Source organism: Hordeum vulgare, chromosome 6H (genome assembly GCF_904849725.1).
Source record: "Hordeum vulgare subsp. vulgare chromosome 6H, MorexV3_pseudomolecules_assembly, whole genome shotgun sequence".
Lineage (NCBI taxonomy): Eukaryota > Viridiplantae > Streptophyta > Magnoliopsida > Poales > Poaceae > Hordeum > Hordeum vulgare.
The window spans coordinates 222,947,527-223,019,615 of NC_058523.1; the positions used below are offsets into that span (position 1 = coordinate 222,947,527).

The 72,089-nt window shown below is 47.8% G+C and overlaps 2 protein-coding genes across 3 annotated transcripts; one reads left to right on the forward strand and one right to left on the reverse strand.

Moving 5' to 3' along the window:
* Positions 1-22,435: 22,435 nt before the first annotated feature.
* LOC123404665 lies at positions 22,436-22,842 on the forward strand. Its single transcript, XM_045098605.1, has 2 exons — positions 22,436-22,525; positions 22,633-22,842. The coding sequence occupies exons 1-2, from the start codon at positions 22,436-22,438 to the stop codon at positions 22,840-22,842; spliced, it is 300 nt and encodes a 99-aa protein (XP_044954540.1).
* A 3,934-nt stretch (positions 22,843-26,776) lies between these two features.
* LOC123404666 lies at positions 26,777-31,539 on the reverse strand. Of its 2 annotated transcripts, XR_006611885.1 has the most exons (4): positions 31,374-31,539; positions 28,232-28,319; positions 27,671-28,137; positions 26,777-27,210 (listed from the first exon to the last, which is right to left on the reverse strand). XR_006611885.1 is itself a non-coding variant. In XM_045098606.1 (3 exons), exons 1-3 carry the CDS (start codon positions 28,960-28,962, stop codon positions 28,022-28,024), a joined length of 528 nt encoding a protein of 175 aa, XP_044954541.1. In that variant the 5' UTR covers positions 28,963-29,651; the 3' UTR covers positions 27,694-28,021. The 2 variants fall into 2 exon arrangements, 1 of the variants encoding a protein (XP_044954541.1); XM_045098606.1 differs by lacking the exons at positions 26,777-27,210; positions 31,374-31,539 and adding an exon at positions 28,639-29,651 and having other exon boundaries at positions 27,694-28,137.
* Between the last annotated feature and the right edge of the window lie 40,550 nt (positions 31,540-72,089).

Consider the following 72,089-nt stretch of genomic DNA (forward strand, 5'->3'; position numbering starts at 1 on the left):
TTTCTTCTCTAGTTTGTGCCCATTTGTTCTATACAAGTGCATAGGTATTATATATGTTTTTGGGGTAGATCCATCCCAGGAATCCATTGGTGAAGTCAGTTTTGCCATTGGAACATTTCCTGGAGATGACTTATTTCAGTTTTGTTCTATGTTTAGAGCTTGGTTCCATGAGACGTGGTGTGCACAAGAGTTTTTTTCTTGGATGTGACAGTAGAGGGTGACCCCCTCTACCACATGTTGGTTTCATCTCATGCTTAGGAATCCATATGTGCAAGTTGTGCTTAGTCAAAGTAGGCATGTGGCTGAAATTCCAGATTAGTAAAAATCTGAGATTTTCACTAAGTCTGAGAATCTCTCTATATTTTCTTCTCCTGTTGATGATCTTGTGCAGGTCCATGTGATGTGATTCAGCTTTAGCTTTCAACTGGAAAGTTGTAGGTTTTGTGTTTGTCTAGCTCTCGGTAAATTTTCATTCCATTTGGAGCCCTGTAGATATTGTTTTGGGTGCTGTTAAAATGCTTCAGAGCATAAACAACTAGTGAGAATCTGGGATTTTCACTAAGTCCCTGAAATCTGATATTTTTGGCCAAGTTAGCAGCTGTGTAACTTTTTGTGTGAAACTCCTTTGTGTGATATTTTTTGCTTGTGCTTGTAGTACTCTTGGATAGCTACTGCCACATATCTTAATTGGCATGTTTGGGTGGTTGTAGGTGCTTTGCATGTAGCTCTCAAAGTACTATGATGATGTTTATGGCAGATTGTGTAGTTTTGGTATTTTGATGTTTGTGAGTGCATAGTTGATGGTGTGGTGATATTATTTGCACCACCCCATCCATGTTGGTTTGTTTTATGCCTTGGCAACCTGGAAATACCAGAGTTACGCCATTGGAGTGTGATGTGAAGTATTTGACACGTAGCACTTCATTTCTTGTTCCGTTGTTTCCCGTTGATCCGTAGCTCCGTTTATAATGTTCTTTATATGCTTTTGCTTTCACGAGACGCATATCATAATGTCATTCCCATGCATATCAAGATAGCTTAGAGTGCAGTTCTGTCCAGGAACATGTATTTACTTCTCATGTTTGTGCTAGTGAGTAGAATAGTGATGCATGCTCATATTCGTCTCATGCATCATGTGCTTGTTGCATCTTGAGGTGTTGTTGTTCATTGGATGCTATTTTTATGTTGGGTAGCACCGGGATCGGAGAACGAGTATGTGGATTCGGGAGAGCACATGCAGGACGATCAAGAGCAGTTCCAAGCTGAGGATATCATAGGCAAGATGATATGACCTTGATTCCATCTCTAGACTTGTTATGCTAGATTAAGTTTCTTCCATCATATGCTCGCTGCCTACCGCTGATATAATTGCCTCCTGAATTGCCATGAAAACCAAACACTTATCCCTTCTAGCAAATCTTGAATGGCTAAGTAGGATTTGCTAAGCTTCTAATGTTAGCGTTGCTAGATGTAGGTGCTTTGTCCCATGTGATAACATGAGTTGATATCATTATGTTAAATCTGTTATTTAATTAATGCACCTATATACTTGGTAAATAACTGAAGTCCTAGCCTTTTGCCGGGTGTTTTGTTCCGTTATTGCCGCCATACTTACCTGCTTCCGGTGTTTGATTCCATAACTGATCGCTCCTAACACGTTTGGGGTTGTTATGGGGACCCCCTTGATAAATCGTGTAGTGTTAAGACTTGTCCGGCAGGACCCAACATTGGTTTTAATCTGCTAATCACTTAATAATAATCTGCATAGGGAATAGCTACCCCGAGGAATTTAATAAACAACCCGGGCCAGTGCTCCTCATGAGTGTTGGTCCCACCTGAGCGATGTCCGGGGCCCCACTGGTCACCCAGAGGTTTAGCCATCGCGACGTCTAGCTCATCCGTCGTGTCCTGAGACTGAGATACGCGGCTCTTATCAGGGTCGTCGACACGACGGGAGGTCCTGCTAGTCTTGTCTTACCTTACCGATATATCTTGCGTACAGGAACCCCGATGAAGCTTTGGTTCTCCCCAGAGTTGAGGTTTTCCTCTAAGGAATCCGACGAGATCACGAGATTCGTGATAGAGGATTACTTTGCGGCCCGTGTAAGTTTGTGATGGACTAGTTGGAGCACCCGTGCGGGGTTTAATCTTTCGGAAAGCCATGCCCGCGGTTATGTGGCAACTTGGAATATTTGTTAACATCCGGTAATAGATAACTTAAACATAAGCTAATAAAATTGCCAACAGTGTGCGTAACCGTGACTGTCCCCTTCGAAGATCTCTCTTCGATCGGGAACATGGTTGGGTTATGATTGACGTAGGTAGGTGTTCAGGATCACTTAGTGATCATCTATCATCGACCGCTAGAATAGACCACCTTCAATTCAAGTTCTACGTAAGTTAGCCACCATATAAAGCTTAGGATGCTGCAACCTAAATACTCCACCTTTCCAACCTAATAACTTGACTAGTTCTAGCACTGAGGTCATAGATTGCTGAGTCCCCGTGGCTCACATATTCCTTCACAACACCAACAGGTTCAGGTACCCCCGAGACAGGTGATCCCGACGGCACGCAGCTGGCGTGGCAGTACGATGAGGAGAACGACCGCCTGTATGTGAACTATCTAGAAGATTGAGGCGTGGTCGTGATCATGTGCAAGCATGCAGAGTAGCATACTCATTTTTCATGTTTTGTAGTCCGTAGCGGAACTACCTTGTCTGGATGCTTGATGTAACTCTGAAATATTTATGAGATGACAGTTGAATCCCTTATTGTCATTCCTCTATTATTATTATGTATGTGCTATGTTACCATGTTTGCAAAACGCTTAGATGCGCTTCTTTCCAATTCGGGGCCTCATTTCCCAAATCGGAAAGGACCGCATCTTAATCGTTACAGAGGCGCTCCGGTGAACGTTGCGGCCGTCGCCTCTCTGTGCAGAGCAGAGCAGGGCGATCTTGATGTATGTGTGTGTTACCTTGTTAATTTCCTCGATACCGTCAAGTCTTCGTTCGTACCCCAGTGGTTTGCAGTGCAGTGTGTGTGTGTGGATCAGGTGGGTGTGGGATCGAGTCCCCGCAGCACCAACCCCCTTTTGTGTTATTTTCTCTTGTCTCAGTAGCAGCAGGGGCAACCTTACCTTGCAAGCATCCCTTGTTCTGTCCAGCAAGTGCCTAGTAGCGCACTGGTGTTGTATCAGAGGGTTATACTTGCAGGTCTGGGGTTCGAATCCCACACCAGCCCCTTTATTTTGTTGTTGCATCCACTTATTGTTTTGCATCTGCTTGTTTGTACAGTTGTTGTGGCATGCTAGTTTAGCATATTTGGTGTTTTATTTTCCTCTCTACAGTAGGTGTCCCTAGCTATTTTTGCTAGTTTGTGTAGATTGCATGTGTAGGCTTGTATGTGAGGGTATGTGAGAGTTAGATCATGTATATATGTGTGCTTTGCACTAGCCTAGTGTGGACATGTGTGTGTGCTGCTCATCCTCATGGTGATGATATTGTGCACTATGATGTGCAAGTGTGGGGTATGTGTGTGTGTGGGTTTCCCCCCACATACCTTGTGTGTGTGTTGGTGGTTCAAGTGATGTTTGATGTGCATGTGTGTGTGTGCATGTGTGTGTGTGTGTGTCACACACATGCCCAAGATATGTTGGGCCTTGATAAGCTCATGTGCAAGTATGTGTAGGTGTAGAAATGCTTGTGTGAGTGTAAACTAGGTGTATGTGGCAATTAGCATGTGTAGGTGTTACATTATAGTTGTGCTTGATGTATGTGTGTGTGTGGTGGTGTGCTAAGGCACATGAGCATGAGGTCTACCCCTCATGTGCACCATGTATATGTGAGAGTGTGCAAGTGCATGTGAAGTGATGAGCTAGTGGAAGCACATGTGATGATGCACTATTCATTTCTATGTGATTCCATGTAATTCTTCTTCTTAGCTTTGTGCCCAATTATTCTATGCAAGTGCCTATGTATTATATATGTTTTTGGGGGTAGAATCATCCCAGGAATCCAATGGTGGGTTCAGATTCCACTTTGGAATACTCATAACATATGCCATAGGTAGGCTAAAGTCGGTGAGAACCGAAGGGACAAAGGTGGGCGCTAGGAACGAGGTTGGTACACGCATGGGACGCACGATGTACCCAGGTTCAGGACTCTCCGTAGAGATAATACCCCTAATCCTGCCGGAGTGTTTGATGTATAGGAACAGAGTACAATGTCGCTCTTGGAGCTGTGTTGGGAGGAGGAAGAGGGGAGCAGTCGGCTCGTCTCTACCACTCTCTCTGTGGTTGGTGAATGTGTTGTGTTGAATGACTGGTGAATGATCGCCCCCCTTGCATGGAGGGCGACCGGGGGGTTTTATAGACGAACCCGACGGCCTACAATATGGATAAAGGATACAAGTGTGGGACCCGGCTGGCAGCCTCGCCGGCTGGCCAGGGGCCCACAGGAGTCTTGTCTTGTCGCTGGGGGGCTCGCCGGCTGCATGGTCTCGATTGCTTGTGGGACCCGCCGGCTGGCCAATGAGGCTCTCGCGTAAGGTTGATAGCACGCGTTGTATGTCAAGCGTCGCCCCGCGATATTTTTCATGGGCAGGTAGTACGGCCGCCTCCACTGTTCCCCACGCCGAGTGCAGTAATGGAGTGGGAGTGTGACGGTCCAACACTATGCTAGGTGATGGATCAGAGCTGGGGTACGTCAGCGGCGTGGCTGCCGACGCTCGTACCTGCCGGGCGCCCCGATCCAGTACCTTTGCTAACGCGTAGCTACCTTTAATCGTGAGGTCTTATCCTGACCTACGATCTGATGTCACCTGTGATCCTCGGACGGCTAGCCTGTTTGGCCAACCGGCTTAAGTGTGGCCGCCTCCCCCCCAGTCCGGCTGGCGGAACCAGGCCGGCTCCGACGAGGAGGCCGCCTTGATTCTAGCCGGCAGGGGTTGCCTGGCCGGCCATAAAGATGACCGCCTCGTCCTCTAGCCGGCAGGTGATGCCTAGCCGTCCAGAAGACTTGGGCCTTGGGAATCTTCATACGTTCATGTCCATTGGGCCGGAAATGAAGAAACAGGCTTGATGAGCCTACCCCGGGGTTATCCCCCTGACATTAGTCCCTGAAGCTGGCGAGGTCTGCCGCCTGCGGGCGGGCGGCCTCACCGGCTTGTTGATTTGTCTTGATATTCTGGCCGCTATTCACGACAAAGGATGCCGGCTTCGGAACCGGGTGGCTTCGAAGCGACGACTCGGTCTAGTCGTAACTTGCTCGGCGAACGTCACGTGCCAGGCCCTGCCTGGCGTAATGATGGAAATTACTGCTGACGGCACCGAGCCTGGGGCCTGGGTCCCGCCACGTCGCCCCCTCAGCCTCCGCGCGAGAGATCCTCTGCGGATTTACTCCGCGGCGGTTGGGCTTAGGGAAGCGTTACCGCCCGTAATACACGGGATTAATGGGGCCCGATGCGCACCGGATCCCCTCCCCACGACGCTTTGTGGGGGTTTCAATGGGACGCGAGGGTTCCGAGGAAGCCATTCACCCCCTCTTCTCGCCCTGCGTCCGCGCTCTCCTCCTCCCTGTGTTCTAAGAAGAAGAGCTCGCGCTCTTTATCTTCTTCATCTTCACCGTCGCGGCATCGCCGACTACTTCGAGCTTTCGTCATCCGCAGCCATGGCCGGCGGTTCTTCCTCGAAGAAGTCGTCAGCGCAGAAGGCGTCCTTGCAGGGAGCTTGATTGGGCAGCAACGTCGATGAGGGGCACATCGAGGCTCTTCGTCACCATCGACTGCTACCCCCGGCCTCCCAAGTATTGGTGCGCCTCCCCAGCGCCGAGACCGCTCCCGCACCCGCCGCGGGAGAGGTCGTGGTCTTCGTCGAGCACTTCTACCGGGGCTTCAGGCTCCCGGCTAGCTCTTTCTTCGCCGAATGGCTCCATTTCTTCGGCCTGCAGCCGCATCATTTGGCCCCGAACGCCATACTGCAGCTGGCCGCCTTCGTGGTCATGTGCGAGGGCTTTGTGGGGATCGAGCCTCGCGTCGATCTGTGGCGCAGCCTGTTCTTCTTCAAGCAGCAATCCATCGCCATGGAGAAATCCGAGGTGGAGAAGTTCAAGGGGCCGCGCCCAATGACGCCATGCGGGGCCGCGTTGGTGCATCACCGCGTGAAGTCCGGCTTCCCCCAAATGCCTCTGCAAGAATCTATCAAGCATTGGCAGAAGGGCTTCTTCTACGTGAAGAGCGCCGACCCGGCCCAAGACGCCCTCAACCTGCCCCCGTTTGCCATCGCCCCACCGACGCGGCGAAACTGGGATGCGAAGACTCCCAAGCCGCATCCTGAGGTGGCGCTTATCTGTGCCCACCTCGACATTTTGGAGAAGAGCGGCCTCCTCGGCCGCGACCTTCTCACCACCATGGTGGTCCGTCGGATTCTGCCCCTGCAGAGGTGGCCGCATCTGGTTTGCGAGATGGGCGGCCGACATGATCCATGTCGGCTATCCACCAAGAGGTTCACCCTGGGCGCTGTAGCGCGAAGGGTGAACCTGATTGCCATCGCCCGCATGGATGAGAGCGGGGAATGGGCGTGGGGGATGTCCCCGTTCAATAGGGCTCACCCGCCTCCACTGGTAAGTGGCCTTTTTCTTCTCTGTTGTGTTGTCTTGAAGCCGGTTGCGATGCGGAACCTTTGGTTGAACTCTTTTCCGTAGCTATTCGATACACTGCAGGGGTCCCTCCGTCCCCCCGCTCCCGATGTGGAGGGGTCCGACACCTCGGAGATTGAGGACGAGGGCGTGGTGGAACCCCTCTCAGACTCCTCCGCCGACTCGGAGGATCCCCTGGAGTCGGAAGAGACCGAGCCGTCTGGTGAGTACGCACGGCCCGCCGTTGCAGACTGGACGGACGACGACAAGATAGCCTCACTCTATTATGGTGCAGCCTTCGAGGAGGGCTCTGATGAGGTGGAGGAGGTCACCAGCCCACCACTGACACGCGGCCGGCGTCAAAGGGGCGGAGCGACCGCTGCTAACGAGGCAGTCGGGAAGAAGGGCAAGGGTGCCACAGCTTCCCGGCCGGCCTCTAAGCGGCCGACGTCGGGTCCTCCAGCTAGACAGCGAGCAGGCGGCGTCAAGAGACGCCGCGGTGCTGGCCGGAGGCAGGTCCGTCTGGTAGCGGGGTAAGGTTTCCTCCTCTTTTCCTTTGTCCATCTTGTGATGAACTTTGTTCCTTAGGAGTTTTGCTCGATGGGGAGGCGGAGGATGCGGATGAAGACACCGCCTCCGCAGCCGAGCGGGCTGGCTGGCCAGCCGTTGATGCTGCCTAGAGGGAGCTTGAGACGGAGTCCAATCGCTGGTGGGACACGGTTGCGGGGAAGGTCGCCGTGGGTCAGCCTCGCCCCAGCCGGGTTGAGCAGCCGGTGGAGAAGTGTGCGAAGGCTAGACATGACCCCTCCGCACATGCTCGTGCGGAGGAGCCAGCTAGCGAGGCCGCCTCCAGGCCAGCCCCTAGGACCGAGGGGACCCAGCCACCAGAGCCGGAAGCCTCGGCACAGGTGGACCTGGAGATGATCCCTGACTCTCCCAGGGCCGAGGCGGCACCCGACGCGCCGGAGCTGGACTTGGTTGCGCCGGACGCGGCCCCTGATGCCCCAGGGGTGACCATGGATGCGCAGGACGCGGCCCATCCACCTCCTGCGGAGGAGGTAGCGCCGGCCGAGATGGCGCCCGAGCCGGCTGTCGAGCCGGTACCAGGAGTCGGCGCCATCGTCGTTCCTCAGCACGACCCTGTTGCGCCAGGAGCCGAGGGACGGGCTGGGAGCCGGCCCATGAGGACATGGCGGGCAGCGAACCTGGCCCGCCTACGACTGCCCGCCGGTACCGTGCTTTCCGGCGTATCTGAGCTGGTGACGATGTTTTCCAGCAGCCGGCCGAAGGTGGAGCAGTCGGCCCGTGTGGTATGCAGCGACATGGAGCGCCTGGAGGCCTGCACCCACGTAGGCATTGCCTTCTTTTGGTTTTTTGTGCTTTTTTCTCTTCTCTTGGCGTTAGTGGGGCACGACAGCGCACCCACTGGGTGTAGCCCCCGAGAATTGGGCGGGTCGATTGTTGACCGGTCCGAATCTCTTGGAGGCCCTTTTCCGTGCATAGTTTTCTTCAGTGGGGGCGCGCTAGCGCACCCACTGGGTGTAGCCCCCGAGAATCGGGCTGGTTAGGTCTTAACCAGGTCGAATCTTAATCCTGATCCCTTTTTTGCTCTTTTGGCAGGCACTTTATGATGCCTAGGTACAGGCCTACAACGAGCTACGGACCCAGCATGTGGGGGCCGATAGCCGGATTGCCGAGCTTGAAGCCCGGCTGGGCGAAGTCGCCTCGGAGCGTGATGCCCTGCGTAACACCGGCGGCCGGCTCCATGAGCAGCTGGACCTTCTTCAGGTGGAGAAGAAGGAACTCGAGGCAGCCGACCGGGTCGAGATGGAGCGGCTGCGGACCACATTGCAGGAGAAGGAGGCCTCCTACTCTGCCGATGTGGACCGCCTCGTGTCGCTTAACCTCAAGGAGGTGGACCTCAAGGACGCTGCCTTGAGGGAGAAAGATGAGGCCCTTGTCCAGAAGCAGACGCAGCTGGCCAAGGCTCTGGAGTCTGCGGCGACTCTCCAAGAGGAAGTTGCCTGCCTTACTCAGGCGAGTAAGGTGCGGGAGCGCGAGGTTCTCGAAGTCTCACATGAGACTGACGACGCCTTCCATCGTGGGTCTCTCTTCCTTGTCTTATGTTTGGTCTTTCTGGCCGTCTCCTCCTTTTGCTATGCTCTTATGCCCTGGTTGTCGTCACTCCAGGTCTCTTCCCCGAGACCCAGATAACATCCAACACCGCCGTCGAGGTGTGCCGTGAGGAGCGCCGCGCGGGCAGGCAGGAGGTAGACACTACCTCCGGCTGGAGTGTGGAGGAGATCGGGGTGGGACTTCGAGCCCGCCTGCACGCCGTGGGCGAGTCTGTGGCTCAACTCCAGGTTGCAGGCTCGTCGATGGTGGCCGCCTTGTGGCCGGAAGGAGTGGAGCCGGCGTCCATGAGCCGGCTCGCCCGCTGGCTTGCAGTGGGTGGAGAGCGCCTGGATGCCTGGCGTGCCTCCGCTGCTCGGTCTGGGGCTTATATGGCCCTACGCTTGGCCAAGTCCTGGTATCGAAACCTGAACTTGGGCAAACTAGCCGCCCAGCACGACGGCTCGGAGGCGGAGCTGCAAGGCATGGAGGAGGAGCTTCGCGTGCGGGCCAGCGCCGTCGCCGAGTATGCAGCCTGGGACGATTTTGTTTTGGAGCAGGGTGAAGATGGCGGTGTGATCGCTGAAGATCTGCACGGCCTTCAGCCCTATGATGCCGATGGCAGCTCCGACGAAGCGGTCCGGGCTGCGGAATCTTCTGCCGCCTCCAGCGGTGCGGCATATGCCGACTCCGGTGTGGACGGAGCCGGGAGCCTCAACGAGGGAGACGGCGCAGCCACCTCGGGCGCAGCCGGAGGTGGTGATGCTACCACATCAGGAGCAGCGGCCGGGACGACCGATGAGGCCGCAGTCCCGTAGCCGGTGTCCTTTTGTGTTTTGTTCTACCCCTAGAGGGATGTAATGAACGTGGGCCGTGGGCCAATGCTTTTGCGAATGTATATATTCAGCATTATATTCGTATGCCAAGCGTGTTGTCTTATGACCTTGTCTTTTGATTCCTGGTTGACTTCTCTTTTCCGAAGCCATCAAGACTTAAAGAACAAGACATAAGCCAATCAGAGGTCGACTTGAATGAGATCGTATATATGATCGAGCCAGCCCGAGCCGGCGACCGAGTTGTAGCCGAACTTTGCATGTATCCGACCTGACCTGGCGTCACCTTGCAAACCGAGCGGCCGGAGCCAGCCCGCAGGTTCGTACGAGATGACCAGGGATCAGCCGGTACACTATGTGTTCTTTTACAAGGGTAGGCGTCCGAGCGACTAGGGAGCCCTGGGGCTTGTTAAAGCCAGCAAGGGGCGTGCGCGGTGTAGCCTCCGAGCTTGATTAAGCCAGCAAGAGGTTGTACGCGGTGTAGCCCCCGAGCTTAATGAAGCGTGTCAGAGGGCGTACGCTGAGTGAAAACTCTCAATAAAAAGAAACATGAAGCATGCTCTATTTATTGCATTTGTTGTTCCCTGAAGTGGGAGAAAGACACATGTGTATACTCTTTCATTTGCTTGACTTTTTCCTTATAGCAATAGAATGGGCGAAGCAACGTCGCGTTCCATGGATGTTCCGTTTCTTGGCCGGAGTCGTCCCTCTTGCGCTTCCTTGCCTTTTGGGCGTCAATCATGTAGTAGGCGTTGTTGTGCAGCGCCCTACTGACGATGAAGGGTCCCTCCCATGGGGATGAGAGCTTGTGCTGGCCGCCAGTGCGCTAGATTCTTCTGAGGACCAAGTCTCCATCTTGAAAGAGAGAGGCTTGATCTTTTTGTTGTGGTAGTATCTCACCTTCTGTTGATAGATGGCCATCCGACTCAAGGCCAAGTCCCTTGCTTCTTCGAGGAGATCCACACCGTCTTCTCTGGCCTCCTTCACCTCCGTTTCTGTGTATAGGGTGACCCGAGGCGAGTCGAACTCGATATCCGTGGGAATAATAGCCTCAGACCCGTATACCAGAAAGAATGGAGTGAAGCCGGTCGACCGGTTGGGCGTGGTGCGGAGGCTCCATAGCACAGCCGGCAGTTCTTCAATCCAGCAGCCGGCTGACCTGACCAGTGGTGCCACCAGCCTTGGCTTAATGCTGGCTAGAATCAGGCCGTTGGCCCTCTCTGCTTGGCCGTTCGACTGAGGGTGTGCCACTGAAGCCAAGTCGAGCCGGATGCCTACCTCAGAACAGTAGAGTGCTATTGCGCCCTTGGCAAAGTTGGCATCGTTGTCGGTGATGATGCTGTGGGGAACGCCATATCGGACAGAGATGCATGAGATGAACCTGACGGTTGTGGGGCCGTCAAGCTTTTTGATAGGTCTGGCTTCGATCCACTTGGTGAATTTGTCGACGGCCACCAAAAGATGTGTCATCCCTCCGCGAGCCGTCTTAAAGGACTCTACCATGTCCGATCCCCAGACGGCAAATGGCCATGACAGGGGAATGGTTTTGAGGGCCGAAGGCGGCATGTGGCTCTGCGCGCTGAAGCGTTGGCAGCCTTCGCACTTGTCAACCAGATCCACGACCTCCTCGAGGGCCGTGGGCCAGTAGAATCCATGACGGAATGCTTTGGCCACCAGGGTTCTGGAGGCGGCATGATGCCCACACTCCCCCTGGTGGATGTCTCTGAGGATCTCCTGCCCTTTTTCTGATTCGACGCAGCGTTGGAACACACCGGTCGTGCTGCGTCGTACCAGTTCGCGATTGATGATGGCGTAGGCGGCGGATCTGCGCTGGATCTGTCTCGCCTCCGCCTCGTTCTGAGGAAGTTCGCCGCGAAGAAGGAAGGCCAGAATAGCTTGAGCCCATGATGGAGCCGACACAAGGGTCGCCTCCGCTTCGTCTTGACTGTTGGGGGCTTCTGCAGCCCCGGAGCTTGATGGTGTCTCTCGTGCTGTTACTGCAGCCGGCTCCCCGTCTACCTCCATGACGTCCACCCACTGGGAGGATTCGAGCCCGGGCAGAGCCGGGGTTGTTGTTGTAGCCAGCGCCGCCATTGGAGTCGGTGGGACCAATGGAGCCGGTATAGGAACCGCAGCCGGCGTAGTTGGTGGAGCCGGCGGCGCTTGCACCGTGGATTCAGTCGGTGTCGTATTTGGAGTTGGTGCTGCCAGCGCAGCGGGCGTGGGGTCCGCAGTCGGCGTAACTGACGGAGCCGACCGCGCTTGCACCGTAGAGTCGGCCGGTACAAAGATCGATGCCGACTCGAGAGATGGCTTGATAGACGGCTTATGGAGTTGTTCGAGGGAGATGTCGGCTGGAATGGCCTGTCTCGTGGAGCCGATCTTCGCGAGTGTATCGGCCGCCTCATTTTCCGCCCTGGGAACGTGGTGGAACTCACAGCCCTCGAAAGGACTGCTGAGTTGCTGGATGAGGAAGCGGTAGCTCACCATGTTGGCGTCCCTGGCGTCCCATTCGCCACAGACCTGCTGCACCACTAAGTCTGAATCGCCGAAGCATATGAGCCGCCGGATGTCGATCTCCTTGGCAAGCTGGAGGCCGTGAGCCAGTGCTACGTACTCGGTGACGTTGTTGGAGGCGGCGAAATGGATCTGGAGAGCGTACTTGAGCTGGTCCCCTTTTGGAGACATCAAGACGATGCCGGCTCCCAGTCCTGTCCGCATCTTCAAGCCGTCGAAGTGCATTCGCCAATGCGTAGAGTCCGGAGGCGGTGGCTCAAACTGGGTCTCGGCCCAGTCGACTAAGAAGTCGGCCACCACCTGCGATTTGATGGCGGTGCGAGGCTCGTACCGAATATCATGATCCGCCATAGTGATGGACCATTTGGCAATTCTGCCCGTGGCATCACGGTTGCCATGATCTCTGAAAGCGGAGCAGTGCTCACCACAGTGATGGCATGCTCTTGGAAGTATTGCTTCAATTTCTTTGCAGCAAGGTAAACACCATAACACATTTTTTGATAATGCGGGTAGTTCTGCTTAGAGGCGGACAAGACCTCGCTAAGGTAGTAGACAGGGCGCTGCACTGGCAGGGCCTTGCCTTCCTCTTTACGCTGAACTACCAACACTACGCTAACCACGCGAGTGGTTGCCGCGATGTATATGAGTATGGGTTCCCTTTCAGACGGGGCTCCCAAGATTGGCAGGCTCGAGATTACCCGCTTGAGGTCGCGGAAGGCTTCGTCCGCCTTGTCGTTCCACTCGAACTTTGTCGTCTTCTTCATGAGCTGGTAGAGTGGAAGGGCCTTCTCGCCAAGCCGGCTGACGAACCGGCTGAGGGACGCCAAGCAGCCGGCGAATTTTTGGACGTCGAGGATGCGAGCCGGCCGCACCATCCGCTTGATGGTGCCGATCTTCTCAGGGTTTGCTTCGATGCCGCGGGCAGATACGAAGAACCCCAATAATTTGCCGCCTGGGACCCCGAAGACGCACTTCTCGGGGTTGAGCCTGATCTTGTACTTGCGCAGATTGGCGAACATCTCCCTTAGGTCGTCGAGGAGGCTGAAGTGCTGCTTCGTCTTGATGACGATGTCATCCACATAGACGTGGATGTTCCGGCCAATCTGTGGCTGTAGGCACTGCTGCATGCAGCGTTGGAATGTCGCACCTGCGTTCTTCAGACCGAACGTCATGGCGGTGCAGCAGTAGGCCCCGAAGGGCGTGATGAAGGAGGTCTTCAGGCGATCAGCTGGATCCAACTTGATTTGATGGTAGCCTGAATAAGCGTCCAGAAACGACAGCAGTTCGCAGCCTGCAGTGGAGTCGATCACCTGATCTATCCTAGGCAACGCGAAAGGGTCTTTCGGACATGCCTTATTCAGGCTAGTGTAGTCGATACACATTCGCCACGTGTTGTTCTTCTTCAGCACCAGGACTAGGTTAGCCAGCCAGTCCGGGTGGAAAACCTCCATGATGAAGCCGGCTGCAAGGAGCCGGCTGATTTCTTCTCCGATCGTGCGCCGCTTCCCCTCGGCGAAGCGGCGCAGGGGTTGTTTCACCGTCTTTGCATCCGGTCGCACGTGAAGTTTGTGCTCGGCGTACTTCCTCGGAACACCCGGCATGTCCTTGGGGGACATGCAAAGATGTCCCGATTCTCCCGGAGGAAGTCGACGAGCTCGCCTTCCTATTTGGGGCTGAGGCCAGCCCCGATGGTGATGCACTGCTTCGGGTTGGCAGGGTTGAGTGGGACCTGCTTGGTCTCTTTAGCCGGCTTGAAATAGCCCTCGCCGGCCGATTGGGACGGAGGAGAAGGAATCGCCGGCTGCTCGGTAGCCTGGGCCACGAGCCGGTCGATCTGCCGCTTCTTCTCAGCAATCACCAAGGCGTCGGTGAGGTGGCTCCTATCTTGGGCACACTCGATTGCCTTCTTGTAGTCGCCAACAACAGTGATGATGCCCTTGGGACCCGGCATCTTCATCTTTAGGTAGGCATAATGGGGAATAGCCATAAACTTGGCCAGAGCCGATCTTCCCAGTAGCGCGTGATACGGGCTACTGAGGTCCACTACCTCGAACCATATGGACTCTCGAGGGAAGTGGGCTTTGTCGCCGAAGAGGACGTCTAGCTGGATCTTGCCGATAGGCGAGCAGGACTACCCAGGCACGATGCCGTGGAAGACAGTGCTGGTTGGTAGGACGTCCGTCTCCTTGAGCCCGAGCTTGCGGAGGGTGTCGAGGTAGAGGATGTTGATGCTGCTGCCGCCGTCGACCAACACCCGGGAGAATCGGCAGGTGAGCCTTTTGGAGGCGAAGGTGGGGTAGAGGACGAGTGCGTATGATCCCGGGTTGGGCATCACCGCAGGATGGTCCACCCGGCTCCATGTGATTGGTTTGTCGGACCAATGCATGTACTGGGGAACCGGGGGAACTGTGGCGTTTACCTCGCGCCGCCTCTGGCGCAGGCTGTGCTTGTCGTCGCCTTCGCTAGTGAAGACGACGAACGCTCCGTCTTGATGAGGGTAGTCGTCTTGGTGGTGACCGTCGTCGTGAGGCGGCGGTGGCGGAGCCGGAGCGTGGTTGGGAGCCGGTGCATGAGGGGTCGCCTGCGCACCTGGAGGAGCCGACAAGCCATCTCCTTGCGACAGCCGGCGTGCAAAGTTGCACTGTTGAAGGGTGTGGGTAGACGGGTTCGCCCCAGAATGTATCTTGCAGGGGGCGTCGAGCAGCTGCTCGAAGGACTGCTTGGGCAGGTAGTTGGTGTTTCTCCGGTTGGGGCGCTTCCGTGGAGGGCCAGCTTGAGGAGCCGACGCTTCGCCCTCCACATTGGCCACGAACTTGCTGTTGGAGCGGGGATCCATCTGATCCGCCATGCGCTTGTAGTTGTTCTGGCCGCCTCGGTTGTCCCCAGCCGGCTTGGGAGTAGCCGGCGTAGGCACAACCTTGTCCGAGGCGGTCACCTTGATGTGCATTGCGGAGTTGGCCGTGGCGTATTTGTCCGCGTTGGCCATGAGCACCGCCAGAGAGGTGGGCTCGGTGCACATGAGCTTGTGCTTGAGGAGAGTGTCGTCTCGGCAACCGTCGATGAAGTACTGGATGTCTTGTACCTCATGTACCCCCTCGCAGGAATTACGGAGCTCAGTCCATCGGGTGACGTAGTCACGAAGGGGTTCGTCGGCCTTCTGGATGCACATGGCCAGCTCGCGAGGCCAGGAAGGGCGCTTGTAGGTGCCGGGGAAGTTGCGGACGAATGCCTCCTCGAAGTCCACCTACGAGTTGACACTGTCGGCCGGGAGGCTGTTAAGCCAAGTCCGGGCCGAGCCGGTCAACATGAGTGGTACGTAGCGGACCGCTATGCGCTTGTTGCCCCTGGCGATGCCGACGGTCGTGGTGTAGTCAATCAGCCAGTCCTCTAGCTTGGCTGTGCCGTTGTACTTTGGCGTATCCGAGGTAAGGTGAAACCTCGGGGGAACGGCTCCCCTCGGATCCGGGGGCCGAAGCATGCCGGACCGACAGGTCCGTCTTCCTCTAGGAGGGCTGACTGGGCCAGGACGATGAGACGCCGGCGGGCGTCCCTCTCATCCTGGGTGGCGTGAGCGCCAGCCCTTGTGGCGAGAGGGGAGGCTCCTCGTGACCCCGAGACGTGGGTTCTCCGCGGGGGAGGAATCCCATACTCCGAATCGCCCTCGTCGCCTCCGCGACGCAAGCCCGAAGTGTGCTCGCTCTGGTGCTGAGAGCGCCGGTCGTAGCTGCCCTCACCCCTCCGACCGGAAGGGCGATGCGAGGAAGATCCCTCTGCGTGATGCTGGCCGCTAGGGTTGCGGCGTGCCCCGGAGTTGGGTCCGGGGGACTCTGACTGAGCCTGACTGGGGTCAAGCCGAGCGTGTTGCTGGTTGGCGGCGTCAAGGAGATCCTGGACCCACTTCTCCTAGAAAGCGCGCTCCTCTCCTTCCAGGCTTGCCATCTCCTCCATGGCTGCATGTGCCGCTCGCATGTTGGTCGCAGGAGTCACGTAGGTGGGCAGATCACCACCTAGAACCTCGGCGATGAACCGGCCGCGGCTGCGGACCGATCCAAGCCGGCTAGGGGCCTCGGAAATCGGAGTGAGATCGTATGCGGAGTTATACTCGCGCTGCGTAGCCTCCAACTGACGTTTCACCGAAGCTACGGCGATGCCCTCCTCCAAGATACGCTTGCGAGCCTCCTCCAGCGAGGCCCGAGCGTCAGCAGGGTTGGCCGAAGCGGTGACGGGTGTCTTCAGGCCGGCGATGGCATCCCGAAGAGTATCAGCGGTGACAGCAGCGGGCTCGCCAGCGCCTACGGAGGCCTTGCCGGGAGCCGTGCTGGTGCCGGCGCCGATAACCATCACCTCCACGGTGTTGGAGACGGCAGCAACGTGGTATGGGGAGAAGAACCCCACCGACGGCGGAGGGCCGTCGAAGATGAGAACGTTACTGGGATATACGTCGTGGGCAGGCATCTCAGCGATAGAGAGCCTGCTGAAGCTGGCGCAGAGTGCCTCAACGTCGAAGTCCTCGCCGAAGTAGTGCGGGCCGTCGTTGAGACGAAGGTCGTTGAAGAGAACGCTGAGGTTCTCCATAGCAGCGATGACGATGCTAGGGAGCGCCTCATCATCAGAATCTTCGTTCAAATCCGCATGGCGAAGTCGATCATCATGGGTGTCGCCTCGTCGAAAGCGGGCTCCACGGGCATGCAAACTGATCGGGACGCGATGCATCCGGTGGTGTAGGTGCGGGGCCCCGCCCAGCGTGTAAAGCCAGCCGATGCCGCGATCGGCCCCACTGTGGGCGCCAAATGTCGGTGGATACTTATAACATATGCCATAGGTAGGCTAAAGTCGGTGAGAACCGAAGGGACAAAGGTGGGCGCTGGGAACGAGGTTGGTACACGCATGGGACGCACGATGTACCCAGGTTCAGGGCTCTCCGTAGAGATAATACCCCTAATCTTGCCGGAGTGTTTGATGTATAGGAACAAAGCACAATCTCGCTCCTGGAGATGTGTTGGGAGGAGGAAGAGGGCAGTAGCCGGCTCGTCTCTACCTCTCTCTCTGTGGTTGGTGAATGTGTTGTGTTGAATGACTCGTGAATGATCGCCCCCTGCATGGAGGGCGACCGGGGGGTTTTATAGACGAACCCGCCGGCCTACAATATGGATAAAGGGTACAAGTGTGGGACCCGGCTGGCAGCCTCGCCGGCTGGCCAGGGGCCCACGGGAGTCTTCTCTTGTCGCTGGGGGGCCCGCCGGCTGCATGGTCTCGATTGCTTGTGGGACCCGCCGGCTGGCCAATGAGGCTCTCGCGTAAGGTTGACGTCGAGCACGCGCTGTACGTCAAGCGTCGCCCTGTGAGATTCTTCATGGGCAGGTAGTACGGCCGCATCCACTGTTCCCCACGCCGAGTGAAGTAATCGAGTGGGAGTGTGACGGTCCGACACTATGCTAGGTGATGGATCAGAGCTGGGGTAGGTCAACGGCGTGGCCGCCGACGCTCGTACCTGCCGGGCGCCCCGATCCAGTACCTTTGCTGACGCGTAGCTACCTTTAATCGTGAGGTCTTATCCTGACCTACGATCTGATGTGACCTGTGATCCTCGGCCGGCTAGCCTGCTTGGCCAGCCGGCTTAAGTGTGACCGCCTCCTCCCCAGTCCGGCTGGCGGGACCAGGCCGGCTCCGACGAGGAGGCCGCCTTGATTCTAGCCGACAGGGGTTGCCTGGCCAGCCAGAAAGATGGCCGCCTCGTCCTCTAGTCGGCAGGTGATGCCTAGCCGGCTAGAAGACTTGGGCCTTGGGAATCTTCATACGTTCATGTCCATTGGGCCGGAAATGAAGAAACGGGCTTGATGAGCCTACCCCGGGGTTATCCCCCCGACAGAGTTCATGTGTTCAAGTTGTGCCTAGTCAAAGTGGGCATGTGGCTGAAATTCCACTTTAGTGAAAATCTGTGATTTTCACTAAGTCTTAGAATCTGCTTATATTTTCTTCTCCTGTTGTTGTGCTTGTAGAAGTCCATGTGTTGGGAATCAGCCCTTGCTATCAACTGGGAAGTTGTAGCTTTTGTGTTTGTCTAGCTCCCTGTCAATTTTCATTCTATTTGGAGTCATGTAGATATTGTTTTGGGTGCTGTCAAAATGCTTCAGAGCATAAACAGCTAGTGAGAATCTGGAATTTTCACTATGTCCCTGAAAACTAATATTTTTGTCCAAGTTAGCAGCTGTAGAACTTTCTGTGTGAAACTCCTTAGTATTATCTTTTTGCTCATGCTTGTAGAGGTTTTGAATAGCTTCTGACACATATCCTATTTGGCATATTTGGGTGGTTGTAGGTGCTTTGCATGTAGCTCTCAAACTGCTATGATGTTGTTTAGGACAAATTTTGTAGTTTTGATGTTCTGATGCTTGTGAGTGCATAGTTGATGGAGTGGTGATATTCCTTGCACCACCCCATCCCTACTTGTTTGTTTTGAGATTTGGCAACCTGGGAATACCAGAAGTATGCCATGGGAATGTGTGGTCATGGATTTGACACGTAGAACTCTATTTGTTGTTTCTTTGTTTCCGGTTGATCCGTAGCTCTGTTCGTAACGTTCTTGATATGTTTTTGCATCTTTTTCGCGTGACGCATCTGGTCATGTCATTTTCATGCATGCCAAGATAGCTTAGAGTGCAGTTTTGTCCAGTAGCTTGTACTTCCTTCTCATGCTTGTGCTAGTGTCTAGTATAGAGATGCATGTTCATTTTCATTTCATTCATCATGTGTTTGTTGCATCTTGTTGTGTTGTTGTTCATTGGATGCTATTTTTATGTTGGGTAGCGCCGAGATCGGAGAATGAGTTCATGGATCCGGGAGAGTACGTTCAGGACGAACAAGAGCAGTTCCAAGCTGAGGACATCACATGCAAGACTAGTTATGCTAGATTCACGTTTCTTTCGTCATATGCTCGCTGCCTACCACTGATATAATTGCCTCCTGATATTTCCATGAAACCCAAACACTTTCCCCTCCTAGCAAATATTGAATGGCTACGTAGGCTTGCTCACCTACTAATGTTAGCGTTGCTAGTTGCAGGTGCAATTGTCTCATGTGATAACATGAGTTTGATATCATTATGTTAAGTCTGTTATTTAATTAATGCACCTATATACTTGGTAAATAACTGAAGTCCTAGCCTTTTGCCGGGTGTTTTGTTCCGTTATTGCCGCCATAGTTTCCGGCTACCGGTGTTTGATTCCATAACTGATCGCTCCTAACACATTCGGGGTTGTTATGGGGACCCCCTTGATAAATCGTGTAGTGTTAAGACTTGTCCGGCAGGACCCAACATTGGTGTTAATTTGCTAATCACTTAATAATAATCTTCATAGGGAATGGCCACCCCGAGGAGTTAATCAACAACCCGGGCCAGTGCTCCTCATGAGTGTTGGTCCAAACTGAGCACTATTCGGGGCCAACTCAGGGCAACTTGAGTGATTTCTATCAGGCCATCGTGCGCGTAGCTCATCTGTCGTGTCCTGAGACTGAGATACGCGGCTCTTATCGGGGTCGTCGACACGACGAGAGGTCCTTCTAGTCTTGTTTTACCTTAGCGATATATCTTGCGTATAGGAATCCCGGTGAGGCTTTGGTTCCCCCGGAGTTGAGGTTTTCCTCTAAGGAATCTGACGAGATCACGAGATTCGTGATAGAGGATTAATTTGCGGCCCGTGACCGTTTGTGATGGACTAGTTGGAGCACCCCTCCAGGGTTTAATCTTTCGGAAAGCCGTGCCCGCAGTTATGTGGCAACTTGGAATATTTGTTAGCATCCGGTTATAGATAACTTGAGCTAATCTAATAAAATTGCCAACTGTGTGTGTAACCGTGATTGTCCCCTTCGGAGACCTCTCTTCGATCGGGAACATGATGGGGTTACGATTGACGTAAGTAGGTGATCAGGATCACTTAGTGATCAGCTAGTCATCGATCGTTTGTATAGACCACCTTCAATACATGTTCTACGTAAGTTAGTCACCCTAAATGCTTAGGATGCTGCAACCTAAACACTAAACCTTCCTTACCTAATAACTTGACTAGTTCTGGCAACGAGGTCATAGATTGTTGAGTCCCCGTGGCTCACAGATTCCTATAAAACACCAACAGGTACACGTACGCCCGACGCAGGTGATCCCGACGGCACGCAGCTGGCATGGCAGTACGACGAGGAGACCGATCGCTTGTACGGAACTATCCAGAAGACTGAGGCGTGGTCGTGATCGTGGGCAAGCGTGCATGGTAGCATAGTCATTTCTCATGTTATGTAGTCCGTAGCAGAACTACCTTGTCTGAAATAATGCGTGATGTAAACTCTGATATTATGTATGAGATGGCAGTTGAATCCCTAATTGTCATTCTATTATTATGTATGTTCTATGTTACCGTGCTTGCGAAACGCTTAGATGCCCTTCTTTCCAATTCGGGGCCTCGTTCCCTAAATCGGAAAGGACCGCATCTTAGTCGTTACAAAGAAGAAGGAGAAGGAGGAGGAGGAGAAGAAGGAGAAGGAGGACAGGACCTTCTCCTCCTTCTCCTCCTGGTCTTCTCCTCCTTCTCCTTCTTGTCCTCCTCCTCCTTCTCCTTCTTCTTGATTTCTTCTTCTCCTCCTCCTCCTCCTCTTTCTTCTCCTCTTTCTTATTCTCGTTACCTTATTTTCCCCAACAATGACATAATTAACCCATATAGCTCCAAAATGACATAATAAGCTCAAAATGGCATAAAAACCTTGGTTAGCTCATGATTATTATATTCTTAGCTTGTTTTCCTCTAAAATGACATAATTAGCCCATATAGCTCCAAAAACACATAATTAGATAATTTAGCTCCAACAAGAGGAGAAGAGGAGAAGAAATAGGAAAAATGAAAAGAAGGAAGAAGAATAAGAGAAGAAGGAGAAGGAGGAGGAGGAGGAGAAGAAGGAGGAGAAGGAGAAGGAGACCTTCTCCTCCTTCTCCTTCTTGATTTCTTCTTCTTCTTCTCCTCATCCTCTTTCTTCTCCTCTTTCTTATTCTCCTTACCTTATTTTCCCCCAACAATGACATAGTTAGCCCATTTTGCTCCAAAATGACATAATAAGCTTAAAATGGCATAAAAACCTTGGTTAGCTCATGAATATTATATTCTCAGCTTGTTTTCCTCTAAAATGACATAATTAGCCCATATAGCTCCAAAAAGACATAATTAGATAATTTATCTCCAACAAGAGGAGAAGAGGAGAAGAAATAGGAAAATGAAAAGAAGGAAGAAGAAGAAGAAGAAGAAGAAGAGAAGAAGGAGAAGGAGGAGGAGGAGAAGAAGGAGGAGAAGAAGGAGAAGGAGGAGAAGACATTCTCCTTCTTCTCCTCCTTCTCCTCCTTCTCCTTCTTCTTCTCCTTCTACTTTGTTTCTTCTTCTTCTCCCCCTCCTCCTCTTTCATATTATCCTTACCTTATTTTCCCCAACAATGACATAATTAGCCCATTTAACTCCAAAATGACATAATTAGCTCAAAAACATCATATGATGTTCTTCTTCTGACATTTCTTATTCACATTTTGCAGATTGGATGTAGTACATGCATGCAAGCTGGCATTCATGGAGTGCCTTATTAGTTCTAGTTTTCATTTGAGTTGATGAACAATGTCGAACTATATGTATATGTTTCTATGGATGAACAGTGTAAAACTTTGTATGTTGGTTCTTTCGATATATAGGATGCACATTGATGAACTTTATATGTATATCATATATGTGTGGTGATGAACTATATATATGTGTGGTGAACTATCTCCCCTAATAATAAAGCGAGGAGCGCTTCTGTCGTCCGTCGCTGGCGTTTTTGCAAAACAACCCCTCTGTTTCTTCGAAATCAACCCGCAGTCCAATAATAACTGGAGAAAACGTTTCATCGTCTGGGTCATGGCGTCCTTCCTCGCTCCTCCACCTCCCCCGCCAGCCGGAGCCCCGCCGCCGGGAGTCGTCGGATCCCGCGCCTCTCACGCCCAGCTGAGCTTCCGAGCTCGCCGTCCTGCCGCGCCGCCATCGGTCGGATTCCTTCGGCAGATCGACCGCCCCGAGCTGCCCCGAGCTCGCCTCCCGTGGAGCCCCGTCGGCCCCATCGCGAGCTGGATCTCGCCGGGTCTGGTTCGAAGGACCCCATCCGCGCCTCCTCAGCCGGTCCTGCCCGCCTCGTTGTCGACCACCGGAGCCGCGCCGGGCGCCGACGCTTCCCCGCTCGTCGCGCATCGTCGTGGCTCCCGTCATCCTCCACACCTCACTTTCCTCAGCAGAGCAAGCAACCTAGGAAACAAAGAGACAGAGAGAGGGAGCAATGGCGTCCATCATCGTGCAGGTGTCTGCCCTCCTCCTCAACCTCATCGCCTTCGGCCTCGCCGTCGCCGCCGAGCAGCGCCGCAGCAAGGTAAGCCCTGCACCTACACCTGCACGCCCCAGAAGCTCGCTCGCTCGCCTGATCTCGCGACCGCCCTGGCCCCGCTGATTAATCAGTTGACGCAAAATGGTGCGCAGGCCACGGTGACGTCGGATCTGGCCAAGGAGTACGACTACTGCGTCTACGACTCCGACGTCGCCACCGGCTACAGCGTCGGCGCGCTCCTCCTCCTCACCGCCGCGCAGGTCATCGTCATGCTCGCCAGCCGGTGCTTCTGCTGCAGACGCGGGCTCAAGCCGGGGGGCTCCCGCGCCTGCGCCCTCATGCTCTTCCTCTTCTCATGGTAAACTATTTTCTACGCTTACGTTATGTGCCTTGTTACCATGAAGCATCATTTCCTCTTCTCTGCTCCTTTGGCCGGGTTGCTTCTCCACTTCTGACATTTGTCGTGGCCATTAGTTCAGCTTTCTACTGTTACAGAACGTTTGAAATTGATTAGATCTAAGAACCCCGTGGTCTGAATTTACCCGTGGCGCTCAACCCTCACTTTAGACCTCATTCACTCACTTCAGATCTGAAGTGAGGTCGAGGTTCGGGTTCAGATTTCTCTATGTGTGTGTGTCTGATTCTGCTGCTGGTTCGTTTAATGTTGGGTTGCCTATCAATTTCAAGCTAAGAAATATGTTACGTGGTGTCTTCTGAACTAGGTGCCCGCTGTGGCCTAATTTGTTTAGCCTGGAAGGATGACAAGATCAAAATTTACCTTGCTCGGTAGTACTGTATTTGCCAAAACATTATTACCACTCAATAAAATTGATAATTATTACTAAAAAAGTAATCCAATTTTTATGTAAGCATTACATTATATTTTAAAACTTTAAAAGAAACTCCTTCCGTTCAAAAATAGATGTCTTACATTTAACATTATAATTCATATTTATTAAAATTAATGCCGCATAATGATAAAACAAGTAGGTTTTGCACTTTTTTCTAGCCCGGTGCAACGCACGGGCATTTGTACTAGTATATATATATATATGTGTGTTGTGAAATATATATCATATATGTGATGTGAAATATATATATATATATATATATGTGGTGTGAAATAATAAAAAACAAACAAAACAGAAGCTATATGGGCTCTTTGCCGTCTGCCAGCTGATGGCAAAGGGCTTTGCCATCAGCTGGCGGACGGCAAAGGTGCCACATGGCACCCAGCTGTGCACCCTGGGGGGCAGTAGCAGCTGGCCATATAGCTTCTTTGCCGTCTATTGACCGGGTAGGCTGACGGCAAAGGGGATGAGGCAGGCATATGGCAAAGCCTCCGTTAGACCTAACGGAGGCGTCGCGTGTCGGTTGCCGTCTGAAATTATTTGTCGACTGCTCGGTGCGAGATACTGACGGCAAAGAAGATACAATGCCGTCGTAAGCTGACGTAGAATCTTTGCCGACAGGTGTTCTCTTTGCGTCTGTGGATTAATCAATGCCTTCGGTGGAGTCCTCTTTGCCGTGTGTTATGGCTGATGACAAAGAAGCTGATTCCTGTAGTATATGGCTATTGCCTAAAGAGCTGGTTGGCAGCATTTGACCAAAGATGAATAGGTGTTAGGAAGAATTACCTGGCCATCCAAAAGATTTAAGTCGATGGTGTCTACGACGGACTGATGTGGTGAGGAGCGACATGTAGAATCGAACTGTTGAATCCCTTGATTGCTAGGACATGAGCACAAAGTATAATAAACCAAATAGCACTAGTGGTGTTAAAAAAATCCTCAAAGATACTCAAGGGAAGCTTGCTATATTAAGGGAGAACCAATATAGGAAAAAAAATGAAAGAATTACCAAAAGAAACAACCAGTAATATGAAACAACAGCAAACGCTATATTCGAAAAACTAAGAGTTGTCACATCATCAAGTATATTCGAAAACTAAGAGTTGTCACATCATCAAGTACATCTAACGTAAGATAACAGAAGAGGTGCAGCCTCACCGTAGAACAATCATACAAAGGGCCAGGAGTACACATCTGGAATTTCTCTTTCAGTTAACATGTACAATGTTTCAACTATTTAACCCGACATGTCTTATTTTGCTCTCATGTAAACAGATGGGAGAAACATTCATGTATATACAGAACTGGAGATACGAACTGAACTGAAGCTACCAAGGAAATCTTACTTTTAAAGTGGATGGCCTATTTATCAAAACAGAAGGGCCTCTATGCAGAACTGATAGGAATATTTAACCAGTGTTAATGTAAAATATGAGCTTTGATTGTCGAAAAAACAGTGTAACTGATAATGAACAGTAGGACTCGGACACGTTTGTTAATTTGCCATGTATGATTTCACGTTGTTTGTCACTGACTAAAACTGACCTTCACTCTTATATTTTTTGGGACTGCTCTTCACTGACAAAGGTTAATATGCACACCACTAAGCAAACTTGACTTCACTTAATAAACCTACTAGTACAAATGCCCGTGCGATGCACCGGACGAAACAATTGACATAACCTACTTCATGTCCCGTTGTGCATCAGTTTTTAATATTCATTTTAACAAACATTGATAACATGATTAACCATGGGAATTTCATTATCTTTTTAATAAAAGTTAATGTTTTAGCAAAAGAACTCGTGCGTTGCAATGTGTATGAAAAAAAATTCAGGGTTTACATGATATTCGACTGTTTATCTATCATAGTGAAATAGTGAGCTTTATTTCTCAATTTGTTATTTTCTTCCTCGTCTTATCATGAATTCGTATTTATTACTTGACCACTTCAAAGATAAAATGGCCCATTAGATAGTAATGAATTTACAATGCTTGGTACTTTTTTGTTGTTGTACTACCGCCAGCAGTAGGAGCACACCAACTATGCCAACACGGCTACTTCCCTTGACAATATCATTAAAGGGCGAACATGATAAGGATTAGGACATGTGAACTTGCGGGTGAGATGATATGGCGAAGGCAAGTACCCACGGGAATGGAAGTGGTGCACAGAAGGACCGAGGACATGGTCGGCGTAGGCATGACCACAAGCTTCTCTCTCTCTCTCTCTACCTAGCATGCACGGCAAAATATGAAGCAACCACTCCTCCAGACCCATTTCGAGCAGGATGCATTGTTGTCGTATTCTTTCAACGCTTCATCCTTTCTCTCATCAGCGGCATGAAAACATCCAGACTCGAGGAATATATTGATGATTAGTTAGTCGAGAGATGAGCCCCAAATATATTTTCCATAAATAAATAGTATTTCTTTTCAATATTTTTTAAACAAATCTTTCTAATATTCGAGGCACACATCTTTTAAGTACTATAACTATTAATGTATTCATAATTAAGATTAAAATATTGTAGGCTTAAACATTGATTGTATGCTAGCACAGATCGACATCTAGCTCTACCCCAAAAAAAGACATCTAGCAGCAGAGAAAACGGTGCAACATGCACTCAATCCCACCAAGAATTATTTTTCCACTGCTCAGTTCTTATCTTCTCCACCGACCACACAGTGGCACTTCTCCATCCACCATCCTTGTACGCCGCCGACAGCCGACCAGCACCACCAGACCTCCTCCCGCACCTCCGCCACAGGCCCAGCTAGCACTCGCGCGCGCAGGCTTGCCGCCAGCTAGGAGCCCATACACAACCAGCCGCACTGCAACAACTCCGACGCTCGTATGTCACCTCCCGCACCTCCCCCTCGAGCCAGACGCCTGCAGACCCTCGCCTCCCGTTCGGCGAACGTTGCCATCGCTGGCTGACCCCTGCAACTCATTCCCTTCACACTAACTCCCTCTGGATCTCCCCCTCACCTCCATGTATCTTACCTCCCACGAGGCTCCGTTCCTCTTCCCCGAGGGTGGCATGTACCTATATCCGCCTAGCGCCATAGCCATGACTCGTTCATCCGCGTTGGTGATGCACTGTCCCTGACCCATTCTCGCATCAGGGAGGGAAGGAGGAGGGGCGGTTGGAGTGAAGCCAACGCGCTATCCTCAGCGAGGGGAGGAGGGGGAGGGGCGGCGCGCAGGCCCATTCTCGCATCAGCGAGGGGAGGAGGAGGAGGAGGGGCGGCCGGGAGGAGGAGGAGGGGCCGACGACGACCTGCGCCCGAAGCTCCCAAGAGTACGCCGTACTCGAGCCCATCGTGCAGGGAGGGGTGATTTTGTAAAAGTGAAACGTTTTTCAACTTAATAAAGGACTGCAAAGGACTGAGGGTTGATTTAGAAGAAATGAAAGGGTGTTTTCGCAAAAATGCCACGACGGACGACCACAAACCGTATTTGCTTTATTATTAGAGAGAGATAAATTGGCATCATCTGAGCATGTTAGAAAAGAGAGAGTACTTCCATGAGAAGTTATTTTTCTCCTTCTCACTTAAGAAACTTACATTGGCATCATCAGCATCTAACTATAGTAGACAAAAATAATCTAGTCACGATACCTAATCAGATAATCAAGTTCTCCTATGTCGTGAAGACTTAGGACAAAGATTACAAACGGAAGATAATTGAGAGTTAGTGGGTATTTACTTGTTCAACCTGCATGCCAAAGGGAATGTAGAGGTCAATAGTACTTTCTGAGATATCGATCGGTCCACCAAAAATTTCTGCAACATCCTGAATAGTTGTCTCCTCGTTCAGGGGACAATGCATATCCATAAACTCAGCTCTGCATTTTTGCCTAAATAATGTTTTGCCTGAACATAATATGTCATACACCATGTTAGCACAACAATTTGGTTTTCTTATATGCAGAGCAATGTAAACAGAAACTAACCTTAGTGAACTAAAGGTCATTTTCTAAATTTAAAAGCCAAACTATTGATTATATCCATGCTACTAAAAGAGCCAACCAGACAATCAACTATTGCATTAATAGTAGTACATTTCCATGGTATGTCCAAGCTTCAGAGAGTGACGTATCCAAAAACAGTGCCTGATAAGAGAATGTTCCTGACCCAATGTTACGCAGAAGTTCTTATTAATTGGTTAACAAATCAAACCACCTTGAAGCCCCCTGTTGTTAAAAAATCTCCCAAAAAGATGCTAGCTTATTTTCATATGCCCAGGTTACATTTCCGATAACCAAAATAATGTGCACATATCAAGCAAGACAAAAAAATAGTAGAAACATAAGATCTATATCCTGAGGCTTACTTTCGTAATTATCATTCATAGTGTGAATGTAATCTGAATGCACTTGCAACAACTTCAAGTTCATCTTCAGTAGTTTACATCAAGGTCTAGTATCATACCAAAAGAATATTTCAGACACAATACCATACGAAAATACAACATGCTATTGTATTGACCAAAAGATAGTCTAATTTAAAATTTATAAATCAAAACCATAAGGTAGTAACTTCATGGGTTATTTATCTGTGATCACATAAATATCTCAATAGCAACTGAAAAGAGGTCACCCTAAACTTCTAACCATATGTATACCGGGTCGACATCTTCGCTTCGTGCAAATCTTTGAGTCTTTTTGTGGCCATCACAACTTCTTCAGTTTTTCGCTGCAAAACTTACATGGAGCAGGCTGCCATAAATATCTTTAAGCCTCCATAGAGAAAAGAAGCATCTTCTAGGCTGATTTGATTGATTCAAGCTCCACTCAAATCCTAAACAAAATCACATGGTTTATAAAATTGTAGAGTAGTACAAGCATCTTATTAGTACTGAATGTGACAAATGAAAAGAACTAAGATGCCATACCGTCAAAGAAAGGCATACTATTTTGCAGTGCAATTGTTTCAGTGATCCTCAAGATAATAGATATGATCTGTGAAGATTTATTGCAACCCTGCAAGTAAAATAGAGCAATATCAGTTAGCTCCAAAGGATATAATCTGATAAGAGGTCTTACATTACTTAAGTAATTCATTTACGTGTAATAGAATGAAAGCAAAATTCTGATTGGGATTTCCAAGCAAGCAAACAAAATATCTGAATATGGTACAATTTATAGTGAATACTTTGCTGTGTTGTTTTCTGTTTTTGGAAGATCCCATGGATAAAGAATCATCTCCAATTTCTTGTTCATGTCCTTCAAGCTCCACACAAATTCTGAATAAAATCAGATCTCACACAATTGAGAAATAAAGGGAGGACAATATTTTCACCTTGGCTTGAACAGTCAAACTGGTCGCGGTGACGCCGCCCATGTAGAGAAGCACATTTGGACAGTGAGGGGTGTCTTCACCTGGCACTTGAATCGATATAGCCATGTAGGCACCATTTGGGGAGAAAAGCACCCAGGGAGGTCGATGGTGAGCAAGATCATGGCGGCAACGAGCAAGAGGGGATCTGGGGTCCTCCACGCCCAGCACCGCATGGCTGGCGAGCCCCGTAGCTGGAGCGCCGCCGTCCTCGCGCCTCCCACCCTTCTCGTTCCTCTCCTCGCTCTCCTCACGCCCCCACTCGACCGCGACCCCGCGTGTTGGCATCTCCGCCTCGACTAATCGCGTCACAGCCTAATGTCGTGCGACAGCCGGCCATGACCTCCGTCGCGCCGCCATGACCACGACCTCCTCCTCCTCCTCCTCACCCTCACACATCTGCCACACCACAACCACTCCTTCTGCCGAGCACAACCGCAGCGCCAGTGACGAAGGGAGGTCGCGTGAGGACGAGGACAAGAATGATGAAGAGGAGGAGGCCAGGAGGCGTTGTTGGTCGGGAGAAGGTGGTGTTGGCAGAGTGGAGGGAACGAGGAGTTCGCGACGGCGACTGTGAGGGGATTGGGGACCGTCGTCCTGCGTCATGCCCCGATCTGACCGGTGCCGCCGCCGTCGGCCTTCTAGGAGCGAGGAGAAAAATGAGATCGAGAGCAAGGGGCGTGGGATGGGAAGGGAATAAGGAGGTGGGACAACGTGGGTACGTGGGTTGCTTTTTTTCTTTTTTTTCTTTCAAGCGAGGAGACATTTTTTCACGTATGCGTGGAATGGGTTTTTTATTGAACCATTATGTTTGGCTGTGCTAGCGACGGGTTTTTCGACTGGTTTATGGAGGGATTGAAAAAAATCGGTGGAACGATGGAAAGGCTAGGAGGGGGATCGCTGGAGGTCGAACCATCACGACAGACGGCAGATCCCCTTTAATAGTAGAGATATAGGTGCATTAAATTAAATAGCAATTAATATGATGATATAACAAGGAACCCATGTTAGCACATGGAAGCAACTGCATCGGCAACTAGCAACTTTATCCAATGGTTAAGCAAGCGGTAACATAGCCAATTAGAGGTTTGCTAGGTTTTAGAAATGTTGAAGGTTTTAATAACAATGTTGAGAGGCTGACATTTAACAGGTGGTAGGCAGCGAGGCATAACAAAAGAAACGAGACAACTAGCATGACATTGATAGTAATGGTATCTTTGGAAATGATCATCTTGTCTGTGATCCCGCTTGGAAGAAGAACGAATCCGTGAAGCAGAAGAATCGATGTAGTCGAACGGATCCTCACATTACGGCACGCTTGCGAAACTCTATCAAGACGAAGCAAACTGAAATAACAATCAACACACAATATTCATCACGGCACATGCACGATATGATGCACAACCTAATATAATGCATGTCCATTTCAATTACGCAAGACATGGCATGGCAATTCACAACAATCAAACACTACCCATTAAGTGAAGATCAATGCATATTGACGAAACTCCACATTTGAATTACTTAGTTCACTCCCATTTAGATACATGTCAATATTAAATGTTACTAAACATGGCACGAGGCGAAGCACAATAACTACCTATCTAGACATTTTAAATGAGGCCGAAAACGACATATAGCATTTCCGAACTGACCCCACACGTTAACTTTAAAATCTGTCCAAATCTGACCTAAACATATTTTATGTTTATTAAACGGCAAAACAAAGTGGCTCACATGAAACTACACATTATTCTAGTCGGTTTACATATATATAGCTCATCTCCAACGAAGCTACGGTTAACTAGGTATGAATTAAACAATTTTAAACATCTTGTCACGCAAACCAACGCACACAATACGGTTAACAGTTTTAAATATGCATGGGAGTTGGAAAATATTAATCTACGCAAAATTATACACGTTTTACATATCTATGATTTTTTGCATACAGACACAAGGTTTAAAAGCTACGGACATTTTAAAATAATGCATTTTTCTGATAATGAATTAAGTCGTAGGACCAAAAAAAACTACAATGTACCGAATTGCATCATAGTGTAGCAACCCACGATTGGATCAGGCCCAAGCGGCTGGATGAGTGCAAAACAAAACATGACAAAATAATGGATCGTTGGGACTCGAACCCATGATCTTCCCGATGTGTACTAGCGTGGGCTACTAGTGGGCTAGCTAATTGAGTGAGCGAAACTTGGAGCCAGACACACCATGAATAGAACCAAGGCAGAGCCTTGTTTTACCATATGGGTTGCTTTTTTTCTTTCTTTGAGCGAGGAGGCATTTTTTTCCAGTATGCGCGGAATGGGTTTGAACCGTTATGTTTGGCTATGCTAGCGTTGGATTTTTCGACTGATTTATAGAGGGATTGAAAAAATCGATGAAACCATGAAAAGGCTAAGAGGGGATCGTTCGAGGTCGAAACATCACGAGAGACAGCAGATCGTCCTTTAATAATAGAGATGAGTGATTCACCGAACAGGGGAAGAGGAAATCGAAAGAAGAAATTCATCATAGAGAAGAAGAAGAAGAACAGAGAGCATCATGCTGTGTTGTGTTGATTCAAGCGCTGAATTTGCGACAACATAATGATGGAAGTCGTTCTCCGTTGTTCTTTCGGTTCAGACACATCAACAATCAATCGATGCAAAGGGAACAAGGTACCACGTCCTTTATCTTACCTTGCACTAGATGATGCGGCAACAAGGAGGCATCGAGCCCTCTACGCATCAGCGGCCGGCTCGGGCTTCGAGCGCAACGCAGCCGCTCCACTGGTGCGGCTTCCAGCGGCCCCTGCGACACGCTCGTACTCGCCCGCCCGCGCCATGGCCTGGCCACCTGCGCCCGCGCGTGGCGGCCCCGCCCGCCCTCGCCCACCCGTGCCCCGGGCCGTGCGAGCCCGACGCGCCCGTCCGCCTGCGGTGCGACGCGCCCCACGCCTAGGCCGTGCGTCGCGCCTGCCGGCGCCATGGCCGCGCACGCCGCGCCGCGCCGCCTCCCGTCCTCGACTGGCCACCGCCCGGCTCGGAGAGCCCATCCCGTAGCGGCAGCGTGGCTCGCCCCATCATCGCGACTCGACGTCGTTCCAACGAAGATTCGTAACCACAAAGAGAGAGACGATGGGGGCTTATCTCTTCGTCGTTTTTCAGTTTTACCATCGATCTCTCCATATCATATTTACAATATGTAAATGATTATTCCAGATATTCTATGTGAAAATGGGACATGTTCAATGTATTTGCTACTCCTATATAACAATTCCTATAACATATTCTTTACCGGTACAACCATATTGTGTTTTGTAATTGGGATTAAGTTTTCTCGTATAACAATATTGATTTGCAATTGAGAAATATATATTTTCTCGCAAAACAATCTCATTGTGATTGAGAACAATTTTCTTTTGCAAAATATTAATTCAATCTGCTGAATTATCGTGCAACTTGATACAAGATCATCTCATTTAATTTGAGGTCTATACAATTTAAGTTTTTTCACTTGAGCATCAAGTTTGCAACATCATTACTATTTATTACAATAGTAGTGTATTTTTCTTGAGTACCGTCTTGTATTCCACATCTTAAGTTGATGTAATATATTTTCATGTTTATCATGTGTTGAGATTAATTACGTCCATTAGCAATAGAGATTTTTAATCTCTTGCAAAGATAAATTCAGTACCTCTAAAGTAATGTTTCTTCGTTGAGTATGATGTATTTCGAAATATTTTCTATGGTGTATCTATTACCATGTAAAACATATGTGGAGATTAATACGTCTATTTAAAATTAATATTTTCAATTTCTTGCAAATAAAGATGCAAAATGTAAAGTTATTTCTTCAAATTGATGCTTGAGATCATAAGGTAGTCATATGGATCTACCGCCTATGCATATTATCGATAACTACCGACAAAGCCTACATTTTGTCATTTCGACATTACGATTGCTCTACAAAGTGCTCCCCCACATATTTTTCTAAGTCATGACATAAGGCATTACGGGTGAGTATCTACTGATTTCATCAGATTATACGTCCTAGTGCTCACAGATCTACTCCATTTTGAAGATTATTCTCCAGGTGTCATATTTAGCAATTTGAGATACACACTAATGGTTTCAAGATAACTTCTTGAAATACCCATTGATTTTGCTAAGTTTGTTACAACATCAACCATGATGGTCTTTAATTTACTAATTGTAAATTAATTATCTCTGGTTTACCCATAGAGGTGACATATGGCTATAGAATTGGAGGCATTCTCCCTCAATGGCCGCCATTGCCCTATTTGGGCCATGGACATCATGATCGCTCGTGTGACTCGTAGGATAATGTGTGCAATCCTGGATTCACCTCTGGTCAGGATCACACTTCTAACAGAAAAATGTTGTCTTATATACCATAAGGCATTAGATTCAGATCTCAGCATCTGGCTATTCCGTATCAGCAATTCCTAGGATACATTGATCTCAAGGGCAAAGGTTTGAAGCTCACTTCAACCTTTAACTCGACATTACTAGCGGTGAGGGGACCCTATGGGCACGGAAAATATGATGGTTGAATATGACTCAACTAACATGTTTGAAGACTTCGTCTAGTCTCTCAATCTCCTAAGTGATCAACATAATTTATGTCATTTACGATGTTCTAATAAGAACATAAGTATTGTTGTCATCGTATATTGTATATCATAATATATTGTATCAACTACTTTGGTATAAATACATTTGTATGTATTCTATATATCTGAGTGATTTTCATATTGAGAATCTTCTTGTCTATATATAGATTTCTACGGGGGTCAATCTAATGAAAGTTGATTGTGCCTTGTGGACATATGCACCACGAACTCTATACTGAGGGAAGTAAAATGTTTCCACTCTCGTTCGAAGAAAATGAGATATATTAAAATCGCTAGACGTGATGAGGTATTTTTTGGCTCAACTCGAGTCATATTTACTATCCCTATGGGTACTCGAGTAACGTCGGGATGCTTTATTACTTCCCAGGTTTATCTCGTATCCTACTAAACTATAGAGGTATCTGTCAAAATAGTTTCCATAGCGAAACTTATGATGACAACAAAGAGAAATAACTTTTCTTTACCATATGCAACGGATATGGAAAGCACATTCTCTATGTATCATGTGGATTATACTACACATACGACACAACTCGTAGCACATGTTGCGTACGAGATAGTTTTCTAGAGTGTCTTGTACATGACAAACTTGTCATTATCGCCTTGGTCACCGAGACATTGGGTTGAAAGCGAAAACATGAGCAATACCAATAGTTTATGATTATTATGATGCTAAATTCTAACAACATTTGGATTTTATGTGCATTAGATGTGACTCGGGGAAGCTAATTTTAAGGCTCGCGCACCTTAAAGTCTACACTGATCCACTCAGACTCCTTGAAAGCATCAAGTTGAGGTAAGTGGTTGTTCCCATCCATTGACTAGACTATTCAGGTATTCCATGGTTCTAGAAGACGTATCTACATGATGGTCTTGAGTGTGTGCTTTATTCACACAAAACCATTGGCACATTATCCTCACATCGATTTCAAGCAAATCGAATGGATAACATTGCCGAATTCCCCTTGAGGGCCTTCTCTATGGCCCTTGGATTGAAGTTTAGCAATTTGCCCTAATGTCTAGACTCATAATGGTTTGGTAGAATCCTTTATCCAAAGATTTAAGCTCGTTGCATTATATTTACTTTGGAATTGCAACTTACCAACTTTACGTTGGAGTCATGCAATTTTACACGCTCATGACAGAACTACATAATATTATTCCCCTCTATATTTGATACGTGGAAATCTACCAAGTATTTTCCATCTGCGGTAATTCGGTTGCATACCGATATCACCACCCGACATACATCATTGGCCCCTCAATATATAGTTGGGATCTATGTGAGGAATAACTGGATTTCCATCAATACCTCAAGCCCTCGCATGGGGAGTTATTCAAGGCCAGTATGCTGATTCAATGAGGGATATTTCCACACATTAGGAGGAGAATTCAAGTACCACAAAGAATGCCAGGAAATTAGTGGAATGTTCAACACATTCCTGCCTCAAATCCATGTACTCAAAGATCTGAATCATGTGTTCACAAGGTTTGCAGCTCATTGCAAATAACCTGTCAGATTCATTTACTGACTATACAGGTGTCACCCAATCCTACAATCCTGCAAAAGTACGCCTAGGAGGTACCAACAAAAACCACTCCACTCCCCGTTCGATGCAATATGGGGAGATGTATGGCAAAAGTACATCAGGATTCAGCTTCTTGCAAGCAAGGATATCAAGGCCAATGAATCAGTAAATTCAAGTCAACTTCATGTTGACACGCACCTAATGGGTATCATACCCAGTGGATGGGAAGCCTCAACCAACTAAGGTCATAGTGTACATAATGATCGGGACATCAGAATACCCGACTCAACCGCATTGGGAAATCGCGAGCAGTCACCATGGGTAATGATATTTCTATCAACTCTATATTCATGATATATAGATTCTGGAGTGAAACATATAACCAGAAGTCTACAATCGTCAACATGCATTTCTCAGCTAGATTGAAAAAACTTCTCAAATGATTCAGATCCAAAGACCATGGCCATGGCAAAGTGTGAACAACACTCGGACTGAACTCAAGCAAAGGGTATAATCTAGGTAGAAATGATCTTTCTCGATAATGAGAGCTATTCATAAGCAATACCTACACCATTTTTCTTCTGAAAACAGAATTAAGAATAACGAGGTGGTGAAACAAAAAGCAAATATTGTAGCATAAGGGTTCACGCACATACCCAACTATTCTCCAGAGGTGGAATCTCTTTCCGATAACTTATATCATTTGGCAGTGCAAAATCATCTATCTGTGCAGTTGATAGATGTAGTGATCACATATCCATGTGGATCACTAGATTCAGACATATATGATTGATTTTCGATGGAATCTCACTTCGGAATTGAAATGCAAAATGCAACATACATTGTGTAAAAATCAGTAAGTCACCATACGACTTATTGTTGTTGGTACATATGGTACAACCGACGTAGTGAGTTCCTTATGCATAAGGATTACTCCTACAATGATGATTATCCAAGTTTGTGTGTCTGCAATGACGACAGATGTAATCATCTAAATGACGGAGTTTAAAATGAAGTATTAGGGTAAACCAAAATACCACTCATTTCTACAACTTGAGCACCTTCACTCATACATTATGGTATACTATGTTGTCTATATCCAAAATATATTGCAGAAATTCATTGTGGACAAATACTATCCATCCATAGCTCTCATGGTAGTTCATTCCCTAGACGTAAAGAAAGATCTATTTAGACCATGAGATGATGGAAATGAGATATTGGGACTCAGTGTTCCATAATGTCATTGGATCCACCAAACGCAATTGGTTGGGACTCAAGAATATCTATCGATATCTCCAAAGGCATCAAACTGTTGGAAATATGCCCTAGAGACAATAATAAATTGGTTATTATTATATTTCCTTGTTCATGGTAATCTTTTATTATACATGCTAGAATTGTATTGATTGGAAACTCAAATACATGTGTGGATACATAGACAACACATTGTCCCTAGTGAGCCTCTAGTTGACTATCTCGTTGATCAAAGATGGTCATGGTTTCCTGGCCATAGACAAGTGTTGTCACTTCATAACGGGATCACATCATTAGAAGAATGATGTGATGGACAAGACCCAAACTATAAACGTAGCATATGATCGTGTCAATTTATTGCTACTGTTTTCTGCATGTCAATGCATCTGTTCCTATGACCACGAGTGATGTAGCCGTTGCCCGATCTTTCGATGAGAGTGGGGATAACTATCGATTTGGTGGATTTTGACTTTGACGATCCGACTATACCGTGTCCGACGATACGCCTTAGCAATCGCTAAACCAATCTCTGATGGTTACTGACCCCGTCGTAGGCACGATCAACCTGAACACGAGGTTTGAGTTCCTGCAAGCAACCGAAGAACCGGCAAGAACAATGATTAATTGCAATCTAAATTGCTGATATAAATTAAGCACATGATAATGATGAGGTTTCACTATGAATCTAATAAAGCGGTAGTTGTACACGTTTCATAGATGCAATTTGTAACAGTGGTTAAACAATACAATAAAACCCAAGTTTAAACCCTAACCTAAACTAGTTATTTATTAAGGAAGCGTGCGGCCGCCTGATGTCTCCGAGTCCTCCAAAACTGGCCGATAATACCGTGCCCTGTAGTGGCCCACCTCCTTTGATTTGATGTGTGTGGATATGATCTGTTGACCTGCTGCATGTTTAATCTTCAGTATTTTTGACCACTTTCGCAGCTCCCGTATCATCTTTGCGATGGGAAAGAGACCCAATCAGCCAGCCCAGCAAACCGGCGAGGAGTAGTGAATCATTGCCATCGCATGTGGGTAGCATATTTGCGTGTCTCCCTTTTCTGAGTAGCCCAAATTTCCAGGTACCAATTAATAAAACCAAGCAAAATGCGTTTGAGAGTTGGCCCATCTTTTGTCATATATGCATGTAAATGCATCACTATCGCATGTACTCCCTCCGTTTTTAATTATAAGATTTTTTAGAGATTGTACTATGTACTACATACGGATATACATAGACATATTTTAAAGTATAGATTCACTCGTTTTGTTTCGTATGTAGTCTTCTAGTGAAATCTCTAAAAGATCTTATATTTTGGAAAGGGGGGAGGGAGTACATTGCTAGATCGTGTTTGAAGGTGTGTGGCCTTCTCTTCTCCAATATCGCATGTGAGAGCTGATGATTCGGTGTGTGATTGCATGCAAGAATGATGGATGACATCACCATGTTGTGGATACCCGCATGCATGTGTATATTTATACACACATCCATACGTATGTGTACACATACAGCTTCGTATCTTGTCACGTGATTTATATAAATTTTTGTTAAACCTGCATAAAAATATAAGAGTGTGTTGTATTTCTATTCGAAGCAACAAAATAGTAACTTGTGAAATTATTAACAGAAATCACCTGATTATTGTATATGTGGATAATATTTTTGATCATATCTATGGAAGCTATGTCCATATCATCCTCCCTTTCTTGAAAACAAAGCCGTCCTCAGCTTTGGAAAATCTGAAAATGGACTGACCAAAAAGACAAGGTGTATACATTGTATATGTATAAGATCATCTCTTTTAGTTTCTCTCCATTGTAGCAATATTAATGTCTTGATACACGAGTAAGTAGCATATCGCATGAGATGACAATCTAAAGAATTATCACAAGAAATATACCAACATGAAGTATGAGAACTTAGTTTGCACATATACACTAGTAGAAAATAGGGCATTTGTCCCGGTTCGTAAGGGCCATTAGTCCCGGTTCTTGAACCGGGACTAATAGGTCGTTACTAATGCCTCCCCCTTTAGTCTCGGTTCTTACACGAACCGGGACAGATGGGCATCCACGTGGCCGCTGCGGGCAGCCCAGGCAGGGGGGCCTTTGGTCCCGGTTGGTGACATAAACCGGGACCAAAAGGCATCCATGCGTCAGAAACTGGCTGCAGCTGAGGTTTTTTTTTTGAAAGTGGCTGGTTTAGGGGTTTTGGGGGTTAATGTAGGTTGTTATTAGCTAGCTAATAGAGAGAACTGTCCTCTCTTATCTTCGTGCTTGGTTTATCAACGCTAATGCTATGTTCATTTCACCCGCTGATATATAATAACTCTTCATGCTCGCATCATACGCCATCATATATAATAACAAGTCCTACTAATCATGCATCATCATACATCATAATAACAAGGAGCATCCATGAGCATGCATAAAATTTCATCAGGCACATCACCATCATACTTAAGAGTGCAGTAGCAGTTCAACACTATCGTACTTAAAAGGTTTATACTATAAAGATTAAAGTCATCAGGTTCTTAAGATATTCACTCCTGCTTCTTCACCTTCTCCTTCATCATCTTGATGCGCCTAGAGCGGCGAAGCCCCAGGCCAGGCTGTGGGATGTACTCCTCTACCACAATTGGCATGGCCCTGTCGCCCAGCTGTGGGACATCCATCGCGAGGCCATCGTCGTTGCTACTTTTGCTGCCAGAGTCGCTGTTGCCGTAGACATAGCACCTGTCGCGGTACTCGCTGCTCCTGCTCCCATTGCCTTGCCAAATGCAAAAATGTTTTTTAAAAATGGGTGTGAGAGATAGCCTAATGGAGAGGAAGAAGAGACAGAGCGTACCGGCATCGTCGTCGTCCTGGTAGTGCCTCTGACACATAGTCGTGTCGAACACCTTCATGGCGAATGTGGCGTTGCCATCGTACCTGAAGACAAGGAAGTACCCGATCCCCAGGTCGTAGGCATGGACGAACTGCTTCCAGCCACGATCTAGGTACATGTGGCCATCGGCGTCGAACACCACCTCCATGTCCCACAGCTTGCGAAGCCCGTTGCCGGCCTGCCTCAGCTTCATGTTCTGTGGCCGATGGCCGTCCAGCATCTTCACAAAATTGTGCGGAAGCACCAGCCTGGAGGATTTCTCAAGTATAACCGTGAAGAACTCCATCTCTAAAAGCAGCAGAAGAGACCAATTACTACCATTTACAACATTGTCATACAACATTTACAGCAACATGATCATTAGTATTAGGGAGGACCTAATTAAATACCCTACTTAAAGTAAAATAGCATAAAACAATATAGACCCTGACTCGAGGTCAGAGGGGGGTCGGTGACGGGGACGACGACGCGGATGATGGAGGGGGGCTCCTAGATTTCTGCATAGTGCTCTCTAGTTTTAGCATTCAAAGTAGGAGTACTTTTCCAATTTGAACATTCAATAAGCAAAAATAGATCGTAAAATAAAGTAGTATTCAAATTAGCATGCATTCAATTATAAGCAAGACTACATCATCGATCTCTTGTGTCCATACATCGTCGAATATTATCACTAATTAATACTCCTCGAATACTATCATACATAAAACATCATTAATACAACTAGCATCGTAGCGCCCGGCGGGTATCGTCGCGGGCGGTGGACACCCAAAGAAAAGGAACCATCACAGGATCATAGCTCCAGTAAGATCCCTGAAGAACCTCCGAGGTATTGTCGAACCTGCCCTCCAATGCACCCATGTAGCGACGGACGTGCTCGTCCTCCTCGCTGACACGGTGACGTACCACCTCCGCGGTGTCCGGAAGCCACGACACCGTCACTGGCCCACGCGACCACCACCAAACAAGGATCGGGTCAACAACGGGCTGCCTCCTCACCAACCTACGTCCCCCGGAAGGTAGCACCTCCCAATACCAGCCGGGCAGAGCCCAGTCCCGGACATGGCCCCTCTGATCAAGCAGGTGTCCTCCGCTGAGTCGACGACGAGGATGTGGGATAGACATCGTAAAATGAACTAAAAAATAACATTTCTATAAGGCATGGAAAAAACAAAATCAGTACGTTGAATGAAACTATTCTATGCTTTATTATATTTCATTTAAATGTTAAAATTATAAAGCATTTGATTTCCGTTTTAAGATACCCACAAAAATTAGCACTTTGGTTTTCACATTTGTTTTGAAGGAACTACACACATAACAAAAAAATCTGACAAGTATAAGACTAACCACTATTTCCAAAATCAATATACTTTCACGAGACCATTGCTAAGTAACCATGCATTAAAACTAGCCCGTGCAAATGCACGGGTTGTTGACTAGTGGATATTAGTTTGAATCGTCCTTTGCATGTAATTAGATGCATGAATGAGAAAACTAGGGATGGTTGATAGAGTATATTCACTAAACGATCTAGAAACGCCATATGAATTATTGGCCACTACACAAAGTGGTTGGGTATATCGGATAACAAACACATGTTGACGATCTATTCATAGCAAGAATGACGAACATTGAAGAACGTGAAAGCATATAAACAAGGGAGAGATAAAAAGGTATATAAATGTAAAAAGGGGTTGATTGAATATTTTGCTATGTGTTGTTCAATGCACCGTGACCTCATATCTAGTTATGATGTTGCTGGACTTTCCATAAAATGGAAGTATTCCAAATCCTTTAAACATTCTTTAAAAATTAACCGAACTCGGATTTAAGTATGGTTGAGACAACAATTTCATTTTTGGGTACCACAGTCCACATATGATCTCGGATGGAGGTGCGCCCAATTTTAAATTTATATATATGGGTGATACAAACAACTTTCTTGTTGAACCTTTTTTGATTTGAGGCCATATTTGTGCCAAATATCGCGCACAAAGAAGGCAACGACTCACGCTACCCATCAGACGTTGGTCATATGGGTATATTTTTGTTTGAAAAGGAGGTTAAAACCCCCGTTCTCTGCAAACATACATATATGAAAAATGCAAACATACATGCATGAAATGAGCATTCTACAACTATATGTATATAGAAATCAAATGTTACAAATCAAAAATTAAAAACAATAAAAAAAACAGAGCCATGGCGGCGGCGGCTCACATTGGGGCGGCCGGGGCGACGGCGTGGGCGGCGAGGGCGAGGGCGAGGGCGGCGGGGGGCGGAGGGCGAGGGCGACGGTGACTGGCGACGGCTCGGTGGCAGCGGAGGGCGACGGCGACGACGGCGACGGGCGACGGCGTGGGCTTGGGGGGCGGAGGGCGACGGGCGACGGCGACGGGGCAGCCGGGAGGCGCCGTGGATGAGCTCGTGGCGTCGTCGGGCGTGGATGAGCTCGCGGCGCCGTCAAATCTGAAAATTTCCAAAGTGTTGGCTTATATGGTAGAAGCATTGGTCCCGGTTCGTGGCACCAACCGGGACTAAAGGGTTGCATTGGTTTCGGTTGGTGGCACCAACCGGGACCAAAGGCTTGTTCTTCCCGCCCTTTGGTACCGGTTGGTGCCACCAACCGGGACTAAGAGAGGGGCATTAGTCTCGGTTGGAGCAACCAACCGGGACTAAAGGCATGTGCGTGCCACAGCCGCGGTGCGGTTGGATGTTTAGTCCCACCTCGCCAAGCGAAGGGCTGTCGAGCTTGTTTATAAGCTTCGTCGCGGCTGCAATGTCGAGCAGTACGAATTTAGAGACAAAATTCAACCTAAATTCAAACACCTAGTTAGGCTAACTAGCACTTTAAATTCAAAGAGCTAGTTAGGCTAACTAGCACTTTGAATTTAGGTTGAATTTCTCTCTAAATTCAAATCTATTTTTTTTTTATTTTTCCCATTATTTTTATTTTGTTTTTTGTTTTGTTTCTACTTAAATTCAAAGTGCTAGTTAGCTTTTTTTTTTGTTTCTACTTACAACAAAATACTGATTTTTTTATTTTATATTGTTTGTAATTACTTATTTATTTTCTTTTATGATAATTCTTTTTGCTATTAAAGTTTGTAACAAAATTCTATATAATTTTAGTTTCAATAATACTAGAGGTTTATAGAAGCTTTTTAGTTGATTCCTTTATTTGAATTTTTTCCCAGTTTTTTTTCTTTCTTTTTTGTTTCTAATTACTTATTTATTTTCTTTTACGATAATTCTTTTTTGCTATTAAAGTTTGTAACAAAATTATAATTACTTATTTATTTTCTTCTATGATAATTCTTTTTGCTTTTAATGTTTTGAACAAAATTCTATATAATTTTAGTACGAAGGCATTTTATTTGGTACAGATTTTAAGGCTGGCCCCACGAGCACCTTTTAGTGCCGGAGATGCTTCCTTCTGGTCTAGCGCGGTTACAGACATATTTCTTTAGGACTCCCATGAACCTATCAAAGGGGTACATATTGTGTAGAAATATGGGGCCCAGAATGACAATCTCGTCAACTAGATGAACTAGGACGTGCGTCATGATATTGAAGGAGGATGGTGGGAACACGAGCTCGAAACTGACAAGACATTGCACCACATCACTCCTTAGCCTTGGTATGATTTCTAGATCGATCACCTTCTGAGAGATTGCATTGAGGAATGCACATAGCTTCACAATGGCTAATCGGACGTTTTCCGGTAGAAGCCCCCTCAATGCAACCGGAAGTAGTTGCATCATAATCACGTGGCAGTCATGAGACTTTAGGTTCTGAAACTTTTTCTCTGCCATATTTATTATTCCCTTTATATTCGATGAGAAGCCAGTCGGGACCTTCATACTAAGCAGGCATTCAAAGAAGATTTCCTTCTCTTCTTTGGTAAGAGCTGTTGGGGAACGTCGCATGGGAAACAAAAATTTTCCTACGCGCACGAAGACCTATCATGGTGATGTCCATCTACGAGAGGGGATGAGTGATCTACGTACCCTTGTAGATCGTACAGCAGAAGCGTTTAGAGAACGCGGTTGATGTAGTGGAACGTCCTCACGTCCCTCGATCCGCCCCGCGAACAATCCCGCGATCAGTCCCACGATCTAGTACCGAACGGACGGCACCTCCGCGTTCAGCACACGTACAGCTCGATGATGATCTTGGCCTTCTTGATCCAGCAAGAGAGACGGAGAGGTAGAAGAGTTCTCCGGCAGCGTGACGGCGCTCCAGAGGTTGGTGATGATCTTGTCTCAGCAGGGCTCCGCCCGAGCTCCGCAGAAACACGATCTAGAGGAAAAACTATGGAGGTATGTGGTCGGGCAGCCGTGAGAAAGTCGTCTCAAATCTGTCCTAAAAGCCCCATATATATAGGAGGAGGGAGGGGGACCTTGCCTTGGGGTCCAAGGGATCCCCAAGGGGTCGGCCGAGCCAGGGGGGAGGACTCTCCCCCCCCAAACCGAGTCCTACTTGGTTTGGTGGAGGGAGTCCTTCCCCCTTCCCACTTCTTCCTCTCTTTTTTTTCTTCCTTTGATTTTTCTTCCTTGGCGCATAGGAATTGGTGGGCTGTCCCACCAGCCCACTAAGGGCTGGTGTGACCCCCCCAAACACCTATGGACTTCCCCGGAGTGGGTTGCCCCCCTCCGGTGAACTCCCGGAACCCATTCGTCATTCCCGGTACATTCCCGGTAACTCCGAAAAACCTTCCGGTAATCAAATGAGGTCATCCTATATATCAATCTTCGTTTCCGGACCATTCCGGAAACCCACGTGACGTCCGTGATCTCATCCGGGACTCCGAACAACATTCGGTAACCAACCATATAACTCAAATACGCATAAAACAACGTCGAACCTTAAGTGTGCAGACCCTGCGGGTTCGAGAACTATGTAGACATGACCCGAGAGACTCCTCGGTCAATATCCAACAGCGGGACCTGGATGCCCATATTGGATCCTACATATTCTACGAAGATCTTATCGTTTGAACCTCAGTGCCAAGGATTCGTATAATCCCGTATGTCATTCCCTTTGTCCTTCGGTATGTTACTTGCCCGAGATTCGATCGTCAGTATCCGTATACCTATTTCAACCTCGTTTACCGGCAAGTCTCTTTACTCGTTCCGTAATACAAGATCCCGTAACTTACACTAAGTTACATTGCTTGCAAGGCTTGTGTGTGATGTTGTATTACTGAGTGGGCCCCGAGATACCTCTCCGTCACACGGAGTGACAAATCCCAGTCTTGATCCATACTAACTCAACTAACACCTTCGGAGATACCTGTAGAGCATCTTTATAGTCACCCAGTTACGTTGCGACGTTTGATACACACAAAGCATTCCTCCGGTGTCAGTGAGTTATATGATCTCATGGTCATAGGAATAAATACTTGACACGCAGAAAACAGTAGCAACAAAATGACACGATCAACATGCTACGTCTATTTAGTTTGGGTCTAGTCCATCACGTGATTCTCCCAATGACGTGATCCAGTTATCAAGCAACAACACCTTGTTCATAATCAGAAGACACTGACTATCATCGATCAACTGGCTAGCCAACTAGAGGCATGCTAGGGACGGTGTTTTGTCTATGTATCCACACATGTAAATGAGTCTTCATTCAATACAATTATAGCATGGATAATAAACTATTATCTTGATACAGGAATTATAATAATAACTATACATTTATTATTGCCTCTAGGGCATAATTCTAACAGTCTCCCACTTGCACTAGAGTCAATAATCTAGCCCTCACATCACCATGTGAATTACATTGTAATAAATCTAACACCCATACAGTTCTGGTGTCGATCATGTTTTGGCCGTGGAAGAGGTTTAGTCAGCGGGTCTGCTATATTCAGATCCGTGTGCACTTTGCATATATTTACGTCCTCCTCCTCGACGTAGTCGCGGATGAGGTTGAAGCGTCGTTTGATGTGTCTGGTCTTCTTGTGAAACCTTGGTTCCTTTGCTAAGGCAATGGCACCAGTGTTGTCACAGAACAAGGTTATTGGATCCAGTGCACTCGGCACCACTCCAAGATCTGTCATGAACTGCTTCATCCAGACACCCTCCTTAGCCGCCTCCGAGGCAGCCATGTACTCTGCTTCACATGTAGAATCTGCTACGACGCTTTGCTTGGAACTGCACCAGCTTACTGCACCCCCATTAAGAATAAATACGTATCCGGTTTGCGACTTAGAGTCGTCCGGATCTGTGTCAAAGCTTGCATCGACGTAACCTTTTACGGCGAGCTCTTCGTCACCTCCATACACGAGAAACATCTCCTTAGTCCTTTTCAGGTACTTCAGGATATTCTTGACCGCCGTCCAGTGATCCACTCCTGGATTACTCTGGAACCTACCTGCCATACTTATGGCCAGGCTAACATCCGGTCTAGTGCACAGCATCGCATACATGATAGAGCCTATGGCTGAAGCATAGGGGACGGAGCGCATATGCTCTCTATCTTCATCAGTTGCTGGGCACTGAGTCTTACTCAATCTCGTACCTTGTAACACTGGCAAGAACCCTTTCTTGGATTGTTCCATTTTGAACCTCTTCAAAACTTTATCAAGGTATGTGCTTTGTGAAAGTCCTATCAGGCATTTTGATCTATCCCTATAGATCTTAATGCCTAGAATGTAAGCAGCTTCTCCTAGGTCCTTCATAGAGAAACTTTTATTCAAGTAACCTTTTATGCTCTCCAAAAGCTCTACGTTGTTTCCAATCAGTAATATGTCATCCACATATAGTATTAGAAACGCCACAGAGCTCCCACTCACTTTCTTGTAAATACAAGATTCTCCAACCACTTGTATAAACCCAAATGCTTTGATCACCTCATCAAAGCGTTTGTTCCAACTCCGAGATGCTTGCACCAGTCCATAAATGGATCGCTGGAGCTTGCACACCTTGTCAGCATTTTTAGGATCGACAAAACCTTCGGGTTGCATCATATACAACTCTTCCTTAAGGAAACCGTTAAGGAACGCCGTTTTGACATCCATCTGCCAAATTTCATAATCGAAAAATGCAGCTATTGCTAACATGATTCTGACGGACTTAAGCATCGCTACGGGAGAGAAAGTCTCATCGTAGTCAATTCCTGGAACTTGTGAAAAACCCTTTGCCACAAGTCGAGCTTTATAAACGGTCACATTACCGTCAGCGTCCGTCTTCTTCTTAAAGATCCATTTGTTCTGAATAGCCTTGCGGCCCTCAGGTAGTATCTCCAAAGTCCACACTTTGTTCTCATACATGGATCCTATCTCGGATTTCATGGCCTCTAGCCATTTGTTGGAATCTGGGCCCACTATTGCTTCTTCATAATTTGCAGGTTCATTGTTGTCTAACAACATGATTGATAAGACGGGATTACCGTACCACTCTGGAGCAGCACGTGATCTCGTCGACCTGCGTGGTTCAACAGAAACTTGAACTGGAGTTTCATGATCATCATCATTAACTTCCTCCTCAACCGGTGTCGCAATTACAGAGGTTTCCCCTTGCCCTGCGCCACCATCCAGAGGGATGAGAGGTTCGACAACCTCGTCAAGTTCTATCTTCCTCCCACTCAATTCTCTCGAGAGAAACTCCTTCTCGAGAAAAGTTCCGTTCTTAGCAACAAACACTTTGCCCTCGGATTTGAGATAGAAGGTGTACCCAACTGTCTCTTTTGGGTAACCTATGAAGACGCACTTTTCCGCTTTGGGTTCCAGCTTTTCAGGCTGAAGCTTTTTGACATAAGCATCACATCCCCAAACTTTAAGAAACGACAACTTTGGCCTTTTGCCATACCACAGTTCGTATGGTGTCGTCTCAACGGATTTTGATGGTGCCCTATTTAAAGTGAATGCAGCTGTTTCTAATGCATAACCCCAAAAAGATAACGGCAAATCAGTAAGAGACATCATACATCGCACCATCTCTAACAAAGTACGATTACGACGTTCGGACACACCATTACGCTGTGGTGTTCCAGGCGGTGTTAACTGTGAAACAATTCCACATTGTTTTAAGTGAGTACCAAACTCGAAACTCAGATATTCACCCCCACGATCAGACCGTAGGAACTTGATCTTCTTGTTACGATGATTTTCCACTTCACTCTGAAATTGCTTGAACTTTTCAAATGTTTCAGACTTGTGCTTCATTAAGTAGACATAACCATATCTACTTAAATCGTCAGTGAAGGTGAGAAAATAACGATATCCGCCGCGTGCCTCCACGCTCATTGGACCACACACATCGGTATGTATGATTTCCAACAAGTCACTTGCACGCTCCATTGTTCCGGAGAACGGAGTCTTAGTCATCTTGCCCATGAGGCATGGTTCGCACGTGTCAAGTGAATCAAAGTCAAGTGACTCTAAAAGTCCATCAGCATGGAGTTTCTTCATGCGCTTTACACCAATATGACCCAAGCGGCAGTGCCATAAAAATATGGTGCTATCATTGTTTACTCTAACTCTTTTGGTCTCAGTGTTATGTATATGCGTATCGCTATCGAGATTCAATATGAACAATCCTCTCACATTCGGTGCATGACCATAAAAGATGTTACTCATAGAAATAGAACAACCATTATTCTCAGATTTAAAAGAGTAACCGTCTCGCAATAAACAAGATCCAGATATAATGTTCATGCTCAACGCAGGCACTAAATAACAATGATTTAAGTTCATCACTAATCCCGATGGTAGTTGAAGTGACACGGTGCCGACGGCGATTGCATCAACCTTGGAACCGTTTCCTACGCGCATCGTCACTTCGTCTTTCGCCAGCCTTCGTCTATTCCGCAGTTCCTGCTTCGAGTTGCAAATGTGAGCAACAGAACCGGTATCGAATACCCAGGCACCACTACGAGAGCTGGTTAAGTACACATCAATAACATGTATATCAAATATACCTGATTTTTCTTTGCCCGCCTTCTTATCTGCCAGATACTTGGGGCAATTGCGCTTCCAGTGACCCATACCCTTGCAATAGAAGCACTCTGTTTCAGGCTTAGGTCCAGCCTTGGGTTTCTTCGGTGGATTGGCAACAGGCTTGCCGCTCTTCTTCGAATTGCCCTTCTTTCCTTTGCCGTTTCTCTTGAAACTAGTGGTCTTGCTCACCATCAACACTTGATGTTCTTTACGGAGTTCAGACTCTGCGACTTTCAGCATCGCAAACAACTCGCCGGGAGACTTGTTCATCCCTTGCATGTTGTAGTTCAACACAAAGCCTTTATAGCTTGGCGGCAGTGATTGAAGGATTCTGTCAGTGATAGCTTCTTGCGGGAGTTCAATCCCCAGTTCAGCTAGACGGTTTGAGTACCCAGACATTTTGAGCACATGTTCACTGACAGACGAGTTTTCCTCCATCTTGCAAGCATAGAATTTATCGGAGGTTTCATACCTCTCGATCCGGGCGTTCTTCTGAAAGATGAACTTCAACTCCTGGAACATCTCAAATGCTCCATGACGCTCAAAGCGACGTTGAAGTCCCGGTTCTAAGCCATACAAGACTGCACATTGAACTATTGAGTAGTCCTCCTTACGCGCTAACCAAGCGTTCTTAACATCCTGATCAGCCGTAGCGGGTGGTTCATCTCCTAGCGCAGCATTAAGGACATAATCCTTCTTTCCAGCTTGTAAGATTAGCTTAAGATTACGAGCCCAGTCTACAAAGTTGCTTCCATCATCTTTCAACTTAGCTTTCTCTAGGAACGTATTAAAATTGAGGATGACACTTGCGTGAGCCATGATCTACAACACAAATATATTCAAAGTGGACTTAGACTATGTTCAAGATAATTAGAGTTCAACTTAATCAAATTACATGCTAAACTCCCACTCAAAAAGTACATCTCTCTAGTCATTTGAGTGGTTCATGATCCACCTACACTATCCCAAGTCCGATCATCACGTGAGTCGGGAGTAGTTTCAGTGGTAAGCATCCCTATGCTAATCATATCATCTATATGATTCATGATCGACCTTTCGGTCTCATGTGTTCCGAGGCCATGTCTGCACATGCTAGGCTCGTCAAGCTCAACCCGAGTGTTCCGCGTGCGCAACTGTTTTGCACCCGTTGTATGTGAACGTTGAGTCTATCACACCCGATCATCACGTGGTGTCTCGAAACGACGAACTGTAGCAACGGTGCACAGTCGGGGAGAACACAATTTCGTCTTGAAATTTTAGTGAGAGATCACCTCATAATGCTACTGTCGTTCTAAGCAAAATAAGGTGCATAAAAGGATTAACATCACATGCAATTCATAAGTGACATGATATGGCCATCATCACGTGCTTCTTGATCTCCATCACCAAAGCACCGGCACGATCTTCTTGTCACCGGCGCCACACCATGATCATCCATCAACGTGTCGCCATCGGGGTTGTCGTGCTACTTATGCTATTACTACTAAAGCTACATCCTAGCAAAATAGTAAACGCATCTGCAAGCACATATGTTAGTATAAAGACAACCCTATGGCTCCTGCCGGTTGCCGTACCATCGACGTGCAAGTCGATATTTCTATTACAACATGATCATCTCATACATCCAATATATCACATCACATCATTGGCCATATCACATCACAATCATACCCTGCAAAAACAAGTTAGACGTCCTCTAATTTTGTTGTTGCAAGTTTTACGTGGTGACCAAGGGTATCTAGTAGGATCGCATCTTACTTACGCAAACACCACAACGGAGATATATGAGTTGCTATTTAACCTCATCCAAGGACCTCCTCGGTCAAATCCGATTCAACTAAAGTTGGAGAAACCGTCACTTGCCAGTCATCTTTGAGCAAAGGGGGTTACTCGTAACGATGAAACCAGTCTCTCGTAAGCGTACGAGTAATGTCGGTCCAAGCCGCTTCAATCCAACAATACCGCGGAATCAAGAAAAGACTAAGGAGGGCAGCAAAACGCACATCACCGCCAACAAAACCTTTTGTGTTCTACTCGAGAAGACATCTACGCATGAACCTAGCTCATGATGCCACTGTTGGGGAACGTCGCATGGGAAACAAAAATTTTCCTACGCGCACGAAGACCTATCATGGTGATGTCCATCTACGAGAGGGGATGAGTGATCTACGTACCCTTGTAGATCGTACAGCAGAAGCGTTTAGAGAACGCGGTTGATGTAGTGGAACGTCCTCACGTCCCTCGATCCGCCCCGCGAACAATCCCGCGATCAGTCCCACGATCTAGTACCGAACGGACGGCACCTCCGCGTTCAGCACACGTACAGCTCGACGATGATCTCGGCCTTCTTGATCCAGCAAGAGAGACGGAGAGGTAGAAGAGTTCTCCGGCAGCGTGACGGTGCTCCGGAGGTTGGTGATGATCTTGTCTCAGCAGGGCTCCGCCCGAGCTCCGCAGAAACACGATCTAGAGGAAAAACTATGGAGGTATGTGGTCGGGCAGCCGTGAGAAAGTCGTCTCAAATCTGCCCTAAAAGCCCCATATATATAGGAGGAGGGAGGGGGACCTTGCCTTGGGGTCCAACGGATCCCCAAGGGGTCGGCCGAGCCAGGGGGAGGACTCTCCCCCCCCCAAACCGAGTCCTACTTGGTTTGGTGGAGGGAGTCCTTCCCCCTTCCCACTTCTTCCTCTTTTTTTTTCTTCCTTTGATTTTTCTTCCTTGGCGCATAGGAATTGGTGGGCTGTCCCACCAGCCCACTAAGGGCTGGTGTGACCCCCCCAAACACCTATGGACTTCCCCGGAGTGGGTTGCCCCCCTCCGGTGAACTCCCGGAACCCATTCGTCATTCCCGGTACATTCCCGGTAACTCCGAAAAACCTTCCGGTAATCAAATGAGGTCATCCTATATATCAATCTTCGTTTCCGGACCATTCCGGAAACCCTCGTGACGTCCGTGATCTCATCCGGGACTCCGAACAACATTCGGTAACCAACCATATAACTCAAATACGCATAAAACAACGTCGAACCTTAAGTGTGCAGACCCTGCGGGTTCGAGAACTATGTAGACATGACCCGAGAGACTCCTCGGTCAATATCCAACAGAGGGACCTGGATGCCCATATTGGATCCTACATATTCTACGAAGATCTTATCGTTTGAACCTCAGTGCCAAGGATTCGTATAATCCCGTATGTCATTCCCTTTGTCCTTCGGTATGTTACTTGCCCGAGATTCGATCGTCAGTATCCGTATACCTATTTCAACCTCGTTTACCGGCAAGTCTCTTTACTCGTTCCATAATACAAGATCCCGTAACTTACACTAAGTTACATTGCTTGCAAGGCTTGTGTGTGATGTTGTATTACTGAGTGGGCCCCGAGATACCTCTCCGTCACACGGAGTGACAAATCCCAGTCTTGATCCATACTAACTCAACTAACACCTTCGGAGATACCTGTAGAGCATCTTTATAGTCACCCAGTTACGTTGCGACGTTTGATACACACAAAGCATTCCTCCGGTGTCAGTGAGTTATATGATCTCATGGTCATAGGAATAAATACTTGACACGCAGAAAACAGTAGCAACAAAATGACACGATCAACATGCTACGTCTATTTAGTTTGGGTCTAGTCCATCACGTGATTCTCCCAATGACGTGATCCAGTTATCAAGCAACAACACCTTGTTCATAATCAGAAGACACTGACTATCATCGATCAACTGGCTAGCCAACTAGAGGCATGCTAGGGACGGTGTTTTGTCTATGTATCCACACATGTAAATGAGTCTTCATTCAATACAATTATAGCATGGATAATAAACTATTATCTTGATACAGGAATTATAATAATAACTATACATTTATTATTGCCTCTAGGGCATAATTCCAACAAGAGCGTAGCTGGCAGGACCTTCATACTGCTTTGGAGGCATGCCGTCTTTTTCGTGCAAACGTTGCAGGTCCTCCCGTGCCTCAGCTGTATCTTTTGTCTTCCCATACACGCCCAAGAAGCCTAGCAGGTTGACGCAAAGGTTCTTCGTCACGTGCATCACGTCTATCGAAGAGCGGACCTCTAGGTCTTTCCAGTAGGGTAGGTCCCAAAATATAGATTTTTTCTTCCACATGGGTGCGTGTCCCCCAGCGTCACTCGGAACAGCTTGTCCGCCGGGACCCTTTCCAAAGATTACGTGTAAATCATTGACCATAGCAAGTACGTGATCACCGGTACGCATGGCGAGCTTCTTCCGGTGATCTGCCTCGCCTTTGAAATGCTTGCCTTTCTTTCGACATTGATGGTTGGTTGGAAGAAATCGACGATGGCCCAGGTACACATTCTTCCTGCAGCTTCCGAGGTATATACTTTTGGTGTCAGGTAAATAGTGCGTGCATGCGTGGTATCCCTTGTTTGTTTGTCCTGAAAGGTTACTGAGAGCGGGCCAATCATTGATGGTTACAAACAGCAACGCGTGCAGGTTAAATTCCTCCTGTTTGTGCTCATCCCACGCACGTACACCGTTTCCATTCCACAGCTGTAAAAGTTCTTCAACTAATGGCCTTAGGTACACATCAATGTCGTTGCCGGGTTGCTTAGGGCCTTGGATGAGAACTGGCATCATAATGAACTTCCGCTTCATGCACATCCAAGGAGGAAGGTTATACATACATAGAGTCACGGGCCAAGTGCTATGATTGCTGCTCTGCTCCCGGAAAGGATTAATGCCATCCGCGCTTAAACCAAACCATACGTTCCTTGGGTCACGTGCAAACTCAGCCCAGTACTCTCTCTTGATTTTTCTCCACTGCGACCCATCAGCGGGTGCTCTCAACTTCCCGTCTTTCTTACAGTCCTCACTGTGCCATCGCATCAACTTGGCATGTTGTTTGTTTCTGAACAGTCGTTTCAACCGTGGTATTATAGGAGCATACCACATCACCTTCGCAGGAACTCTCTTCCTGTGGGGCTCGCCGTCAACATCACCAGGGTCATCTCGTCTGATCTTATACCGCAATACACCGCATACCGGGCATGCGTTCAAATCCTCGTACGCACCGCAGTAGAGGATGCAGTCATTAGGGCATGCATGTATCTTATGCACCTCCAATCCTAGAGGGCATACGACCTTCTTTGCTGCGTACGTACTGTCGGGCAATTCATTATCCTTTGGAAGCTTCTTCTTCAATATTTTCAGTAGCTTCTCAAATCCTTTGTCAGGCACAACATTCTCTGCCTTCCACTGCAGCAATTCCAGTACGGTACCCAGCTTTGCGTTGCTATCTTCACAATTGGGGTACAACTTTTTTTTGTGATCCTCTAACATGCGATCGAACTTCAGCTTCTCCTTTTGACTTTCGCATTTCGTCCTTGCATCGACAATGACCCGGCGGAGATCATCATCAAACACATCGTCTGGTTTCTCTTGATCTTCAGCAGCTTCCCCCGTTGCAGCATCATCGGGCACATCGTCTGGTTCCTCTTGATCTTCAGCAGCCCCCCCCCCCCACGTTGCAGCATCACCGTATTCAGGGGGCACAGAGTTGTCATCGTCCTCTTCTTCTTTGCCGTCTTCAATCATAACCCCTATTTCTCCGTGCCTCGTCCAAACATTATAGTGTGGCATGAAACCCTTGTAAAGCAGGTGGGTGTGAAGGATTTTTCGGTCAGAGTAAGACTTCGTATTCCCTCATTTACTGCATGGACAACACATAAAACCATTCTTCTTGTTTGCCTCAGCCACTTGGAGAAAAATATGCACGCCCTTAATGTACTCGGAGGTGTGTCTGTCACCATACATCCATTGCCGGTTCATCTGCGTGCATTACATATAATTATGTGTGTCAAAATTAAGAAAATCAGACAAATATCTATCTAAAGTAAGAAAATCAGACAAGTATCATAAAGAAGATAAGAACAAGAGGCTCACCACGGTGGTGCGGGCGACGAGACAGGCGCGGGCGATCAACGACGGTGAAAACGGGGACGGGGCGTGACGGACCCCTAAATCTAGACAAATCTCGGGAAAAATGAAGCTCCTAGGTCGAGCTTCGAGAGGAGAAAGCTTAACTAGTGTGGCTCGGGCATTTCATCGAACACCTCATGTGCATAGGAGGTGAGCTAGAGCACCAAAATGCCCTCCCCTTGCCGGCCAAAAAAAACAGAGTGCTCTGCCCCGGCGATGGGTATATATAGGCAACTTATTTGTACCGGTTCGTGGCATGAACCGGGACTAAAGCCACCCCTTCTGTCTCGGTTCATGCCACGAACCGGGACCAATGGTTGTGGGCCAGCAGCGAGGACCATTGGTCCCGATTCGTGGCTCGAACCGGGACAAATGGTTCTACACGAACCGGGACCAATGCCCACGAGGCCCCGGCCGGGCCCCTGGGCTCACGAACCGGGTCTAATACCCCCCATTGGTCCCGGTTCTTGAAGAACCGGAACTAATGGGCTGGCCAGGGCCGAACGATAGCCCTGTTTTCTACTAGTGATAAGTGACACATAAAATTATGTCATCCAATTTGCGAGTATGATCATTCAACCATCCCAACATGGATAGATAAATATTAGGAGAATCCAAATTAACATGTGTAGATAAACAATCATACAACATCCGATTTATATCTACCCTCAAATTGTGGCAAAGAGATAACCTGATCATCTGCACTTCGACCTTGATATATATCTTGTGATGATCATCGTACCATCTGTCGTGGGACATCATGACTCACATCGGTATATGGAAAGTCATCCCCGACAATAGATGCAGCCCAACTATTGGTCACTCTAGAACCTGCCATGATCAGTACCGAACAAGAACAAAATCATAAGTATAGTGTTCCTCCGGTACTACTGAGGATGTGGTGAATTTTTCTCTCTCTCAACACTCTAGCAATTACCGAGCTCTTACCAGTTCTTACCGTGCTGCAGTGGTTGTCGGCTGTTGGCGATGTCAACATATATCAAAAGATTGATATAGCTATTACCAAGTGACCGAACAAGGTACAATATAGGAAGTGGAGCTCGGTGAAAGTTTTTTCAACTCACAATATGTGGCATAATTAAGCAAAATGTAATGCAAGCTGAATAATTGCTCAAACTCCTAATTAGTGCTGGCAGTCGACTAGTAAGAGAGAAAATAATCTAAACCCGGATACGGAATCAATGGAGTGAAAATCGATGAAAATATGATAGCTCTAAGTAGCTAGATATAAGTGGGGTATAGACGCAGTGTATAACAAAGCACGAAAATAAAAGATGGATGGAGTGGTTTTCAAGTACTCCCTTCGTAAACTAATATAAGAGCGTTTGAATCATTACTTTAGTGAGCTAAACATTTTTATATTAATTTACAGAGGGAGTAGCAGCAAATAGTGTCATGTGTAGTAATTAGAACATATCCTAGCCGGCTTTAAAAAAATCTTTTTTCTCTCTCCTTTTGTTCATTTTTTTCTTTGTTTTTCACAGGCCGGTTACTAGCAGAAAATACACAACGTGCCACGTACACAAGTTGGGGCCAAAAGAAGAAATAACAGTGCTTTGACCAAGTGCTACAGCAAATAAACAAGGCGAGGAAAGCTAGCTAGATATTATGGACTGTTGTGATTAGAGAGTAGTACTACTTCACACAAAATCAGTTGGTGGTGGTGTGACGCGCGTGGGATGGTGAGAACACAGATTGTGAGACGTTCGGTGACGTGCGTGGGTAGACGCAAGTGGGTATGGTCTGGGAGAATGCGCCAGATTAGACCCTGTCCGAAGTACTGTACGGAGCAGCATCCGTATGTAAGGGTGTTTCTTGTCAATGGCTTTTTGATATTGAGACTAATTTTTTTTTCTTTTAGTTCCATGTGAAAGAAGTAGGACGGACTTTTACAGATTAAAATGGGGTACTTGAAATTAAAGGAAGAAGTCCCTATGAAAGGGACTTTTTAAGACTTTTTTTAACATCTTTTCCAACAGTGCCCCTGCTTTTAGCATGTCATTTAATAACTTCTAGTACATTATTAGAGGTAACATGGTCTTTTTACATGTCATTTAAGTACCTCTAGTACATGTTTAGTCCTTAAAAAAAAGTGGATAGGGACTATAGATTTTTTAGTTGAGACTAATTTTTTTTTAAGACTTTTTAAAGAAACAGGGCCTAAAACGATTCAATCTTGCTGGTTTAGGGCGTGTGAGGCGGACAACGGTGGCGGCAGGCAGATGGATGTAATGATGAACAACAGGAGCAGATGTGATCGGACGATGAAACCAAAGCAGCGAGTCGCTAGCGTAATGAAAAGAAAATTTGACACAACCCATCAGCAACTTTAGCTGTGTGTCAGAACCACTCGCGATGGAAAAAAATTTATGGCAGCAAAATAGGTTTGATCTAGTAGATGTTTTTCTCCCTAACTAATCTAAACCAACACTAGTATTAGATGAATGCAACCAAAAATTCAACTGTACAAATATTAAATACAAATTGCTGAAGGCTAAAAAGATAGGTGCAGCGGATGAACTAATCTAATTTCGTTTTTGGCTTTTTTGTGGGTTGTAGGACGAAAAACAAACTAATCTAATAAAATTGTAAAGCTCTTACCGATGAACCTGAAAACTGATACCACTTGATGTAGGCGTTGTCCGATCTTTTGATGAGAGTGGTGATAACTATCGATTTGGTGGATTTTGACTTTGACGATCCGGCTATACCGTGCTCGACGATATGCCTTAGCAATCGCTAAACCAATCTCTGATGGTTATTGACCCTGCCGTAGGCACGATCAACCTGAAAACGAGGTTCGAGTTCCTACAAGCAACCGAAGAACCGGCAAAAACAATGATGAATTGCAATCTAAATTCCTCGTATGAATTAAGAACACGATAATGGTGGGGTTCCGCTCCCATTTTTTAAGAGCCAACGCAATATATGACCATCCGACTACCGTCTGGCCATCATCCAGCCATCATCCGACCACCATCCGGCTACCGTCTGGCCATCATCCGACCATCATCCGGCCATCATCCGACCAGTGTGCTAGATCGCAGGCGAGACCTGTGATGGACGCGGCTGGTGCGGCGACTTCGAAGGCGATCGCAGGCGAGTTTCCTGTATCACCTAGATCGTCTAGCTCTCTCCGGCCGTGGGGGGTGGGGGCGTCGGACTGCTGCGGTCTTCTGCGGCGGTCAAGAAGGTTGCCTCCGGCAGGCTGTCAGAGGAGGGGAATGGGGGAGGTCTCTGCGCAGATTGTGCCGGATCACCATGCCGCTCCCTCCATCGATCTGGTGCAGAGAAGGCTCCTTCTCATCGCAGATGGGCGGCGGTGTTTGTTGATTCCGCTTCCGCATCGCGTTCTCATCAGGTTGGATCTATTCATCTCCATCTTCGGTCGCGTTGGGTCACGATCCGAGACATGGACAACGATATTCAGGCTGGTAAGTACCTGCTGGATGGTGAGGAACCGAAGGTCGGGGAGTGTCTGGACATTGATGGTTTTCGTGTTATCGTGGGTGATCGTTGGGTTGATTATGTGCGTGATCAAAGCATTGCAATGGTTAGTGTAGATCTTACTACTGATTCCCCTCGTGTTGGTGGTAGATTTTGGGCTCTTGCAGATTGCAGCGATGATGATGTAGAGTCGGTGGCCGAGGATGCGCAGCTCGCTGTGGAGTCAGAAACGCACCAAGTCCATGCTGTGGCTCAAGACCAGCAGGATCTTCCTCTTCGGCATCAAGGACTGCGAGATTGCCGTTTACCTGCGAAGAAGAAGATGCCCAAGGCCGCTCGGCGTCCTTGGATTGGTCCCATTCCTAAGGTAAACGTATCTCCCATTACGATTTCAGATTTTTGGCCAGGTGATTGGAATACGGTGATCAAACGCAGGAAGAAACCTGTTCTTCCTGTTCTTCCTATGACTACTCCTACGGTGCGGCGTACTTCTAGGGAAAATTTGAACTTCATCAAAGAACTTTGCATGCCTGCGAGCTATACGCAGTTACAGGCGTGTCGTGCGCCGTTGACGTTGCACTTGCGCAGTCGAGGCGCGATCACAGGGCGAGCTTCTTGGCTGCTGCCTTGTGTGTAGTTGGGCCCGATGTGGCCGCTGTTTCGGCTGACGACACACATGCTGGGTATATGGCCCAGCCTGGGGTGATTCGGCCCGAAGGTGGTTTGCCTTTCGATCTAAAGGAGTCCGGCCAAGGCCCAGCTTCTTCGTTTCCTAGGGTTGCTCGGGTGGGTTTTCCTAAACGAGGACGAGGGCGAGCGCCGTGGGTTCCTGCTCTTCCTTCATCTGGCATGGCAGGGAGAGGTGCGCCCCTTCCGCGCTCATCGTCGACTCAGGCAGTGGCACCGGCGAATCAGGGGAAGACCCAGGGATCGGGCATCGTGTTCGGGCAGGGTTCTCGTCCCCCCGCCCAGGCCGCGGCCAAGACGACGACTCCTTCTGCGGCGGCAGGAGTGAAAGCAACGGATGACGTCAATCACATGCAACCTCGTGGTCGTTGGGGAGACGATGGGGTGAACGCCTATGGAGATGGGCAGCACCGTGGCTCCTCGTCGTTTGGAGGTGGCCGTGGTTATGCTTGGCAGTCTAATGGCGGCGGTGGTCAAGGTTTCTTGGGCCCCCCCGGGAAGTTCGCGCCGGGGACGGTTGGCCCTAAAAGAGGGGGCTTCCGTCAGAGATGGGGAGGCCAGGGTGGCGCTAGGAACCAGCGACCCCCGGCTCACTTCGAGGCAGATAGAGGGGCCATGGGTGCGCAAGGGCAAGTGCAGCCCGTCGCGCCTAGCATCGCTCTACCTCTGTCCAATGGTACCGCTGATGTTGTTGCTGCCGTGGTCAAGGATACAGATATTACTAAGCCGGAGGGGGGTGATCGACCAACTAAGTGGGCGCGTAAGAAGGAAAAAATGAGTTGCTATCGTTGAGGAGAGAACGGTCATTTTGTGTCCGAATGCTCGGCGGGTCCTTGTGAGTTCTGTCTTAAGCCTGTTCATGGATCTTCTTCGTGCCCTCTTATGTCGGGTCCGATGCCTGTTATGACCATCTATGGGGTGTGCTCCGAGGAGCTCATGTTTTTTGAGTCTCCAGCTGTGACTACAAAGGTGCATCTCCCAGATGTGGCTCTTACTCGTAAGATTACTATTGCTAGTGGGAAGATGACGGTTGACCAGGTGGTGCAACAACTGCGAGAGCTTGTGTCATCTACCTTTCGCTGGGAGCCTATTGTGATTTCGGAGAGTGTTTTCAAGGTGGTCTTTCCCTCCAAAGATGATCTAGCATGGCTACTCAAGTTTGGTATGTGTAGGGTGCCTAGCACATCCTGTATTCTGGAGTTTGATGTGTGGAAGGGAGATGAGCCTCAGGGGGTTCCTCTTGATCAAATTTGGGTTCGTTTTTATGGAGCTCCATCTAAGGCGGTAACCGATTTCTTGGTCGCTTGGAGTTTCGGATCCCTGATTGGTAAAACAGAGCAGGTTGACATAACGTTCACACGAGCTAACGGAGTTGCACGGGTGTTTGTTAGTGTCATTGATAGTGGGTTGATTCCGGAGGAAGTGCTATGGATTTTTGAGGGTAAGAGATATAATATGCGTCTTGAGATCGAGAGTCCACAGAGACTCGAGGATGCCAAGGTCGATCCTGATGTTGAGATGCCAGATAGGGATGGCGAGTCGGGGGCTAGAGATGCGGGTAAGGATACTCCGTACCTGATGCTGCTCCTGGGTCTACTCCAGTACAACCTAAGTCGGCTCAGGGAGGTTCGGCCTCTGGTGGCGCCGTTTCGGATCTAGGAGCGCAGCTGCACTTTGGTTCATTCGCACCAGACTCGGTGCCGGCCAGGTTAGCTGACTCGCAGCGGTCGGCCCAGGGTGGTCTCAGCACGCAGGTGAAACTGTCGTTCCTTGGGAAACAGCCAGCCAGTGCTTCGCTACAACCTTCTTCGCCGGCTGTGGGACTACAGGCGATCTCATTGGATAGGTATTTGTATAAGGTAAGAGAGGAGGAGGCTAAGGTGCCGATGATATTGCCGAGCGTGGAGATTGTGGAGGGGGACATTATGGTCCCTCAACAGGGGTCGGTGGATGCGATGCATGCTCATGCTTCTCCAGCGGCTACGGTGGCGGGGATGCAAGATAGTGTGGGTGGTAACTCGGAGGTGCGTTCGTTCTCTGAGGAAACTGTCATACAGTTTGGCGGTATAACAGACCCTGCGACTTTGGACAGGAGGGTCAGTCAGCGGATTCAGGAGCAACCAGATGCGGATGACTTGCAGTTGGGTCGTGCGATGCGTGCTGCAAAATTGAGGTTAGCGGAACAATCTACAGGTATGTTTGTAAATTTAGATCATTCGATTCTGCATTTTTCCCCTCGTGAGATTATTGATAAGGCCACTGCTATTGGGGTAACTCTTGGTAATTCTAAAACTGAAGTTGCGAAATCTATTAATGACCTACTTGATCTAGAGGTAGATAGGGCTTTGGATATTGTTCGGAATTTAGCTGTTGTTAATCCAATGACATATGCTGAGATTAATGACCTTGGGGGGTTGAATTCTCTATGTGAGAATTTGCTTCTCGCAGATAAGCCGATGGGGGGAGAGGGTTCTTATCTCGATGCTAGTTTAGCTGCCGAGCACGACCGTCAAACCGAGTCACCTATGCCTGGTTATATGGACCAGATACTCGGGTTGAAAATGAAGCGAACGTGGAAACGAAAAGTTTATCCGGTTTCTGCAGTTCGTAGGAGCGCTCGTTTTAAGACTGCTAAGAAATTCTATGACGAACGATGAGAGGAATATTTTGGAATAGCAGAGGTCTACGTGACTTGGCTAAAACCAGATTCCTTGCTGAAGCCACGTTGGAGCATCAGATGGACTTTATTGCCATTATGGAGACAGGGCGAGATAAGTTCACATCTCAGTTCTTAAGTTCTTTATCGGCGGGGGTCGATTTCGATTGGCATTGTCTCCCTCCAAGAGGAAGATCCGGAGGGATCCTACTTGGCATCAGATGTGACACACTTCAGGTTAGGGAAGTTGTGTTGGGGGATTTTGCACTTAAATTTAGAATTTCATCCAAAAGAGATGGATTTCGTTGGGCTCTTGTAGCAGTTTACGGGGCTGCTCAACCTGAACTTAAATCTGATTTCCTGGCGGATTTAGTTCGAATTTGCGATGAGAAATTGCCACTATTGATAGGGGGTGATTTCAATATCATTAGATGGGCTCACAAAAATAACAATGATAGTTTTGATGCTAGATGGCCGTTCTTGTTCAATACTATTATTGAGAGCCTTGACCTTAGGGAGATCAAACTCTCGGGACGGAATTTCACATGGGCGAATTCCTTACCTAATCAAACTTTTGAAAAGTTGGATAGAGTTCTTACCAGTATTGATTGGGAACAGAAATTTCCTCTGGTTACTGTGCGTGCTCTTCAACGGGCGATACCGGTTCATACACCCCTTCTGTTGGATACGGGGGATGCTTCGCACATGGGTAATAGAGATGGTTTCTCTTTCGAATCCAGCTGGTTTTTAAAGGAGGGCTTCATGGACATGATTGCCAGGGAATGGAATAAAAACTTGGGTGGATCATCCAATGTGGATCGCTGGCAAAATAAAATACGACATCTTAGACAATACCTTCGTGGTTGGGCTAAGAATGTTTCGGGGACTTATAAAGATGAGCGGGAGAGGCTCATTAGTTTCATAGATGAGCTTGATTGAAAGGCTGAGTCCTTTTTGCTTGATGAATACGAACGAAATATGAGGTTTGAGGCTGAACAAAAACTTCGTGTACTCCTCAGAGAGGAGGAAATGAAGTGGGCGGATAGAGCCAAAGTTAGGGCCATTGTGCTCGGGGATAATAACACAAAGTTTTTTCACTTAATAGCTAATGGCAAGCACAGGAAGAAATGGATCGTACAACTTGAGCAGGATGAGGGTACAATTGTAGGGCATGAGAACTTAAAATTGTACATCTTAAACTATTATTAAAAGCTGTTTGGTGCTCCTCATGATAGTTTTGTGACTATGGATGAGCAACAAGTGGCAGATATACCTCAAGTCGGAGAGGCCGATAATGAGTCTTTATCTGCCCCTTTTATGGAGAAATAGGTGCTTGACGCGATTGGAGAAATGAAGAGTGGCAAAGCCCCTGGTCCTGATGGGTTGTGGCGGAATTTTACAAAAAATGTTGGCATATCATCAAAGCGGATCTTATGGCAATGTTTGATGATCTGTTTGCCGGTAACCTACAGCTCTTCCATCTGAATTTCGGTACCATAACGTTGGTACCAAAGAAGGAGGGGGCGACACGCATTGAGCAATTTCGCCCTATCTGTTTGCTTAATGTTAGTTTTAAAATTTTCACAAAGGTGGGAACGGATAGACTAACCAGGATGGCACATTCAGTAGTGCAATCTTCACAAACAGCTTTCATGCGTGGGCGTAATATTCTTGAAGGGGTAGTGGTTCTTCATGAGACTTTGCATGAAATCCACTCGAAGAAACTTAATGGGGTGATTTTCAAAGTGGATTCGAAAAGGCTTATGACAAAGTGAAATGGTCCTTTTTGCAACAAACTCTGCGGATGAAGGGGTTCGATGAGCTTTGGAGAAAGCATGTAGACTCCTTTATTATAAGAGGGAGTGTCGGGATTAAGGTTAATGATGGCATTGGACACTTTTTCCAGACACTTAAGGGGCTCAGACAAGGGGATCCGATGTCCCCTATTCTTTTCAATATTGTTGCAGATATGTTGGCTCTTATGATTAAGAGAGCAAATGAAAAGGACCTTGTAGGTGGACTAGTCCCGCACCTGGTTGATGGGGGCGTTTCTATCTTACAATATGCTGATGATACTATTCTCTTTATGGAGCATGATCTAGTGAAAGCCAGAAATCTTAAGCTCATCCTTTGCCTGTTTGAACAGCTATCTGGGCTGAAGATTAATTTCAATAAAAGTGAGTTGTTTTGTTTTGGTGAAGCCAAAAACCAACAACATAGTTATAATCAGCTGTTTGGGTGTGTAGCCAGGGATTTACCTTTTACGTACTTAGGTATTCCCATCCATCACCATAAACTTTCCAATGCTGAACGGAAATGTATTGAGGAACGGTTTGAAAAGAAACTCAGCAGTTGGAAAGGGAAGCTCCTTTCTTACGGAGGTAGGCTTGTGCTTGTTAATTCAGTATTAACAAGCATGCCTATGTTTCTCTTATCTTTTTTTGAGGTACCTGTGGGGGTGCGAAAAAGATTGGATTTCTATCGGTCCCGTTTTTTCTGGCAAAGCGATGAGGTTACCACTAAGTATAGGCTGGCTAAATGGGGGATTATATGCCGACCTAAAGAACAAGGAGGTTTAGGAATCGAAAATTTGGAGATAAAAAATAGATGTCTTCTCAGCAAGTGGCTATTTCGATTATCTATGGAATCCGAAGGGATGTGGGTACAAATTCTGAGGAACAAGTACCTTCACTCCAAATCTCTATCTCAGGTTTCGGCTAGACCACTAGACTCGCCGTTCTGGAAGGGCCTGATGCGGGTGAAAAACTCTTTCTTAAATAGAACAAGGTTTATCATTGGTAATGGTGAATCGACTAGATTCTGGGAAGATTCATGGCCAGGATATTCGCCTTTAGCTCTCCAATACCCGCGGTTGTACCATATTGCCCAACGCCGACAAGTGTCTGTGGCGACAGTATTTCATCAGATACCCCTTAATATTCAGTTCCGTAGATCTTTATTTGGTGATCGATGGGTCTCCTGGCTGCATCTGGTTAGAAGGTTAATGGAGGTTAACCTTTCTGACAGGATTGACCGAGTTTCTTGGAGTTTAACATCGAATGGGATGTTTACGGTTAAATCCATGTATTTTGATCTCATTGATTCAGTACCTATTCCAAAATCCTAACATATTTGGAAGGTCAGAGTGCCCCTTAGAATTAAAGTTTTCTTGTGGTTTGTACACAAGGGAGTTATTTTAACAAAGGATAATCTAGCCAAGCGAAATTGGAAAGGTAGCCCCAGATGCAACTTTTGTCCTAGGGTAGAGAGTATCCAGCACCTCTTTCTCGATTGTCCTATGGCTAAACTTGTTTGGCGCTCGATTCACATTACTTTTAATATCCCTCCTCCTGTTAATTTGAACTCGTTATTTGGAACGTGGTTACAGGGAGTTGATGTTCAATTGGCAAAATCTATTCGTGTCGGAGCATGTGCTCTTCTATGGGCTTTATGGAACAGCGGAAATGATTTGGTGTTTAACAGACTACGTGATATTCACTTTTTGCAGGTTATCTTCAGAACTACCGCACTGATCCGCACATGGTCGTTACTAACCCCTGTGGCAGACAGGGAGCCTATGGTTACTGGGTGTGTCCGTTGGGAGATGGTAACACAGGGTATCTTCAACCGGTTTGGATGGCGTCGCATTAATAGGATTGGTGTTTAGACATCTAGATCTTTTAGCCTCCTCCGGCCTGGGCGCGTTGTTCGCCTTGTATCTTTTATTTTATTTTCGCACTTGGATTGCTTTCGAATTTTTGTACTCCTAGGAGACTTGATTTACTTCAATCTATGGCTGCATGCATCGCTCGATGCAGAGGCCAGGGCTAGGCCTCCTTTTCTAAAAAATGGTGGGGTTCCATCGTGGATCTGACAAGGCGGTAGTTGTACATGTCTCATAGATGCAATTTGTAGCAATGGCTAAACAACACAATAAAATCCGAGTCTAAACCCTAACCTAAATTAGCTATTTATTAAGGAAGCGTGCGGCCACTTGATGTCTTTGAGTCCTCCAAAACTGGCCAACAATGCCGTGCCCTGTAGTGGCCCACCTCCTTTGATTTGTTTTTGGAATGTTGGTAGCTTGGCTACCAAATTAATTGATCAGAGGAGTAAAAACGTAAGTACAACCGCCCGAGATGGGCAAGCACCCACAAGAGGAAAGGTGCCGCTAAAAGGCGAAACAGGAAGAAAGATCAGGATAGAAAGAAAGAAGAAAAGATCAGACCCGCAGAGGGGTCCTTAGCCTGGATCAAATGGTATCCCGGCACCCGCCATATTCCACAAGATGATCTCGTCCTTGATTTTATTAATGAAGGCATTCTGACTCATGCATTCCTTCTTAAAAATACGCCTGTTCCGCTCACGCCAGATCTCCCAAATCGTAAGATACATGATGGAGAGCAGTCCTTTCCTTTTCCGCGTTGTCTCCATGGAAACACAGTTTTGCAGCCATCTCGCGAAGTTTGGCTGCCCATCCCACCTCGTCGGCTGCAGCGAAGGTAAACCAGCCTGAACCGCTGTCCAGATCCAAATCTTCCTTGACCAGGGGCATTCTGTGAACAGATGCATGGCGTTTCGAGGCTACGCTCACATAATCGGCAGAAGTATTCATTTTCGCACCCCCTCCGAAGCAGTGCGTTTGCCGTCATGATTTTCCCAAGCATGATTATCCAAACGAATAATCTACAATTCCCTCGCGCCCAGGCGTGCCAGATGAGCTCGAAACCAGCCATGGATGTTGTTCCCTCAAATTGAAGCGCATATGCTGACCGCGCACTGTATTCTCCGTTGGTAGCAAATCTCCAAGTAATCCCATCTTGCTGCCCGACCTGGAGCATTAACCTATCTACCATAGTTGCCAGGTTTGATAACTCGGTGGTCATGTCCTCTGTTAGACCATGCGCCAGGTCGTTTAGCCACGTGTCCCTGAGTAGCGCGTCGTGTACATATCTGTTTTTTCGAATGGCAATCTTGTACAGACCAGGTGCGATCACCTTAGGGCATTCCCCAAATAGCCATCTGTCATTCCAAAATTGTGCTGATCTCCCATCCCCAATGGTAATGGTTGTGGCCATGGAGAAAAGGGAGCGGTCCTTGCTATCACACGGTACCAAAAAACGTACCCATGGACGATCAGGTTTGCGCCAAGCCAGCCAAAGCCATCGCAGTCGAAGGGCTGCACCAAAATATTTCAGATTTAACACTCCCAGGCCCCCAAGGTGCTTTGGCCTACATATCTGGCTCCACCCCACTTTACATTGACCTCCCGTGCAGGAGTCGGAGCCCGCCCACATCCATGCTCGCGCAGACCTGACCAATAACTTCTGCGCCCATATTGGAAGTTTAAAAACCGACATCCAGTACATGACAAGGGGAATCAGGTTGGCTTTAAGCAGAACCAGCCGCCCACTTTTGGCCATTAGGTTTCCTTTCCAGCATGCAGACCTGCTAGCAAACTTGAGAATGAAGGGGTCGAGCTGAGCTTTTGTGAGCCCTTTCAGAGACAAGGGCAGACCTAAGTAAGTGGTGGGTAGCGATTTGACCATGATGCTGAGCGGTGCTAGGATGGTTGATAGGTCCAGGCCAGCACACCTTACAGGGAATGCCGAGCTCTTAGCACAATTTATTTGTAGTCCAGTAGCTGCCCCAAAGCAGTCCAGCAACCGCTTGACCATTCTCGCGTCTGTTTCTAATGGGTTCATGAAAATGGCCACATCGTCTGCATAAAAGGAGCACCGCATGAGCTTTCTTCTCCCACGCAGCGGTAATAGCACGCCGTCCTCCATGGCCAGATCGAACAATCGTTGCATTGGCTCCATCGCGAGGATAAAAAGAAAGGGGGAGATTGGATCCCCTTGTCTGAGTCCCCTGTGATGGCGGATTGGATCGGACTGCTCGCCATTTAGTAGAATGCGCGATGAAGATGTGCATAACAGCATTGCAATCCATTCCCACCATCGTTCACCGAAACCCCTTGCCTGTAGCATGTTAAGAATGTACGCCCAAGAGACTGAGTCAAAGGCCTTGGCAATATCCAGTTTAAGCAGGACTGACGGCTTCTTGGTCTTATGCATGTGGCGCAATGTGTTCTGGACGTACAGAAAGTTTTCTTGTATGCTTCGCTTTTTGATAAACGCACTTTGGCATTGGCTAACCAGGAATTCCATTTTTGGGATCAACCGCCGTGCTAGAATCTTTGTGAACAATTTCATCAGGCTGTGAATTAGTGAGATTGGCCTGAAATCAGTCACGACATCGGCACCAGGCTTCTTGGGTATTAGCACAATCAAACCCTTGTTTACACGCCGCATCCCTTTGCTGCCCATTCGATGAAGCTGTTGAAGCGCGGCCAGCACATCTAGCTTGATAACCTCCCAGCAAGCCCGGAAGAATCCACCGGAGAAGCCATTGGGTCCAGGTGCCTTCTCAGTCGGCATATCATTGATTGCATCCTTAATCTCCGCAAGGGAAAACTCATCTTCCAAATCCGACAGGTCTACATGGTCAAGGTCTAAAGCCTCCCAGTTCAGTGTAGTTGCCGTAGGTTGTGGCGTGCCAAAAATGCTCAAGAAATGGCCATGTGCAAGCTTATTCATCTCATCCGTGGTTGATACTGCTCCTGCCGGGCCGTGCACGACGTGGATCAAGTTTCTGTTGCGCCTGGCGTTGGCCTTCCTTTGGAAAAATTTGGTATTGGCATCCCCTGCTTTCAACCACAACACCCTACTCCGCTGTCTGATTTTGATTTTGAGGAGCACCGCAAGACCTAAGGATCTTGATTTAAGGTTAGCGCGCAACCCCCTTTCCGGGGGCGATAGTGGCCTGAAATCTTGCGCCGCATCAAGCTGGAGAATGAGCTCCGTGGCCGTGGAAAGTTGCCGCTGCACGTCTCCTACTAGCGTGCGGCTCCATCGCTGCAAGGCTTTGCTGAGCCGTCTCAGCTTGAGGTCAAGCGTGGTCAAAGGGCATCTCTGGCCGGCCTGCTCATTCCAGGATTGCGCCACTACTTGTTGGAAACCAGCAATGTACTTCCAGTATGATTCAAAACGGAAACGTCTATTTGTTTTAGCATGCGCGACATTGATTAACAGGAGGGGGCAATGATCGGAGATGCCAGATGCTTGCGGTAGCAGCCTGACCATCGGGAAAAGCATCTCCCAGTCTACGTTGCAGAAGGCACGATCTAGCCGAACCAGCGTTGGATTCGCTTGCTCATTGCTCCAGGTGAACCTACGCCCAATTAGCTGCAATTCATGCAGGCATGATCTATTGAGCGTGCGACGGAACTTGGTCATCCATGTCCGACATATTCGATTATTGCTTTTGTCCCTTGGGTCGGTGATCAGATTAAAATCGCCGATTAGCAGCCACGGCCTCGTCATGGTATTATGAATGTCTGCAAGCTCGTTAAGGAACGCGTGCTTTCTCTGTGTGTCGTGAGGACCATAAATGATTTGATGCGTGTGGATATGACCTGTTGACCTGTTGCACGTCGCGTGGATATCAGGTGCGCTGCATGTTTAATCTCCAGCACTTTTGACCACTTTCGCAGCTCCCACAACATCTTTGCGATGGGAAAAAGACCCAATCAGCCAACTCAGCAAACCTGCGAGGAGTAGTGAATCTGTTAGAAACTAATTAGTAGATTAATTAATTAGCAAAGGGATGTGTCCAATCCCGAACAGTCGTGTCTCCTCTCTCTTTATTGTCAACAGACACCTCTTCTAGAGAGATGCCTCTCAACAAGCACCTCTTCCAGATATATATATACTTAGGATCAATAAAAACATGACTAATGGTCCATTTACTTTCGTTAATCTCGTTTTACTCTAACACTATATCAATCACGTTGCTCTCCATCGAGCGAATGGACGACACAGCCAGTAGGTGTCACGTTGCTCTCGTTTTACTCTTCTTCGGACGAGGACGACGGCTCCTCCATGGTGCGCCGGTCATCGCTGGAGAAAGGTGTGGAGGCATCGACAGGCACGGCAGGGAGTCCATCCCCACAACCTCGCCCGGCCCGTGCGCCGCGCTGCGCCTGCACCTGGCCATGGCAGCGCCCGCGCCGTGGTCTCACTGCCCGCCCCTGTGCTGTGGGCGTGTTAGGCCTTGGTCGCACCCGTCCGCTCCAAGCCGTGGCCGGCCCCGCCCGCCCACGCCATCCCGAGCCCTCGCCAGGCCGTGGCTGCATCCGCCCGCGCCGCGGGGCGGCAGCGCCATGCTGTGGCCGCCTCGCGCCCGCCGCGCTCGTGGCCGCCCGGCTTCGCCCGGCTGCTACCCAGCCGCGCTCGTGGCCGCTTATCCGCGCCCGCCGCTCGGCCCCCATGCGCACGACGACGCCCTCCGGAGAACATGTGTGTGGCACGGCTCGCCATGCCCACCCATGGCGGCGGCAACGGATGTGTTCCTCGCCCTGCTCTCGTAGGCATACGTCCATCCCGGCGTCCCTGGCGCAGCCCAGGCCGGTGACCCAAGCCGGTGCCTGGTGGTGCACACTCGCTGCCCCTGTACGGGAGAAATCCCAAGAACTTCTCGTGATAAAGAGATAAATAATTTTATCTCTTCGCAAGTTTTGCACTCTAGACCTTGCGGCTTTACCTATTTTTGAATAGGCCAAAACTTGTTTTAATTGTGTTTTTGCAGTTGTTCTACCAGTGATTTCACCCTGTTTTAGACCTGTTAAATACAATACTGATTTGCGATTGAGAATTTCTTCTCTCACAAAACAATCTCATTGCAATTGAGATCAATTTTCCTCGGAAAATATTAATTCACCCCGTTGAGTTATCTTGTAACTTGATACAAGACCATCTCATTTCATTTGAGGTCTATACAATTCAAGTTTTTCACTTGAACATCAAGTTTGCAACAGCATTACTATTCATTATAATAGTAGTGTATATCTATTGAGTACTAAAATGTACTTCAGATCTTAAGTTGATGTAATATTTTTCCACGTTTATCACGTGGCGAGATTTATTACGTCCATTTGCAATTGAGATTTTTAATCTCTTGCAAAGATAAATTCAGTACCTCACCGGTATTGTTTCTCCATTGAATACGATGTATTCTGGAATGTATGTATCTTCATGTTCGTTACATGTCGAGATTAATACATTTATTTGCAATTGAGATATTCAGTTTCTTGCAAATATTGACGCAAAATTCAAAGTGAATTCTTCAAATTGATGTTCTGGAAAGATACCTTCGAACAGGCACCTCTTCTTCGCAACTCTTGCAGATGTATATATACTTGAGGATCAATAGAAACAGAATTAATGATCCATTTACTTTCATTAATCTCGTTTTACTCAAACAGAATCATTGCCATCGCATGTGGGTAGTATCTTTGCGTGTCTCCCTTTTCCTAAGCAGCCCAAATTTCCAGGTGCCAATTAATACAACCAATCAAAACGTGTTTGAGAGCTGGCCCATCTTTTGTCATATATGCATGTAAATGCATCACTATCGCATGTACATTGCTAGGTCGTGTTTGGAGGTGCGTGGCCTTCTCTTCTCTAATATCCCATGTGAGAGCTGATGATTCGGTGTGTGATTGCATGCAAGAATGATGGAGGACATCACCATGTTGTGGATGTTCGCATGCATGTGTATATTTATACACACACCCATATGTATGTGTACACATACACCTTCGTATCTTGACACGCGGTTTATATAAATCTTAGTTAAACCTGCATAAAATATAAGACTGTGTTGTATTTTTATTCGGAGGAACAAAATAATAACTTATGAAATAATTAACACAAATCACCTGATTATTGTATATGTGGATAATATTTTTGATCATATATGTGGAAGCTTTGTCCATATCATCGGATAGCGGAACGGAGGAATACCTTGTGTGTATCAAACTTCACAATGTTTCTGGGTTATTATAAAGGTGCTCTATAGGTATCTCCGAAGGTGTCTGTTGGGTTGGCTGGATCAAGACTAAGATTTGTCACTCCGTGTGACGGAGAGGTATCCCGGGACCCACTCGGTAATGCAACATCACAAGAAGCCTTGCAAGCAATGTGACTAAGGAGTTAGTCACGAGATCTTGTATTATGGAACGAGTAAAGAGACTTGACGGTAACGAGATTGAACTAGGTATAGAGATACCGACGATCAAATCTCGGGCAAGTAACATACCGAAGGACAAAGGGAACAACATACGGGATTAACTGAATCCTTGACATAGAGGTTCAACCGATAGAGAGCTTCGTATAATATGTAGGAGCCAATATGGGCATCCATGTCCCGCTATTGGTTATTGACCGGGGAGTGTCTTAGGTCATGTCTGCATAGTTCTCGAACCCGCAGAATCTGCACACTTAAGGTTCGATGATGTTTTGGTATAGTTGAGTTATAGGTGTTGGTGACCTAAGGTTGTTTGGAGTCCCGGATGAGATCCTAGACATCACGAGGAGCTCGGGAATGGTCCATAGGTAAAGATTGATATACATGAAGTCCTGTTTTGGTCACCGAAAAAGTTTCGGGCTCATCGATAATGTACCGGGAGTGCCAGGAGGGTACCGAGGGCCATCGTGGGGGGGGGGGGGGGGTGTCTCGACCCAAAGGACCTCATGGGCTGTGGGAGGAGTCAAACCAGCCCCTAGTGGGTTGTTCGAAGCACCCATTAAGGCCCATGCGGCTAGGGGTGGGAAAAACCCAAAGGTGGAAAAGGTGGAAAGGGTTTCCAAGTGGAGAGGAGGAATCCTACTCCAAGTAGGATTGGGGTAGGACTTCTCCACCTCCAATTTCGGCCAAACCTTGAGGGTTTGAGGCTGCCTCCTGCCGTCCCTCCCTCGTATATATACTAGAGGAATTAGAGGCAACCCTAACCCTAATTGCCACGTGCCCCCTCTACTTCATCTAGATCATTTTCTCCTCTAATCTAGTTCGACGGTGCTTAGGCGAAGCCCTGTCGGAATAGTTCCACCACCACCACCACCCTGTTGTTCTGAGAACTCATCTACCTCTACGCCCCTCTTGCTGGATCAAGAAGGCGGTGATCTTCATCGAGTGTACGTGTGCTGAACGCGGAGGTGCCGTCCGTTCCGTACTAGATCAGGATGGATCATGATGGGATCGCGGGACGAATCGTGATGAGATCACGGGACGGGCTGCGATTTGGATCGCGAAGATGTTCCACTACATCAACCGCGTTGTGTACGCTTTCGCTTAGCGATCTACAAGGGTATGTAGATACACTCTCCCCTCTCGTAGATGGTCATCGCCATGGATAGATCTTATGTGCGCGTAGGAATTTTTTTGTTTCCCATGCGACGTTCCCCAACAGTGGTATCATGAGCTAGGTCCATGCGTAGATGATATCTCGAGC

Excerpts from the sequence above, each read along its gene's own strand:
- LOC123404665 (XM_045098605.1), top strand. The coding sequence starts at position 22,436 with ATGGCGTCCATCATCGTGCAGGTGTCTGCCCTCCTCCTCAACCTCATC. Across the intron at positions 22,526-22,632 it reads CCGAGCAGCGCCGCAGCAAG|GCCACGGTGACGTCGGATCT; the intron begins GTAAGCCCTGCA and ends AATGGTGCGCAG.
- LOC123404666 (XM_045098606.1), bottom strand. The coding sequence starts at position 28,962 with ATGCCAACACGCGGGGTCGCGGTCGAGTGGGGGCGTGAGGAGAGCGAG. Across the intron at positions 28,320-28,638 it reads GTTTGACTGTTCAAGCCAAG|GGTTGCAATAAATCTTCACA; the intron begins GTGAAAATATTG and ends TTTTACTTGCAG. Across the intron at positions 28,138-28,231 it reads TAGTATGCCTTTCTTTGACG|GATTTGAGTGGAGCTTGAAT; the intron begins GTATGGCATCTT and ends GATTTTGTTTAG.